Source organism: Bufo bufo, chromosome 2, assembly GCF_905171765.1.
Source record: "Bufo bufo chromosome 2, aBufBuf1.1, whole genome shotgun sequence".
Lineage (NCBI taxonomy): Eukaryota > Metazoa > Chordata > Amphibia > Anura > Bufonidae > Bufo > Bufo bufo.
Window position 1 is genome coordinate 54,314,882 of NC_053390.1, and position 72,089 is coordinate 54,386,970.

Genomic DNA, 72,089 nt, shown 5'->3' on the forward strand with positions numbered 1-72,089 from the left:
CTAAACAATAAAAAATGTCCTAACCATTAACCCCTTCAACCCCGGGCCTGTTTTCACCTTCCTGCCCAGGTCATTTTTTGCAAATCTGACATGTGTCACTCTTTATGGTGATAACTTTAAAACGCTTTTACTTATACAGGCCATTCTGAGATTGTTTTCTCATCACATATCGTACTTCATGACAGTGGTAAAAATGAGTAAAAAAAATAATCATTTTTATTCATAAAAAAATACCAAATTTACCAGAAATTTGGAAAAATTAGCAATTTTCCAAATTTCTATTTCTCTACTTTTATAATAGAGAGTAATACCTCCACAAATAGTAATTACTTTACATTCCCCATATGTCTACTTCATGTTTGGAACATTTTAAAAATGACATTTTATTTTTTGGGGACGTTACAAGGCTTAGAAGTTTGAAAGCAAATCTTGAAATTTTTTGGAAAATTTCCAAAACCCACTTTTTAACCACCTCCGGACCGCCTAACGCAGATTCGCGTTCCGGAGGTGGCAGCGCTGCGCAGAGTCACGCATATACGCGTCATCTCGCGAGACGCGAGATTTCGCTCAAAGCCGGCCCGCGCATGCGCATCGCGGGCCGGCAAAAGTTAAAGAACAAGTTCGTCACCAGCCTGCCAGCAACGATCAATGGCTGGCAGGCTGGCGATTTTCAAAAAATCCAATCACAAGTCATATAACAGATCATATTAGTAAATATGATCTGTTATATGGCTTCTCTGCTCCTCTGCTGGTCCTTTTCGTCGGTTGGATCCAGCAGAGGAGCAGACTGAACTGTGAGTACACCAAACACTTCACTGTAGCCCCAGATCACCCCCCTGCACCCCAATTAACCCTTTGATCACCCCTTTGATCACCCCTGTCAATCACTAGTGAAAGGAAAAAAAGTGATCAGTGTAAACTGTCACTTTTTTTTTTTCACTGGTATTGACTGTTAGGTTTTAGGGATAGTTTAGGCCCCTTGGTTAGGTAGTTTAGCGTGAGTTAGCGCCCAGCCCACCGCACCGCAGTCACTTATTCGCTGTTTAGCGTATCGCTAATCAGCATTTGTACTTTAAGGCTCAGTTCACACCTGAGCGTTTTACAGCGCGTTTGAACGCGCTGTAAAACGCATAACCGATGCAAAGCAATGCTTCCCTATGGGACTGGTTCACATTTTCGCGTTTTACAGCGCGTTCGAACGCGCTGTAAAACGCCAGACGCATACACAAGTTCGGGAGCGTTTTTTTGGGCGTTTGTCGCGCGTTTTGGCCCAATAGACTTCAATGGGAACGCGCAACGCTTGTATTTTGAGCGTTTTTTACACAGAAAACGCGCGTTCGAACGCGCGTTTAGGATTTTGCAACATGCTGGCAAAGGCACAACACCAGGTTCAAAGCACAGTTTTGGAGAGAAGCCAGCATGGAGGAGTCTGTGTGTGACACCGAGACCCTGATCAGGCTGGTGCAAGCCAAACGCTGCCTGTATGACACACAGGATGCCAACTATAAAAATAGGAAGAGCAGGCAGCAGACCTGGGAGGATATTGGTAAAAGAATCTGGCCAGATTGGGCAACTTTCACAAAGACAGTGAAAAAGGGAAAAGGTATTTCCATGTGTGTTGTAATGTGAAAAGTAAGCTCCTTGTGTGCAGTGGTGTACCAACTATATGTAATAGCCCTGGCCAGCTCTACCTGCAGCCCTCCAGCTGTTGTCAAACGGCACCTCCACAAATGCTGGCCTGTATTTTACTTGCTGGAGCCTGTGCATGGAGTTGGATTTTAGCAACAGCTAGAGGGACGCAGCATCACCATCCCTGTTCTTGTATATGGGCACTCAGTGGCCTTAGTTTACAAAGAATGATGTGCACATTACATGTTGTATAGTGTCCCCTCAGCCCTTTAGTTTTTAGTACTGTCCTGGTTCACCCTCCCCACATTCTGGTACAATGCAATGGCCCAGTATGTTCAATTTGCAGTGGTTCCACTGTCTTGTGCCAGACTGTGCTCTCTCAATCCGCAAATGTAGTGGCATTTTGAAATGTAGGCCTAATTTTGGGTTGAGGGATTGGAATCCTAAATTGGTATTGATATTGTGTACATTTTCCAAATCCACAGATTGTGGGCTATGGGTGGGCTGGCATATTTTAGGTGCTTCTGTTTATAACGTGGCAGTATTGGGCACCTTGATGGAATCCGTTCTTTCGCCCACATGGGCTTATATTCTACTGGCCGAGTATGGGGCACTTAAATGGGACACATGTTTTCGCCCACATTTTTTACCAGTGTTAACAGGCGACTATTGATGGCCACTATAGGGGCATCCACAAGGGGCACTATATAGGTGCAAAAAACACAAATGCACAAAAGTGCATTTCAAATTTGGTCATTTAGGCATAGTAATAAACCACCAAAATGCAAAATAAAATACAATTGAAACACTCTTTTCAGACGAAAAATATAAATTAACATAAACTTAGATGGCTTCCAATTGCCAGGGTAACGCCCCATGTGGTGATAAAAAATATTCGGTGAAGTGGTCCCGGACAGCCACACCGTGTCTGCTCCCACGCACACCGCTCGGATTAGGACTCTCCAAGGAATGGCTGAGGGAATCTTCAAAATTAAAGCCATCCCGTACACGTACAAAATTATGCAGAGCACACGCTGCCTTCACGGCCGAGATGGCGGTGTCCAATTTTAAATTAATCGGAGAATGGAGAAAGCGCCATTTGTTTGCTAAAATGCCGAAGGCGCACTCCACCACCCTGCGTGCCCTTGTCAGCCGGTAATTAAATACCCGCCTATCAATGGAGAGTCCCCGGCTGGAGTACGGCCTCATCACATGCTCCCCCAGCGCAAACGCCTCGTCCCCCACAAAAACAAAGGGCATAGCCGGATAAGTGGTCCCAGGCAGTGTGGTGTTCCCCGGGAGGTCCAGCTCATTATTATTGAGCATTTGGCCAAAGGCAGAATGCCCGAAAACAGCTGAGTCTGAGCTGCTGCCGTAGGACCCCACGTCAATGTACCTGAAGCAATAGTTTGCATCACACACCTACAGTATTCAGGAGAAGTTGGGGAATGTGTTTTGGGGTGTCATTTTACATATACCCATGCTGGGTGAGATAAATATCTTGGTCAAATGCCAACTTTGTATAAAAAAAATGGGAAAAGTTGTCTTTTGCCAAGATATTTCTCTCACCCAGCATGGGTATATGTAAAATGACACCCCAAAACACATTCCCCAACTTCTCCTGAATACGGAGATACCACATGTGTGACACTTTTTTGCAGCCTAGGTGGGCAAAGGGGCCCACATTCCAAAGAGCACCTTTCGGATTTCACAGGTCATTTACCTACTTACCACACATTAGGGCCCCTGGAAAATGCCAGGGCAGTATAACTACCCCACAAGTGACCCCATTTTGGAAAGAAGACACCCCAAGGTATTCCGTGAGGGGCATGGCAAGTTCCTAAATTTTTTTATTTTTTGTCACAAGTTAGTGGAAAATTATGATTTTATTTTTTTATTTTTTTTTTCATACAAAGTCTCATATTCCACTAACTTGTGACAAAAAATAAAAACTTCCATGAACTCACTATGCCCATCAGCGAATACCTTGGGGTCTCTTCTTTCCAAAATGGGGTCACTTGTGGGGTAGTTATACTGCCCTGGCATTCTAGGGGCCCAAATGTGTGGTAAGGAGTTTGAAATCAAATTCTGTAAAAAATGACCAGTGAAATCCGAAAGGTGCTCTTTGGAATATGGGCCCCTTTGCCCACCTAGGCTGCAAAAAAGTGTCACACATCTGGTATCTCCGTATTCAGGAGAAGTTGGGCAATGTGTTTTGGGGTGTCATTTTACATATACCCATGCTGGGTGAGAGAAATATCTTGGCAAAAGACAACTTTTCCCATTTTTTTATACAAAGTTGCCATTTGACCAAGATATTTATCTCACCCAGCATGGGTATATGTAAAAAGACACCCCAAAACACATTCCCCAACTTCTCCTGAATACGGAGATACCAGATGTGTGACACTTTTTTGCAGCCTAGGTGTGACAAAAAATAAAAACTTCCATGAACTCACTATGCCCATCAGCGAATACCTTGGGGTCTCTTCTTTCCAAAATGGGGTCACTTGTGGGGTAGTTATACTGCCCTGGCATTCTAGGGGCCCAAATGTGTGGTAAGGAGTCTGAAATCAAATTCTGTAAAAAATGACCAGTGAAATCCGAAAGGTGCTCTTTGGAATATGGGCCCCTTTGCCCACCTAGGCTGCAAAAAAGTGTCACACATCTGGTATCTCCGTATTCAGGAGAAGTTGGGGAATGTGTTTTGGGGTGTCTTTTTACATATACCCATGCTGGGTGAGATAAATATCTTGGCAAAAGACAACTTTTCCCATTTTTTTATACAAAGTTGGCATTTGACCAAGATATTTATCTCACCCAGCATGGGTATATGTAAAAAGACACCCCAAAACACATTCCCTAACTTCTCCTGAATACAGAGATACCAGATGTGTGACACTTTTTTGCAGCCTAGGTGGGCAAAGGGGCCCATATTCCAAAGAGCACCTTTCGGATTTCACTGGTCATTTTTTACAGAATTTGATTTCAAACTCCTTACCACACATTTGGGCCCCTAGAATGTCAGGGCAGTACAACTACCCCACAAGTGACCCCATTTTGGAAAGAAGAGACCCCAAGGTATTTCGTGATGGGCATAGTGAGTTCATAGAACTTTTTATTTTTTGTCACAAGTTAGTGGAATATGAGACTTTGTAAGAAAAAAAATAAAATAAATAAAAACCATCATTTTCCGCTAACTTGTGACAAAAAATAAAAAGTTCTATGAACTCACTATGCCCATCAGCGAATACCTTAGGGTGTCTACTTTTCGAAATGGGGTCATTTGTGGGGTGTTTGTACTGTCTGGCCATTGTAGAACCTCAGGAAACATGACAGGTGCTCAGAAAGTCAGAGCTGCTTCAAAAAGCGGAAATTCACATTTTTGTACCATAGTTTGTAAACGCTATAACTTTTACCCAAACCATTTTTTTTTTACCCAAACATTTTTTTTTTATCAAAGACATGTATAACAAAAAATTTAGAGCAAAATTTATATATGGATGTCGTTTTTTTTGCAAAATTTTACAACTGAAAGTGAAAAATGTCATTTTTTTGCAAAAAAATCGTTAAATTTCGATTAATAACAAAAAAAGTAAAAATGTCAGCAGCAATGAAATACCACCAAATGAAAGCTCTATTAGTGAGAAGAAAAGGAGGTAAAATTCATTTGGGTGGTAAGTTGCATGACCGAGCAATAAACGGTGAAAGTAGTGTAGGTCAGAAGTGTAAAAAGTGGCCTGGTCTTTCAGGGTGTTTAAGCACTGGGGGCTGAGGTGGTTAAGGACCAGTTCAGGTCTGAAGTCACTTTGTGAGGCTTACATAATAGAAACCACTCAAAAATGACCCCATTTTAGAAACTACACCCCTTGTAACTGATTTTACAAACTTTGTTAACCCTTTAGGTGTTCCACAAGAATTAATGGAAAATGGAGATGAAATTTCAGAATTTAACTTTTTTGGCAGATTTTACATTTTAATACATTTTTTCCAGTAGCAAAGCAAGGGTTAACAGCCAAATAAAACTCAATATTTATTACCCTGATTCTGCGGTTTACAGAAACACCCCACATGTGATCGTAAACTGCTGTACGGGCACACGGCAGGGCGCAGAAGGAAAGAAACGCCATATGGTTTTTGGAAGGCAAATTTAGCTGAACTGGTTTTTAGATGCCATGTCCCATTTGAAGCCCCCCTGATGCACCCCTACAGTAGAAACTCAAAAAAGTGACCACATTTTGGAAACTACGGGATAAGGTGCCAGTTTTATTGGTACTATTTTTGGGTACATATGATTTTTAATTGCTCTATATTACGATTTTTGGGAGGCAAGGTAACCAAAAAATGAATGTTTTGGCACCGTTTTTATTTTTACAGCGTTTACCTGAGGGATTAGGTCATGTGACTTTTTTTATAGAGCAGATCGTTACGCACGTGGCAATACCTAATATGTCAACTTTTTCTTATTTATTTAAGTTCTACACAATAATAGCATTTTTGAAACCGAAATAATGATATTTTAGTGTCTCCATAGCCTGAGAGCCATAGCTTTTTTATTTTTTGACTGATTCTCTTAGGTAGGGTCTCATTTTTTGAGGGATGAGGTGACGGTCTGATTGGTACTATTTTGGGGGGCATATGCCTTTTTGATCACTTGCTATTGAAATTTTTGTGATATAATTTAACAAAAATTGCTTTTTTTTTAACTTTTTTTTTGTGGTGGTTAGGTCATGTGATATTTTTATAGAGCTGGTTGTTACGAATGTGTCGATACCTAATATGTATACTTTTTTTTTTTTTTTTTCACTTTAGCACAGTAATAGCAGTTTTGCTTTTTTTGCACAGATTTTTTTTTTTACGGTGTTCACCTGAGGGGTTAGGTCATGTGATATTTTTATAGAGATGGTTGTTATGGACGTGGTGATACCTAATATGTATATTTTTTTGTATTTCACTTTAGCACAATAATAGCAGTTTTGAAACAAAAAAAATGATGTTTTAGTGTCTCCATGTTCTGAAAGCTATAGTTTTTATATTTTTTGGGCGATTGTCTTAGGTAGGGGCTCATTTTTTGCGGGATGAGGTGACGGTTTTATTGATACCATTTTGTGGGACATACGCCTTTTTGATCGCTTGGTGTTGCACCTTTTGTGATGTAAGGTGACAAAAATGGTTTTTATTTTTTATGGTGTTTATCGGACAGGGTGGATCATGTAATATATTTATAGAGCGGTCATTACGGACGCGGTGATACCTAATATGTGTGAGTTTTGTTTGTTTTTTCTGTTTTTTATTGTAAAGAAAGGGGAAAGCGGCGTTTTTTTTTTTTTTGCTTTATTAATTTTATTACTTTATTAATTTTATTAAAAACACTTTTTTTACTTTTTTTTCTTTACTTTATTTATGATGTTCACTTTTGGGGGTCTGATCCCCTCTGCAATGCATTACAATACATCTGTATTGTAATGCATTGCCTATTCGTGTACTACAGTGAGTAGTACACAAACAGTTTGCCTAGAAGACGGGCCTGAGGCTGGATCTCCTCGGCACCCGTAGAAGGCAGTTCCCGATGCCATGCAAGGCATTGGGCAGCCTCTGCACGGCATCGGGCTGTCTTGTGACACATCGGGTCCCCGCCACAGCAGCGCGGAGACTCGATGCGATCACTCATCCGACACAAACCCCTTCTATGTCGCGGTCAGCGCGGACCGCGGCATAGAAGGGGTTAATCCGCCAGCATCGGCTTTTACAGCGATGCCGGCGGATACAGCAGGGGCCCGGCTACCACGGACTGCCGGGCCCCTGCAGTGATCGCGCACGCACCGCTCCGATGCCAGCGCAATCACTATGATGTACTATTATGTCAAATTGCAGGAACGCAGTGGTTCCCATAACGTAGTAGTACATCATAGGTCGGGAAGGGGTTAAAATTGTATTTATTGTGAATGGTGTAATGGAAAATAAATAAATAACGAGCAACAAATAAAAAAAATAAAGATAAAATCAAAATGTCAGAATAGCAGGTAATTTTTATTTGTTGCTTTAGTATAAAAATAAATTTATAAAAGAAAAAAAAGAATGATCAAAAACTGTTACATAACCCAAAATGGTACCAATGAAAAATTACTGATCGCCCCCATCAAAAACGAACCCTCACACATATTGAAATATAAAAGTTATGGGGATCAGAATAAGTCGATGATGGGAACATTTTTTTCCAAAATTTTTAATATAACAGTATAAAACTGTTGTATCGCTGACGCCCTAGAATTAAGTTTGGCCTCGTTCACATTTCTGTGTCAGTGTCACGTCCATGAAACAAAGTGTACGTGTTTCATCTGTGAAGATGTCCGTGAAGGATCCATGGTTGGTCCGTGTGTCATCCGTAATTCCCTGACATTGCCCAGCTGAAAAACGAGATTTTTGTGAACTCACCTGTAAAATCTCTTTCTCACTGAGTTCATTGGGGACACAGGAGGGGGTATAGCTGCTGCCACTAGGAGGCGACACTAGGCTGAAAAAAGTGTTAGCTCCTCCCCTGCAGGCTATACCCCCTCCAGCCTGGAGAGAGCAACTCAGTTTGTGCCCAAGCAGTAGGAGTAGCAGAGAAAAAAAATACATATAACCAAAATAACCAATAACCCCAGTAGGTCCAAACCGCAACAGAGGACACCACCAGAAACCAACTGCCCCATCTGCGGAAACAATGGTAACTAATGGGTGGGTGCTGTGTCCTCCAATGAACTTAGCGAGAAAGAGATTTTACAGGTGAGTTCATAAAAATCTTGTTTTCTTGCTCGTTCATTGGGGGAAACAGGACCGTGGGACGTTCCAAAGCAGTCCACGGGGAGGGAAGAACCACATCCCATGGGACAAACCTTCACGGCAGTTCAGACACTGCCGCCTGCAAGACTTTGCGGCCCAGAACTGCGTCTGCCGATGCCAAGGAATGCCCCTGGTAGAATTTGGTAAAAGTGTGTAGGGAGGACCAAGTCGCAGCCTTACACAGTTGCGAAGCAGAAGCGTGGTGGAACCGAGCCCATAAAGCGCCTACCGCCTTGGTGGAGTGCGCCGTGATCCGGGTGGGCGGTATCTTGCCCCGGGAGTGGTACGCCTCGGCAATTGCCAAACAAATCCACCTTGCAATGGTAACCTTAGAAGCCGCCAGACCCTTACGCGGCCCTTCGGGAATGACGAACAAAGAATCTGTCCGTCTAAAAGAGCTAGAGGTGGACAAATAAATCTTCAGAGCCCGAACCACATCCAGGGTATGGAGAGCCCGTTCCCTAGGATGAGAAGGGGAAGGGCAAAAGGAAGGGAGGACTATGTCTTCATTGACGTGAAAAGCCGAGACCATCTTCGGTTGAAAAGACGGCACCAGACGGAGTACCACCTTGTACTGGTGCAAAACTAGGAATGGTTCCTTGCATGATTTAGCCGCCAACTCCGAAACACGTCTGATGGATGTGATAGCCACCAGAAATGCCACCTTCAAGGTAAGCATACGGAGAGAAACGTTGCGTAACGGTTCAAAGGGAGTGGACTGAAGAGACCCTAGGACCAAGTTTAGGTCCCAGGAGGGTAAAGGGGGGCGATAAGGAGGAACAGTATGCGCCACCCCTTGAAGAAAAGTCTTCACCGTGCTCCGCGTAGCCAGGGTGCGCTGGAAAAAGATCGACAGCGCCGACACCTGCCCTTTCAGAGAGCTAAGCTCCAGACGAGAATCTAGTCCCGATTGGAGAAAGGACAGAATATTTGGGAGCGAAAAACACAACGGCGGAAAATCCCGGTCCTCACAGAACCAGAGAAATTACCTCCAAGTCCTGTAATAGATTCTGGACGACACCGGCTTCCTCGCCCGAATCATTGTCTGGATGACTTTATCAGGGAAATCTCCCTGTTTCAGAATGGTGGTTTCAACAGCCACGCCGTCAAACGTAGCGACTTGAAATGCTGGTGGAAGACCGTTCCCTGAGAGAGTAGATCTTCTCTGAGTGGAAGGGGCCACGGTATATCTCCGAGGAAGTAGATTATCTTAAAGTACCACGCTCGATGGGGCCAGTCCGGGGCGATGAGAATCATCTGGATGCCCTCCATCTGTATCCTGCGGAGCACTTGAGGAAGGAGAGGGAGAGGCGTAAACACGTACAGGAGGAAGAACCCGTCCCATGGTGCCACCAGAGCGTCTACTGCACACGCCTTTGGATCCATTGTGCGAGAGAAGAAGGCGGGCAGCTTGTGGTTGAATCTGTACGCCATCAAGTCTACTTCCGGCCGTCCCCAACGGTGACAGATTTCTGTGAAGACCTCCGGGTGCAGGGACCATTTCCCCGGGTCCACGGTCGTCCGCCTGAGTCCACTGCCTAATTCTCCACCCCTGGCATATAGAATGCTGACAGGTCTGGTACGTGCTTCTCCGCCCATTGAAGAATCAGCGATAATTCTGCCATCGACGCTTGACTGCGGGTTCCCCCTTGATGATTAATGTAGGCCACTGCTGTGGCGTTGTCCGACTGTATCCGGATTGGATGGCCCGTCAGAAGGGGGGACCAATGAAGGAGGGACAGATGAATGGCCCGAAGTTCCAAAATGTTGATTGGCAGTTTGGACTCCGATTGAGACCAAACCCCCTGTACTGTCCGGGGTGGGAAGACTCCTCCCCAGCCCTGAAGACTGGCATTGGTAGAGCTGACCGTCCAGGAAATCAGAAGAAAGGATTTCCCTGAATCCAACGTTGGTGTGGAGAGCCACCATATGAGTGCCGAGCGCACCATTGGAGCGAGGACTATGGGTTTGTCCAAGGAGTCCGCCGACTTGTCCCACGACGAGAGGAGTGCCCGTTGGAGTGCCCGGGTGTGAAACTGCGCGAACGGCACCGCTTCCATAGTAGCGACCATCATGCCCAGAACCTGCATGCACCGGCGAATGGATGGGGAACGGTGCTTGAGAAGAAGGCTGACCGCGCGCCGAGGGAGGCGAACTAAAGCCACGTCCGAGTCGAGAATCATCCCCAAAAATGTGATGCATGTGGATGGATGTAGGGACGACATTCGGAAGTTCACTAGCCAGCCAAACTGTGCTAGCGTCTCCAGAGTGATGCGGAGACTGTCCTTGTTGTGAGCGAAGGACGCTGCTGAGAGGGTTAATACTTACCCTATGTGCCTACTCACCCCACCTTCTTCCTCTTCTCTTCACCCTCCGGTGGTGGACCAGCAGGGGCACTCCTTCAGCAGCTGGCACATCAGTGGAAGGCGCTGGAATGGTGGAGGGTTAGCTGATCTGGGTGACCCTTGGCTGGTGGGAAGCAGGGGAGCGAGGCTGCCCTGGTCCTCTTTTCTTCTTGGGGGAGGTCGGACGGTGAGGAAAACCCGACACCGGACTCGCTCCCTGGGTAGACAGAGTAGCCAGGCTACTCTGTTTCCCATACGTAAAGAGGAATAAGAAAAATTAACAAAGCATGATGCCCTGCAAAGCAGGGAGGTCTGCCTCCTGCGACACTAAGCTAAAACTGAGTTGCTCTCTCCAGACTGGAGGGGGTATAGCCTGCAGGGGAGGAGCTAACACTTTTTTAAGCCTAGTGTCGCCGCCTAGTGGCAGGAGCAGCTATACCCACGGTCCTGTGTCCCCCAATGAACGAGCGAGAAATTAATTTCCAAAGAATCTCCTATTAGTCTTCAGGGAAAAACGGACGGACGCAACACGGATGTGTGTTAGTGATTTTCACGGACCCATAGACTTCAATGGGGGTGCTTGGTCTGCATCGCGGATCAAAGTAGTGCATGTCTCCGTGATTTTTTTACTGACCCTCGGTCAGAGTTCAGCATGAAACCCTATATGTTAACGAAATAATTTTTTTTCAACAATAGATGCCACCATATAGCATCCATTTAACGTACACGTCAAGTCTATACATTAAACGTGGGACAAGAACGTGGTCTGAACCCAACCTTAGGGCTCATGCACACGACCGTATGTATTTTGCGATCCACAAAACACGGATCCGCAAAAAAAAAAAACGATGACATCCGTATTGCATCTTTTTTTTTTTTTTCCCCCGGATCCATTGTAACAATGTGGACAAGAATAGGACACGTTCTATCTTTTTTTGCAGAACAGCCATGCGGACATACGGAAACGGAATGCACTGGGAGTCATTTACGTTTTTTTTTGCGGACCCATTGACGTGAATGGTTTGGGCTGCAAAAAAATGGAACAGACACAGAAACTAAATCATTTTTACCAGATAGTGGACACGGTTAAGACAAATCCCCAAAAAACAATGGCAGAATTGCATTTTTTCCTGCTTCCCACTACATTGTGGTACCGTCAGAAAGTACAACTTGTCCTGCAAAAAACATGCCCTCCTACAGCTGCGTAAATGGAAAAATAAAAAAGTTATAGCTCTTAGAATGCCGAGAATATAAAACGACCGCACGTGAAAAGGGGCGGCCATCTTGCCAACCACCGTGCCAACCAAGCAAAAATTGGAAACTAAGCGACATTTGAATTAGAAACGAAAAGACAGAAAATAACTGCATCAGGAAGGGGTTAAGCAGCGACTATTTTCGGTGCGGCAAAAACAACCCTAACCATCATCCAGCTACTTCATGGCGGTCGGTTGGCACAGTGGTTGGCAAGATGGCCGCCGCATTTCACGTTCAATCCCGCTCTCGCGAGATTTGGAGCCGTCATACCGCTCCCAGAATGCTTTGCCAGCCCTCTTCCTGCGCGGCCTGAGGTGAGTGAGACATGGCTGACGAGACCGGCTTTGGAACTTTGCGGTGTAATCCGCTTTCTATCTCTGCCATCCTGTCCCGGGTGGCGGTGGTTGTTGCTGGGGTCTTTGAGTATTATGTCCAGGTGCGGGATGGAGCGGTATGAGGCGAGTGTGTGCGCAGGGCAGAGGCCGCCGGATAAGCTGGGGACGTGGCCTTTCCTCCGGGTGTCATGGTGGGCAGGTGTTGACAGTGAGCCCGTCACCCCCCGCCACCTTCTGCGGTGGTTGAGGCTGATGGCGGACGCTGGGTAACTGGCATGTACCAAGTGTCCATACTGGCAGGCTCTTATTTACAGTCCTAGCAGGCCCCCCTCCGATTCTCTACTTGTTCAGGTCCTTAGTAGTAGAATGCTGTCTTCTGGGACTGTACCATGACAAATATGGGGGGGTGAGTAGTTAGTGTCCCTCCTGTTACGGGGTAGGGTTTGTAGGTTTTTACAGCCGCCGTGATGACTTCTTAGGACACCTTTGGATTTAAGGATGAAAACACTCTCAGGTCTGAGCGGCTGCGATCCGTCCTGGGGGCTCTCAGCTGCACTCCTGACGGCTCAATAACGTGGTTTCTTTCCTCCAGGTAATCTCTGAAAATGGTCCGCTACTCACTTGACCCGGAAAACCCCACAAAATGTAAGTCCTGTTGTCTTCGATGCCGTATATGTCGCACAGTAGTGAAATAACAATTTGCCTGTGAGCATGCTGGGAGTTGTAGTTTCACACTGCCTGAGGACTGCTGGAGTAATCAAAAACTTTATCTGTGTTCTCCTGCAGCATGCAAGGCCCGGGGGTCCAACCTGCGAGTGCACTTTAAGGTAAGCAAAGGCCAGAAGCTATTTCTCTTGACCACCAAAACCCGAATCGGCATGCGTGCCCAGCCTAGAGGTTTATTTCAGTGGGCGAATGGGAATAGGCAGCTGTCGTGTGTGTGTCCAGCCTTAGATCAGGGCCCCAAGTCATAGACCTCAGTGCAGTCTTTCTATGGGGGGTGACAACTATGCATGCTGTCTTAGGGTACTTTCACACTAGCGTTATTCTTCTCCGGCACTGAGTTCCGTCACAGGGGCTCAATACCGGAAAATAACTGATCAGTTTTATCCTAATGTATTCTGAACGGAGAGAAATCCGTTCAGGATGTCATCAGTTCAGTCACTGAACGGTGTTTTGAATGGAGGAAATACCGCAGCATTGATTTACATTGAAATGTATTAGTGCTGGATCCGTCCTTCCAGTCTGCGCATGCGCAGACCAGTAAAAATGTGAATAAGAAAAAATAGAAACTGATCCGTTCTTGCAATGCATTTGTGAGACGCATCCGGATTAGTCTACAAATGCTGTCCGTTTGCATGCAGATTGCCGGATCCGGCAGGCATTTCCGGCGACGGAATCGCTTGCCGGATCACTATGTGAAAGTAGCCTTAGGAAAATAGGTAGATCTTCAGAGTTACCAGGTGCATACTTGGAAACCGCAGCAACATTGGTAAACTTCCCCCATTGTGTGCGTTCAGTCATTGAACCCCTTTAGAGGAATGGCGTATGAATCTCTCAGCCCTATAGACGTATGATCCTGTGCTGTACATGGAGGCATACACGCTGCAAAAACTGGATTTCAGCACTAAGTGCTGTTTTGGAATTTATTTTTTTGACACGTTGGGGGAGATTTATCAACACATGTGCAATGGGAAACTGGTTTAGTTGCCCAAAGCAATCAAATTAATCTTTTAATTTTAAAGGTGAAATCTGTGCTTTCTATGGTCAACTAAGACAGTTTTTTCTTTTCACCGCTCTTGATTAATCGCACCCATTGTTGCTAAGGGACATTATACTGTATATCGCTAGGATATATGTCCCCATTGTCTGATGGGTGCGGGTCTGGAGGGTGCATGCGCAGCCATCCGCCGTTCATTTCTATGGGGCTGCCAAAAACAGCCAAACGCTGTCTCAGCAATTTGCGTCTTCCCCATAGAAGTAAATAGGAGCTGTGGCCGTGCAAACGCGTTGCGCTCCCATTAACTTCTATGGGGAGAGTGTTTGGCGGTGCCCGGATCATTCGGCCACCACCTTCCCCACTTCGTTCTTGATATAGGGGCGGGTCCCGGAGGTGGGACCCGCAACTATCAGATAATAGGGGCATATCCTAGCGATATGCCCCGATTGTCTGAAATGGGGATACCCCTTTAAAGGGGTTGTCCGGGTTCAGAGCTGAACCCGGACATCCCTCCATTTTCACCCAGGCAGCCCCCCTGACTTGAGCATCGGAGCAGTTCATGCTCCGATGCTCTCCTTTGCCCTGCGCTAAATCGCGCAGGGCAAAGGCATTTTATAGAGTTCTGGTGACGTACTGGGCTCTCTATGGGGCTGCCGGGAAGCCTGGTGACGTCACCGGCACTGATGGGCGGGCTTTAGCGTTGCCCTAGCCAGTAAAACGGCTAGGGCAGTGCTAAAGCACGCCTATCTGAGTCGGTGACATCACCGAACACTGCTTCCGCCCAGCAGTGTGTTGTAAACAAAAGAGCCCTTGCCTTGCGCGATTTAGCGCATGGCAAGGGAGCGCATCAGAGCATGAGATGCTCCGACGCCAACATCAAGGGGGCTGCCTGGTTGAAAATAAGGGTATGTCGGGGTTCAGCTCTGAACCCAGACAACCCTTTTAATGTCCCTTTACACCGGCAATACAGCAACAAATTATGGGGAAGGAACCGTTCATTCCCAAAAATCTGATGCTCACTGGTGGAGGAGACCGTTGCTGTTACATGCAGTGATCTCCTCCATAGTTTAAAGAGAACCTGTCACCAGGATTTTGTGCACAGAGCTGGGGACATGGGCTGCTAGATGGCCGCTAGCTCATCTGCAATACCCAGTTCCCATAGCTCTGTGTGCTTTTATTGTGTTAAAAAACAGTTTTAATCCATATGCAAATGACCTGATATGAGTCCTGTATCCGGAGATGAGTCAAGCGGAAAGGAGCCCAGCACCGCCCCGCGTCCTCCGAATCTCCTCCTTGCTGGCTGACGTCACAGAGCTGGAGCGCTGAAATCTCGCGATGCGCGAGCTAGCGCATGCGTAGTTCGTTCCCTGTGCTGATGCCAGCACAGGGAATGAACATGATGCCGACACTGCGCATGCGCTAGCTCACTCATCGCGAGATTTCGGTGCTCCAGCTCTGTGACGTCAGCCAGCAAGGAGGAGATTCGGAGGACGTGGGGCGGTGCTGGGCTCCTTTCCGCTTGACTCATCTGCGGATACAGGACTCATATCAGGTCATTTGCATATGGATCAAAACTGTTTTTTAACACAATAAAAGCGCAGAGAGCTGTGGGGACTGGGTATTGCAGATGAGCTAGTGGCCATCTAGCAGCCCATGTCCCCAGCTCTATGCACAAAATCCTGGTGACAGGTTCTCTTTGAGGAGTAATCTCTAATGCCATTGCTGGTCCCCATACAGACCCGTTGTTTGCCGACAGCAGATAGAGTTTATGCAGCATAATCTGCTGGCAAAAAAAGTTCATTGGTTAATCAGCGGTACATTTACACCCCCAGATAATCGTCCTATGAACGCGCATTACCAATTATCTTTAAGATTCTTGACCCATGTAAAGGGCCCTTTAGGGATGTCCTTCTGGATTGGATGTGATCTGTCTTGTTCTTTTTCTCAGAACACTCGGGAAACTGCTCAAGCTATTAAGGGCATGCACATCCGCAAGGCCACCAAATACTTAAAAGATGTCACTCTGAAGAAGCAGTGCGTACCCTTCCGTCGTTACAATGGAGGTGTTGGCCGTTGTGCCCAGGTCAGTATGCTACAGCTTGTTAACCAATGTGATGTATGGTGTGCCTGATATCTTATTGGTTGTGGAGGAGGATCACCGTGTAGAGGCTTTCTATCGGAGTTGCAATGATGACTATCTTAGGACACCTTTGGAATAACCATGAAAACAACCATTTTGTTCTGAGCAACTCCAGGAAATTTTACTAGATGTTGTACACTAGTTTAGTGTTTGCTCTTTTTTTCTCATATTTAAAGGGGTTGTCCGGGTTTAGAGCTGAACCCGGCCATACCATAATTTCACTCAGGCAGCCCCCCTGATGTTGGCATCGGAGCATCTCATGCTCCGATGCGCTCCCTTGCCCTGCGCTAGATCGTGCAGGGCACGGGCTCTTCTGTTTACAACAACACACTGCCGGTGCAAGTTTCTGCACGGCAGTGTTCGGTGATGTCACTGGCTCTGATGGGCGTGCTTTAGCACTGCCCTAGACGTTTTACTGGGTAGGGCAGTGCTAAAGCCCACCCATCAGTGCCGATGACTTCACCAGGCTTCCTGGCAGCCCCATGGAGAGCCCCGGTACGTCACCGGAACTCCTGAAAATGCCTTTGCCCTGCAAGATTTAGCGCAGGGCAAAGGAGAGCATCGGAGCATGAACTGCTCCGATGCTCAAGTCAGGGGGGCTGCCGGGGGAAAATGGAGGTATGTCCGGGTTCAGCTTTGAACCCGGACAACCCCTTTTAAAGGGTTTTTCTGGTTTCATATATTGACGACCTATCTTCAATGTCAGATTGGTGGGGGCCTGAGTGCCGGTTTGAAGAGAATGCAGCGCTTATACAAGCTCTGTGTTCCCTTCACTGTTTACTTGCTTGCCCTAGGCAGGTGTAATTACAACGTCTCTGTCCAATTCTGTTAAATGGGAAGGAGCAGTTGAAGTTACACTCCAACCCATTCAAATGAATGGTGCGGGGGAGATGTAATTACACCTTCTCTCCGTGGGAGTCAGACACCCGTCGATCTGATATTGATGACCTATCCTGAAGGTCTGTAAAGCTGTGCCTTGGTCACATAAGGGGCCATCTAGTAGCAGAACCTTAGCATTTTGTCCAGGCAACTTCTTAGCAGTATATATGTATGTAGTGGTCGATGAACAGCTCTTCAGTAGTTCGCCATACAGAGAACATATCTGCTCTATTTTGTTTCAGTTGTGAGCCCCTCTAAGGGTACGGCCGCATGTTAACGAATCCTGATGCAGTTTTGGGAGACAAAACCAGTGCTATCAAAACAGAAGTCTTATCCTTTCTCTCCTTTTATGATCGACATCTGATTTTTGGCTTCAAAAACTGCAGGATAGTTTGCCATGAGGCCATACCCTAAAATTTTAATGCACCTGGTTTGTTTCTTGCCAACCCCATTTCTTGACCCCCTAATGGTGATTAGCAGAAGACGGCTTCACAGGAGAAAAGTGGTATAACATGGCTCATGTTCAAGTGAATAGATGACGGTTATCCAGGGGACTACAGCCTTTGGCACTTCACTACTGTGGTGGATCTAAAAATCCCGGCATGCACACTTTCTTTGCTGTTCTTAGAAGTACCATATATGTGAATGGAGCATGCTGGGAGTTGTAGTTTCACAACAGCTGACGTGCCAGAGGTTGCCGACCCCCTCATGTAACTCATGGTTCCAATTAGACCTTTACAGAGGGAAGTCTCTTTTCAGTGGTTCTGGCTAACACGGGGGTGGTGGTATGGGTTCCTGAGCTGAGACCCCCTGTATTAGCTATGTGGACGAGTTGTTCTGATGGTACTGCCACTTATTAAAGCGAACCTGTCACCGGGATTTTGTGTATAGAGTTGAGGACATGGGTTGCTAGATGGCCGCTAGCACATCTGCAATACCCATTCCCCATAGCTCTGTGCTTTTTGTGCAATTTAAAAAAAAAAGTGTATACATATGCAAATTAACCTGAGATGAAGGAGCACAGCACCGCCCCGCATCCTCAGCTTTCTAATGTCGGGGAGGAAGGACGAGATTCTGAGGATGCGGGGCGGTGCTGGGCTCCTTCACGCTGGACTCATCTCAAGCTAATTTGCATATGTATCACATAGTTTTATTTTTATTTTTTTGTTTTTTTTTAACACAATAAAAGCACACAGAGCTATGGGGACTGGGTATTGCAGATGTGCTAGCGGCGGCCATCTAGCAACCCATGTCCTCAGCTCTATACACAAAATCCCGGTGACAGGTTCCCTTTAAGAATCTTCATACTGAGTGTGTAGACTCCCAGGTAATAAATAAAACTGCCATTGTGGTGCCCAAGAGTCCGTGCTGGTGGAGTTTTGAGTAGTCCTTGGTTTGGTGACTGCTGTTTTTTAATGGTGTGGTGACTGTTTATATCCATAAGGTTTTTAGCTTATTTTCTTATTTTTCTTGCAGGCCAAGCAGTGGGACTGGACACAGGGACGTTGGCCCAAGAAAAGCGCAGAATTCCTCCTGCACATGTTAAAGAACGCAGAGAGCAATGCAGAACTGAAGGTAGGTCGTGCTTTACATCTTTTCTGGCTGTGGCCAACATACCAGTCTTAATTAGAAGGATTGGACCATGAACACTTATTTTTTTTTTTCACCCAAATAAACTTTTAATTGCTGGGGTTCCCGCCAATAAAAAAATGGAGCGGTAGTGTGTGCTCAGAACCCTGTGCTCTTTTCACTTCTGTGGAACAATCCCATTTAGAGTACCTGCACACTGTACGGATCAGATGCATTTTTCTGCGAGGATTTTATTTTTATTTTTTATTTTTTTTGTGGACTGTATGTGGAGCCATTCATTTCAGTGGATCCACAAAAAATACGGAAGTTAATCTGTGTGCATTCTGTTTATGTACGTCCACATGTCCGTTCCGCAAAAATTGTCTGCACTACGGACAAGTATAGGACTGTTCTATTAGGGGACAGCTGTTCCGGTCTGCAAAATACAGAATGCAAACGGACGTCATCCGTATTTTTTGTGGACCAACAAATACATATGGTTGTGTGTATGAGCCCTAATACAGTAACTGCAAATTATGAGATGAGACAAATATCATGTACACTTAGATTTTCTGTTTTGATATCTGTACTGGTGTGCAGGTACCCTTACAGTGAATGGAGCTGTGATCACACTACTACTCCATTCACACAGGGCACTCCTGTAAACTGCACAATGTGTCAATACTGGTGGCAATGATGACTATCTTAGGACACCTTTGGAATAAAACATGAAACCAATCTTTGTTCTGAGCCTCCAGTATTCATTCATTTCATTTTATTTATTTTTTTGTTTCTGTCCTCATACTGGAGTTGCATATATGTATGTGTGTTTTATAGATATATAATGCTGAGTGTTTGTTCATGTTCCTTTGATTCCCAGGGTTTGGATGTTGATTCTCTGGTCATCGAGCACATTCAGGTGAACAAGGCCCCCAAGATGCGCAGGCGAACCTACCGCGCTCACGGTCGCATCAACCCTTACATGAGCTCCCCCTGCCACATTGAGATGATTCTGACCGAAAAGGAGCAGATCGTCCCCAAACCAGAGGAGGAAGTTGCTCAAAAGAAAAAGGTGATTTAAGGTTTTGTGCTTTACGCTGCCAAGGTGTTCGGTTACTGGGGTGGGACAGATGTAGATTGCCTCCATGTTAAAGGGGTGTTCTGCCAGAATCGTGTGTCGATCTACTGGTTAGGTGTGAGATACTCCAGTTACATTAGCAGTGGCATTCATAATTTTCCTGGTAGCTCATCCAGCCTAAAAAGGACTTGCTCAAACTTTTTAACCTGTTAGTGACCACCAATAAGTTTTACTTTGTTCACAAACTGGCCTTAGGCTAGGCCCCTGCCTTTATTTGGCGATCTGGTCAGGTATGCTTAACCTTTGGCCCTCCAGCTGTCATAAAACTACAACTTATTGCTGTAGGCTGTCTGGGCATGCTGGGAGTTTTGCAACAGTTGGAGGAAAGCAGGTTGGGCATCCCTGGTCTAAGTGCTGAACGGGTCTCCCATGGAGCGCTGGGCTCGTGCTCTAAAGGCCTCGACAGGCAGAAGTGCCAATACAGGTCATTTAACCCCCTTAGATGCTACAAACAATAGTAAACACTGCATCTAAGCGGTTGAAAGGTAGGGAGCTCATTCGGTCAGGCATCGGCACACCTGCGAATGTATGCCCACCAGGCTGAGCCTCTTCAGCGCAGCCTCATGGTGCCTGTCAGTATAGCACTGACAGTATAATACACTGTACTGCATAAGCAGTACGGTGTATTATAGAAGCCTGTTTTGGTTAAAGTTAATTTTAAATCTAGTTAGAAAGTCCACCTTTTTCCATTTTTCTTTTTCAATGGAAAAAAAGTAGCAAAAAATAAGATCCCTTCCACATATTTGGTATTGCTGCATCCGTAACGACCTGTACTACACAATTTTCATTAAATTCATCCCACATGGATCACCAGAAAAAAACAGCCAGAATTTTATTGCTTATTTGCTACTTATGGGAAATGTGTCACCAAAATTTCATCTGGCAGTTAAAGCCAGATAGTAACACATCCCTTTTTATTTTCCTAATCTGTTTTTATTTTCAGATTACAGATTAGTTTATTTCCTGAACATAATTATGGGGCGGCCATCCTGCCTGAGCTGTTAACAGCGTTTACAGAGCATTAAAAAGAAATTGCTATAAGGCAGCCCCATAGTCCATAGACACAATGGTCAGGAGGGGACCTCAGTGACTTCTATGGGATAGTTGTCTGGCCATGCTCTGTGACCTGTGAAGAGGTCATTGTACAGGGAAAGAATAGAGAACATTAGACAATCGCCTATTGTGAATGGCGGATCCTGTTTTATCTGTCATTCTAATCCAGTCTATAATATCACCTTCGTGATAACTGCAGTAAAGTAATCAGTACACAATAAGTGCGGCCAATTATTAGACATAGTGGCCAGTGCAAAAAATGCTGGATTTTTTTTTTTGTTTTAGTTAAAGTATAAAAAGTCATATGAAAAATTAAAAAATAACAATATGTTAAACAGGTCATTTTCTGACACATTCCCTTTAAAAGAATAGAATAATAAATGATCAAAAAGTTTTTCCCTTCCCTCCTCCCCCAGAAAGTTTACAGTTAATGCATAAATTTTGAACCCCAAAATCATGCCATTAAAACTAAAACTTGTCCCGTAAAAAAAAACAAGCCCTCATATAGCTATGTTGACGGAAAAATAGTTATAGGTCTTGGAAGGCAAGGGTTAAAAAAAAAAAATACTTGGTCACTAATGGCTTAAGTGTGGGCACTTTCCTCAATTGGCACTGCTTCATTGAGTTGTCTGGTATGTCTGTCAGCTGTGCTGGCCGTTGTTCCCAGGTCAGTATACCGAGGCTCTCTAACCAGGGTGAAGTATGGCGGCTCTTTCAGATATTACAGGTTGTGGAGGAGGATCACCGTGTAGAGGCTTTCTGTCAGAGTTGCAATGATGACTATCTTAGGACACCTTTGGAATAACCGTGAAAACAACCATTATGTTCTGAGCAACTCTAGAGTGCGGGTTCACCAAGCTGTGCAATTGTCACACAGACAAAAGGGTCCATCCAAGTGGAAAATTTTGCTGTCACCTCTCCTGACGTGTCAGTTTTAGTAACTACTTGCATTTCATATGAAATAACAATTATAGGGCTTCTATTCTTATGACTGCTGTGCCATTCCTTTGTTGTTCCTGCTAAAAGTTAAAGGTGGTTTCCCCCCCCCCCCCCAGAGGTCAGAGAGCGTGCACTCCTGCCGGTCAGCTGTTTTGCAGTAGCTTCAGCAGAAGAAATACACCTGTCCATTGTGTTGTGGAGCTGGTGGTAGCTGCAGTGTTTAGTTCACTTCAGTACACTATACAATACTGTATTTAATTCAAACCTTTTAAGAGTTTTTTTTTTTTTTTTTTAACCTATTTTTGAGAAAACAGTAGAAAGTACTTGACAAAATATAAATCTGACATCAACATACATAGTCATTACAAAGCCAAGGATATAGCACATCATAGGAATAAACAAAGTCTGTATATCAGATATAAATCCCACTGTATTGCAATCCCAAGTGGGTTTACCCCCTTCATACAAAAATCATATGACTTCCTCCCATTCTTCATTTTCTATTTTCTCCCCTAAAACCTAATGCGCTCCATAATAGTGTGTAATATATATTTATTTACTTATTACATCTTTCAAGATTTTAATGGGAACATTTACCGGTCTTGCTAATGTCCTGCTGACACATGGGCACAACAGGCTATCAGGGCAAGTATTCAGTGTCTTCTATTCCATGACAGCAAGAGGCAAACTTCCAACAGTAACTGAGCTTTAGGCATAATGCACACGACCGTTGTGTGTTTTGCGGTCCGCAAACCGTGGATCCGCAAAACACGGATGGCGTCCGTGTGCGTTCTGCAATTTGCGGAACGGCACGGACAGCCATTAATATAACTGCCTATTCTTGTCTGCAAAACGCGGACAAGAATAGGACAGGTTATATATTTTTTAGCGGGGCCACAGAACGGAGCAATGGATGCTGACGGATCCGGAGTGCGGTCTGCATTTTTTGCGGCCCCATTGAAGTGAATGGGTCCGCATCCAAGCCGCCAAAACTGCGGCTCTGATGCGGACCAAAACGGCCATGTGCATGAGGCCTTACTCTGAGTGTGCAGTGTACGGTCTACACGCGAGGACCTGAGGGCTGTGCTCTTGTGGACAATTTCTGACAGAACTATTGCAAGGCTTGTGTTCTCCGCACTGCAGAGGCATTGGATGCTGGGCTTGTAATTGTGGAAAACTAATGTTAGTAGTTGTGTGGTTTTATTGTCGTTTCTTTCCTAAAAGTGACACTTGCCATTTTTGTTTTGCAGATCTCTCAAAAGAAGCTGAAAAAGCAGAAACTCATGGCTCGGGAGTAAAAGTGAAATGTACAGAAATAAATTGCGCCCTTCTAAATCCTGCTTGTGTTTTTAATATTTTCAGTATGTTTCACCTGCGTACTGTCAACTCTGGGTTCCTAGGAAAGTGTGTGGGGGCTGTCCTTCTAGTTTGCTTACATCTGTTCTAAAGGACCCTGCAGATATGTTTTTCTACCCCCCAAAAATGACAAAATAACCACTTGTGGTTTTTCTGCCAGGTTTTGCACACATGGCCCTTAACAAAAATGGCGTAAGCTTAGATCGGCCGTCTAGACCTGCAGCAGATTTATCACAGACGGGCTGGATGATGCATCTGGTGCAGGGACAGACACTTTTCTTTGCCTTACCGCATATTGGTTGGATTATAGATTTATTTGTACTCTAATTTTGGCACAATTTGGGGGCAAAATGGCACATAATACGATCCGCCCCTTTCCAGTGAAGCTCTGCCCCTTATCTCAAGACAGGGGTTGGTTTGTAAAGGTAAGTGTGGAAACCGTGCATGCTCGGCAGACAGATTTTTGGCACAGACACATTAGTAAAAATTGGGGCCAGTAAGTTACCAGTTTTCTTCATGCCAGTTTTCCCTTATAGAGAAGGTGGTGTCAAAAGTGAAGAGCTCCAGCATGCTGCATTTTTCAAAAGAAGCAAAGTAAAAACAAAAAAATAATCAACAAAAGCACCACGAGCCAGAAAAACCAGACTTGTATGTCCTGCATTTCATGTTTCCAATTGACCAGGGGTACTTAAGTACTTTTTTGTAAAGGTACACATACCTGGGTCTGCTTTAGGATGAATGTCGTAGCTGCAAGAAAAAAATGTAGAGGGATGGCACCAGTGGCATGTAGCCCTACATAAAAAAAAAAATTCCCACAATAACCCACACATGTATGGTAAATCCACCTAATCCCTTTTCTGCCACCTAACAATGATGCCCCTCAGTATGATATCCCTTTAGTGCCCTCTCACAGCAGGGTGATCCCTTAAGAGGCCCCCTTAAATGTAGAACAGTTTGTCCACTTCAGCCTTTCATTCAGGGGAAGGCAAAAAAAACACCATGAGGTAGACAATTTTCCTAAATTTAGTGGAATAAAATTTATTCCGGACTCCAATTAGAATAACTCCCTGGATCAACAATCCTTTTTCAGAAATCTATATCCTGTAATATTATTACACTCTAGAAATACATTAAGGCCCCTCTTGAATTCCTTTATTGTACTCACCATCACCACCTCCTCAGGCAGAGAGTTCCATAGTCTCACTGCTCTTACCGTAAAGAATCCTCTTCTATGTTTGTGTACAAACCTTCTTTCCTCCAGACGCAGAGGATGTCCCCTCGTCACAGTCCTGGGGATAAATAGATGATGGGAGAGATCTCTGTACTGACCTCTGATATATTTATACATAGTAATTGGATCTCCCCTCAGTCGTCTTTTTTTTTTTTTCCTGAAGTGAATAACCCTAATGTTGATAATCTTTCAGGGTACTGTAGTTACCCCATTCCAGTTATTACTTTCTTTGCCCTCCTCTGGACCCTCTCCAGCTCTGTCTGCCTTGTTCACAGAAGCCCAGAACTGTACAGAGTACTCCATGTGTGGTCTGACTAGTGATTTGTAAAGTGGTAGGACTATGTTCTCATCACGGGCATCTATGCCCTTTTTGAGGCAACCCGTTATCTTATTGGCCTTGGCAGCAGCTGCCTGACACTGGCTTCTACAGCTTGGTTTGCTGTTCACTAAAATTCCTAGATCCTCTTCCATGTCAGTGTTTTACCATTTAGTATGTACGGGTGACTTGCATTATTTTTCTCATGTGCATAACCTTACGTTTGTCAGTGTTAAACCTCATCTGCCACTTATCTGTCCAAGCCTCCAATCTATCAAGATCCCTCTGTAGCGGTATACTGTCCTCTGTAGAGTGTTTTTTTGTATTTTGTTAAATTACAGCCTTAAGTTCAATATTTTGTTAATCTGAATTTTATGTGATGGATCAGAACACAATAGTCTAAGTTGGTGAAGTGAAATGAGAAAAATATATACATAAAAATATTGTATAGAAAACAGAAAATTGGCATGTGCGTATGTATTCAGCCTCTGTTAGGAAGCCCATAAAAAGCTCTGGTACAACCAATTACCTTCAGAAGTCACATAATTAGTGAAATGATGTCCACCTGTGTGCAATCTAAGTGTCACATGATCTGTCATTACATGTACACACCTTTTTTGAAAGGCCCCCAGAGGCTGCAACACCTAAACAAGAGGCATCACTAACCAAAGACTGCCATGAAGACCAAGGAACTCTCCAAACAAGCAAGGGACAATGTTGTTGAGAAGTACAAGTCAGGGTTAGGTTATAAAAAATATCCAAATCTTTGATGATCCCCAGGAGCACCATCAAATCTATCATAACCAAATGAAAAGAACATGGCACAACAGCAAACCTGCCAAGAGACGGCTGCCCACCAAAACTCATAGACCGGGCAAGGAGGGCATTAATCAGAGAGGCAGCACCGAGACCTAAGGTAACCCTGGAGGAGCTGCAGAGTTCCACAACAGAGACCGGATTATCTGTACATAGGACGACAATAAGCCGTACGCTCCATAGAGTGGCCAGAAGAAAGCCATTACTTTTCAGCTAAAAACAAAAAGGCACGTGGTAGACTCCCAAAATGTATGGAGGAAGGGGCTCCGGTCTGATGAGTCTAGAATGGCCGAAAAGTTCAATTTTAAAGAAAATGCTATGTCTGGTGCAAGTCCAACAGATCACATCACCCAAAGAACACCATCCCCAGCGAGACATGGTGGTGGCAGAATCATGCTGTGGGGATGTTTTTCAGCAGCCGGACTGGGAAACTGGTCAGAATTGAGGCAAAGATGGTGCTAAATACAGGGATGTTCTTGAGCAAAACCTGTACCATTCTGTGTGTGATTTGAGACTAGGACGGAGGTTCACCTTCCAGCAGGACAATGACCCCAAACACACGGCTAAAGCAACACTTGAGCGCTTTAAGGGGAAACATATAAATGTGTTAGAATGGCCGAGTCACAGCCCAGATCTCAATCCAATAGAAAATCTGTGGTCAGACTTAAAGATTGCTGTTCACAAGTGCAAACCTTCCAACTTGAAGGAGCCGGAGCAGTTTCGCAAGGAGGAATGGGCAAAAATCCCAGAGGTAAGATGTGGCAAGCTCATAGAGATTTATCCAAAACGACTTGGAGCTGTGATTGCCTCAAAAGGTGGCTCTACAAAGTTTTGACTTTAGGGGGTGAATAGTTATTCACATTGACTTTTTCTGTTATTTTGTCCTATTTGTTGTTTGCTTCACAATAAAAAATAAAACACCTTCAAAGTTGTGGTCATGTTCTGTAAATTAAATGATGCAAATCCTCAAAGAATCCATGTTAAAGAGGACCTTTCATCAGCATCAAGTATGTAAACTGAATATACATACATGGAGAGCGGCGCCCAGGGATCCCCCTGCACTTACTATTATCCCCGGGCGCCGCTCCGTTCTCCGGTTACAGGCTCCGGTAAAGTCATAGTTAGGCTCCACCCATTTGAGCCTCCTGCGGTCTCCTTCTCCTATGCTATAGCGCTGGCCAATCGCAGCGCTCAGCTCTTAGCCATGCTATGATGTCCTTTAATCTTTCCTGGTAAGTTTTATCCTGCAATCCATGTACCAGTTTAGTAGCTCTTCTCTGAACTCTCTCCAAAGTATCAATATCCTTCTGGAGATATGGCCTCCAGTACTGAGCACAATACTCCAAGTGAGGTCTCACTAGTGCTCTGTAGAGCGGCATGAGCGCCTCCCTCTTTCTACTGGTAATGCCTCTCCCTATACACCCAAGCATTCTGCTAGCATTTCCTGCTGCTCTATGACATTGTCTGCCTACCTTTAAGTCAGGCATGCTCAACCTGTGGCCCTCCAGCTGTTGCAAAACTACAACTCCCATCATTCCCTGACAGCATACAACTATCATCCTACAGAAAGGCATTGTGGGAGTTGTAGTTTTACAACAGCTGGAGGGCCGCAGGTTGAGCATCCCTGCTTTAAGTCTTCTGAAATAATGACCCCTAAATCCCTTTCCTCAGATACTGAGGTTAGGACTGTATCACTGATTTTATATTCTGCTCTTGGGTTTTTACGCCCCAGATGCATTATCTTGCACTTATCAACATTAAATTTTAGTTGTCAGATTTTTGACCATTCCTCTAAATCCTTTTCCATTTGGTGTATCCCTCCAGGAACATCAACCCTGTTACAAATCCGGCAGTTGGACTGCTGGATTATCACTCTTTTGCCCCCCTTTCCTAGTTTAAATGCTCCTTAGCAAATACTTGGAACTGTTCACCGAGGACATTCGTTCCCTTGAGAGAAAGATGCAAACCATCTTTCTTGTATAGTTCTTTTCCATTCCAACAAGAGCTAACATGAGACACAAAGCCAAGCCCTTGGTTCAGACACCATTCACCAAGCCATACATTGAATTCCTTAATGCGCATCTTCCTGTCATGCTAAAGGTTATGCACAGGCAAAACTGCAGAGAATTAAACAGTTGATGCAACCTCCCGTATATCCTTTCCAAGTGTGTGAAAAGCTTCTTTCACCTTTAAAACCTCATTGCAAGCCAGATCATTTGTCCCAAGATGGACAATAACATCCACCTCCCTTTACTGTTTTGCTTGCCTAACAATATTAAGGATCCGTCGTCTATCCCTGCTAGCGGTAGCACCAGGGAGACATCTCACAACACCATTCTCCTCAAATTTCACACCTCTTATGATGGAATCGCCCACCAACAGCTGCTTACTATCAGTCCTCACCTTCTCCTTATTGTCTTTTGCTGCAGTCTTGCATACTTTAGGCATGTGAGATGATTGTTCCGCACCCACTGTGCTTGAGCTCTCCTCCATTTTGCTCTTGCACTCTGAAAGTGCTGCAAATGAATTATTGAGAGCCACAGACTGTGGGACATGTCTTCTATCCACAACTCTCAGTCTACCAGAACCTGCAGTAACCCATCTTCCATTTCTAGGGGGCCTCTGTGGCAGTGGCATTGCAACGTTCTCAGCCTGAGTTTGTTTAACGGTTAATTTACAAATCTCATATTTCAAAAAGGCGGTTTCCTGCTGCATTATGGAGAGCTGTCTAGAGATCAGACAGTATCCAAACCTCTGAAGAGTGGAACCTGAAATAAAAGCACAACAATTCCTGCACAGAACCAGGTCTGCCATTGTAAAGAGGGGAAAGATTTTAAACAAACAAATCTTACTTGTTTATATTGTATCCACCTTCAGATTACCTCCTGAATATCTCCAATGCACTTATAAAATCAGCACTTGGAAAATTCAGCAAGCAGGACATTGCAGCTTGCTGTGTGGCTGCAGACTGGTATGCTGACCCCTGGGCATTTGGAAAAAGCGCCTACAATGGGCATGTGAGCATCAAAACTGGACCACAGGGCAAGAGATGGCATCAGGAGGAACTATGGAAAGAAGACCAAGCCGGTGGACGTAGTGTGATGTTTTGCTGGTAACCTTTTGGTACTGGCATCATGTGGATGTGTCATGTTCCACCTACCTGAACATTGTACAAGACAAGTACCCACCTTCATGGCAGTGGTCTCTTTCAGTAAGATAATACCTGGCTACGGTGGCATGACGTGGGGAAGTGCTGCATCGTGCCCTCCCCCCTCGCTTCTCACCCCGTCACGCTGTGTTCTGTCCTGCCCGCATGTCGGAGCTGCTCCTGAGCGCCGGTAGTGCAACATACCGGCTGAAATTATGATGGTCGGTGGAAGTGCTGGATGTCTGGTCGGTGTCTCGTGGGCATGTGGTGTGCCTGCCTTCCATTTGTTCCCTTTGGTCTCTCTGATTTCACCGCCTTCCATTCTCCGCTCCCTGGTGACTCCTGATTTTGCCGCCTTCTGTTCCCCTCTCTTTGTTCCCTGGTGGTCCCCGAATGAAGGATTGAAGTGGTTTCTATGTGTGTCTCCTCGGCTCCCTCCTGCTTTCACAGTTAACCCAACCCTTCTTCAATTTCTCCATTTACTTCCCGATCTCCACTGTGGATTTTGAGGTATCGGCATGTTCTTATCTTGCAATTCCTGATTTTTGTGTTCTCCTTGATCCTGTCACTGGACTTATGTTTCCTTAGCTATGGATGAACTGTGGTGGCCTGTCTATAGCATAAGAAGACCTGTGAGATTTGGCCGTTTCATTTTTTTTCTTTTTATTAATTTGTCTTTAATACCAGATGGAAGAGTAAAGTATAATTGAAGACAAGGGGAGAAACTCCCTATGAAATAAGATAAAGTAGGGGAAGGAGAGGGGGAAGAAAAAGAGGAAGAAAAAAAAAGAAACGAAAGAGAGAAGGAGGAGAAAGAAAGAGGGAGAAAAAGGAAAAAAAAATTGAAAAATGGAGCCGAAGCAAAATAGGCGATCAGGGGACCACTTGTCCTTAAAAATGGGGCAGAAACCACTGGACTTGATTAGTTTCTAAAATCCCCAAGTGTAACTACAAGAACAGGACAAAAAGGGATACAAGATTCCAATGTTAAAAAGAATATGGGACCAAGAGTGGAAGAAGTATTGGATCACTTCTCCCAGGATGAGGGGGCGGAGAGGTAAGAAGTAAATGCTTTGTCTAGTGTTGAACCTTCTCCATTAAAGGAAATCTTGGCTGTGGTTAAAAAAAATGGAGAACTGATACAATAATATCTCAATGCAGCTTGGGGCAATCCAGTTGGATGTGGGCCTGATAAGGGAAGATGTCACAAAAATACGGGACAGAGTTAGAGAGGAGTTGGTTGGGGTTTTGCAGAGTGAAGCTAAAATATTTAAATCTGAAATTTCCGTGTTGCAGATAGAAGTTAATATGCAAAAAAAAAATATAAAAAAAGGTGGTGGGTCTGGAGGACAGGTTAAGGAGATGCAATGTGAGAATTCTGGGTTCACCTGAAGGTATTGAGGGAAAAAAAACGATTTTGAAATAATACAGACTTTAATTCTGGAGACGTTTGGAACATTTTTCCTCAGTATTTTTTGTGGAGAGGGCACATCGGATCTCGGGGGGCAAACCAATTCCTGGAAGACAGCAATAACCACTTCTGGCAAAGATACTTGCCTCACGAGATAGAGATATGATTCTGAGAAGGGCGAGGGAGTGTGCCCCTATTTTATACAATGGGAGCAAAGTGTCCTTTTTTCCTGATTTCTCGAAAGAGATTCAGGAAAAGAGACGTAGCTTCATGGCGGTAAAAAAACGACTGCAGGAAAAGGACATTAAGTATTCATTTATTTATCTCGCTAAATTCTGGATAATATTTAATGGTGGAACCATTTTTTTGACACTCCTGAATCTGTGACAGACTGGCTTGATAGGAGCTACAATTAAGTAGCGGGTTGCTGTCATAGTGGCGGTATGGGTGAGGAGGGGGGTGGTCATAGTTGAGAGATCTGTTGCAGGAATGTGGCGGATCAAGAGGATTGGGGGGAAGGGTTGTGGGAGGGGTTGCGATGCGTTTCCTAGATTGGGGGGGGGGGGGGTTGGGGGAATGAATAGCTCCCCACTATGGGGCTCTGTCAGCTGATTTGATGGCAGTTAGAATATTACCGGTAACTTGGAACGTTCGGGGTCTTGGAAATAAGCTTAAAAGGCAGGCAGTTTTTGATTTGGTTCAGAGACATCTACCAGCGATTGTCTACCTGGTGGAGACTCACAGAGGAGACGGTCTTGCGGCTGGGTAGGGAATGGACTGTGCAGACTTATCATTCTACCTTTACTAGTTATTCCAGAGGAGTCACAGTTTGAATTCATAAGGGGATTGATTTTGTCTGAGTCATCCTCTATTGACAAGCAAGGGAGATACAGTATGTTTTTCTTTATGAGAAGCTTTTTGGAAGGATAGCTATTTGGGCTTTTATTTATATCCCCCCTCCTTTTTCTCTTTATGTTCTTAATTGTTTATTGACCTTTATGGATCAGTGGCCTGAATGTCCCGTGTTAGTTAATGGGGACTTCAACTGTGTTATTAACCCAGAGACGGACAAGATTTCCAGGGGGTGAACACTTGTACTCTTCCCCAAGAGTCCCCCTTGGCACGTTTTTGTCAGGAGGCAGGCTTTGTTGATATCTGGGGATATTTGGTGAAGGGGAAGAGAGCTTACTCCTGTATAAGTAGATCTGGAAATTCCATGTCTAGGATAGATCTGGCCCTGATAAACAAAAAATATCTAGGATATATTACACGGATGAAATATGAGGCCAGGTCTTTATTGAATCATGTACCTTTACTTTCTTGAGTTAACCATGGGATTCAATGAATGTAGGTTAAGACCTTTATTCAGATTGAACCCTCATTGGATTTGTATAATGGATAATCATGAATTGGTGAAGCAGGAGATTGTCTCTTTTTGGGACAGGAACTACATACAACTCAGTGATAATTCAGCTGGTATGGGATGCATTTAAGGCCTTTATGAGGGGGATATTGATTAGTAACAGGGCCGGACTGGCCTGCGGGTAGGCCGGCAGGCCTGAGTGCCGCAAGGCCGCGGCCCTGGTGACAAGTGGGGGCGGCAGGGCAGAGCAGGAGATGAGCGCCTCCATTGTGGAAGCGCTCATCTCCATAGTCATCTGTATTGCCGTCCTCAGGACGGCAATACAGATGCCTGTGCTGCGGCAGAGGAGGGAGAGGTGTGTCCCCTCCTGTTCCTCTGATAGGCTGCCAGCACTAGGCCGGCAGCCTATCAGAGGCCGGTGCAGGCGGCGCGATGACGTCATCGCGTCGCCTGAGCCGTATAGCGAGGGACACAGACTGGAAGAGGCGGCCTGCATCGCATCACATCGCTGGAGGTAAGTATAAGTGTTTTATTTTTTATTTTTTTTATATAGGTACAATACTGGGCAGGCACATGATAAGGGGGACTACTAGGCTGGCACATAAGGGGGGACTACTGGGCTGGCCTGGCACATGATAAGGGGGCTACTGGGCTGGCACATGATAAGGGGGGACTACTGGGCTGGCACATAATAAGGGGGGCTACTGGCACATAATAAGGGGGGCTACTGGCACATAATAAGGGGGGCTACTGGCACATGATAAGGGGGGCTACTGGCACATAAGGGGAACCTACTGGCACATAAGGGGGACCTACTGGCACATAAGGGGGACCTACTGGCACATGATAAGGGGGACCTACTGGCACATGATAAGGGGGGGCTACTGGCACATGATAAGGGGGGGCTACTGGCACATGATAAGGGGGGGCTACTTGCACATGATAAGGGGGGCAACTGGCACATGATAAGGGGGGGGCTACTGGCACATGATAAGGGGGGGCTACTGGCACATGATAAGGGGGGCTACTGGCACATGATAAGGGGGGCTACTGGCACATGATAAGGGGGGCTACTGGCCCATAAGGGGGACCTACTGGCACATGATAAGGGGGGCTACTGGCACATGATAAGGGGGGCTATTGGAGCTAGAGGCCGCTCTAAAGGCCTGTTCAGGAAATTCGTCTCCTGGGTCATATAGATTCCCATATGAATTTTATCACAAATACATTGAGGTTATTTTCCCTTGGCTTTTGAGGGTGTTTACTGAATCATGAAGAAGGGAGCTTTCCGGAATCAATGACAGAAGCTGTTATAATACTACTATTGAAAAAGGGGAAGGATCCCATAGATAAGGGGTCATACAGGCCAATTTTCTTTATTGATTACGGATCTGAAGCTTCTGTCAAGATTATATCATCCGTTATACACCCTGATCAGAATGGGTTTATCCCTAATAAGGGTACTCATTATAATCGTTTGTTTGCGAACATACAGTCTCTCGGAGGAGATTCCCGCTCCATCCTAAGGCGTTTGACAGGATCGAGTGGGGATTCCTCTGGAAGGTCTTGGAGAAAATGGGATTTGGTTCCAGGTTTATAAATCTGATTAAGATGCTGTACAAGTCTCCTAAGGCGAGATTGAATATTAATGGGGGCCTGACAAGGAGTTTCTCTTTGAGTAGAAGAACCCGTCAGGGTTGTCCACTCTTCCCATTACTATTTGATATCTATATGGAGTCACAATACCAGCATCGGTCAGACAAGATGCTGGTATTGAAGGATTTGGGACACTAGGAGGAGAGGACCGTATTTTTTTATATGCGGATGATGTAATATATTTTTTAAATCACTCCCAATACCTCACTTTCAGGAAGTTAATTCCTTTGGTGCGGTCTTGGGCTTTGATATTAACTGGTCAAAAACTATCCTTATGCCGGTAGATAGATGTCAATTTTCTAAGGAGGGGCCCTTGAATATCTTGAAGATTGCGGATACATTTTAATATTTGGGTATGATGATATCTCCCAAGATTGAAGATTTTGTATAGCTTAATTTGATTCCATTGTTGAGTAAATTGAGGTAAAAAATCATGGTATGGCTTCGACTTCCTTTATCTAGAGCTGATAGAATATCCCTAGTGAAAATGGTGATGTTACCCCAACTCCTCTATATCCATAGGAACTCCCCAATAGGGATTGAGGATAAGTTTTTTAAATTATTTGAGAGAATTATTATTAACTTTGGGGAAAAAGCGGGTAAGACTAAAAATCGAATATCTCTGCAAGATGATGGAATGGGGAGGATTAAACCTTTCCTTACTTCAAGGGTTATTTCATTGCCTCACAATTATGGTTATATTGTGAATGGGAGAAAAGCCCATTTTGTAGAACCTTGGTTAGGAGATTTGGATATGATAATATGTTTACTTTACTTGAGTCTGGGCGATTAAGTAACGCCCAACAAGAGTATAGAGAATTTGGAAAGCTATGTACTAAGTCATGGGGTACTATTAGAGGATGGATGGGAATAAGGGGATCACTTTGTTGCATGCCCCTCTGGCATAATTATTATCTACAGGAGCTAGATGAATTAATGAGGGATAAATACTGGCACAGGTGGTGAGAAATGGAGATATACTTTTACTTTTGGAGTTAGTACGAGGGGAGAATATGCACAATTTATCTTGGTTTAGATATTTTCAGTTACGTTCGGCACTTTCTAGTGTAAAAGAAAAGTGGTTGTTTGAAATAGACACATCTACACCTCTGAATGATTTGATGGGGAATTGTGGGCAGAAGGTTAAGATTGCTCAACTTTATAAATTATTAGTTAAAGCACTATTTAATAACACACACTCCCTCGGGCAAAGGGCTTGGGGTGCGGAGTGTTTAATGACTCAAATGGATGATTGGGAAAATATATTTGCAAATTTAAGATTAGTGTCACATAGTTTAAATCACACAATATGATCCAAAAAAGAATACCGAGATAAGAGCCGCACATCTAAAAAATATATAAAAAAATTTCAGGACAACAGACACAACAAAAATGGCTTAAAATCATTGTATACAATAAATCATAGCTATGTGGACCAAATGTGTGCCACACGCCACCCAGGCTCACCACAGAACTATGAACATTCTCCCACATAAATAAGTAAAATTCAATTTAAAGTGCATGAAATCCATCAACATGAATGTTATGAATGAAATACTTATCATTGAGGTAGCATAGTGGGAGTATGCGTGGTGGTCAGGGAAAGAAAAGCCCAACGCGTATCGCCAGGCTCTGCTGGCTTCCTCAGGGGTGCCTGTTTCTGTATCACATATGAGCTCATATATATATACATAGTAATGAAGTAATGCTAATCGTCACCTGTGGTATGGGCGTACATGTGGTATGCTGGAATCGCCACCCCCCACACTCGGGGGGGAAAGGGGAGGAGGTGCTGGTCTTCAATATGGATTCAGCGCAGAGGCAGATGCACGCCAAGGCAGACGGCGGGCGGAAATGTCGTCTGCGCATGCGTGCAGCCGAACCAGCGTGTGCTGCGTTCCAAAAGGCGGAAGCGGCAGGTCACGCTGGATCAGGAAGCACACGCTGCGTACCATAGACCGGAAGCGGCGTAACATAATGGAGGCGCGGCCTGCACGCATAAAGAACCATGTGACATAGTTTAAATCACGTTGAGGAGCAATTTAATATTTTACATAGAATATATGTTACGCCAGTATGGCTTAAGAAATGTGGCTTTAAAGCAGGGGTCCTCAAACTTTTTAAACCGGGGGCCACTTCACTGTCTCTCAGACCATTGGAGGGCCGGACTATATTTTTTAAAGGGGTATTCCCATCTTGGACAATAGGGGAATATCGTTAGGTGCAGGTCCCACTGCTGGGACCCGCACCTATATAGAGAACGGAGCCCCGAAAGTGAATGGGAGTGTACTGCGCATGCACTGCCCATGCTCCCATTCATTTCTATGAGGCTGGCGGAAATAGCCGAGCTATTTTCGGCAGCCCCATAGAAATGAATGGACGGCGGCTGCTTATGCGCAGTGCGCCTCCTTCACTTTCGGGGCTCTGTTCTCTATATCAGTGCGGGTCCCAGCGGTGGGACCTGCACCTATAGGACAATGGGGGCAGTGTGGACAGTTACCTCTTGCAGGCTTTTCTATGCAGACCAGCTCAGTCCCTGATGGGGTTCTGTTATATCTCCCTATATAACGGGCCAAATTGATACGTTCTAAATCCGAACACTGAAAAGGAAACGCTTATCAAATCTTAGTATTTCTATCAAGGAGACCCCTTTAATCAGTAATCTATTTTACACTTCAGTTGACGTTCTGGTTTGGAATAGCTATATAAGCAGGAAGATCCTTTCCATGGGACAACCATGACACTAAAATAGGATCTTCCTGCTTATATAGCCATTCCAAACCAGAACCCCCACTTACAGGCCTCTGCCCCCCCCCCCCCACACACGTGGACACTTACCTCTTGCAGTCTTTTCTATGAAGACAAGATCAGTCCCTGACGGGGTTCTCCCTATATAACGGACGGAGTTCTCCCTATATAACGGGCCTAATAGGAAATGCGTATATAAGTAGGATGCTATTTTATTATCATGGTTGCCCCATGGAAAGAAAACTGGCAGTTGGCTGGATTGGCATGCTCTCAATTGTTTCCCAAAGACACTTGGATAATGAAATATCAGGGTGCCAGTCTGCATTTCAATAGGTCAGATTCTGACCTATTGAAATGCAGACTGGCACCCTGATATTTCATTATCCAAGTGTCACTCTGACTGACCTGTTGACAGGCAGACTGGCATTTTGTTATCCAAGTCTCTTTGAGTATGAAATGAGAGCATGCCAACCCAGCTAACTGCCCGTTTTTTTTTTTTCCCACTGTCACAGTGGCCACCATTTTCATGTCCCCCACAGACAAGTGGCCGCCATTTTCATGTCCCCCGCATTGGCCCCGCCACCCCCCCCCCCCCATTGTAAAAAATGCCCACCACACACTGTCTCCCCATTGTTAATATTAAAATGTTAAGTGCCACACTGACGCACCCACAGTTGTCCAGGCTGTCCCTGAGCCTGAGGCTTCTTCTCTCTGCTCCGGGCGGTGATATGAGAAGCAGACAGCGGGCGGGCGGCGGCGGCGCTAACTCGCTCACTGTAGGTCACGCACCAGCGTCACCTGCGTCGCCTGAGAGGAGAGTGACCTGTCTGTGAGCAGTCACGTACCGCCGGAGCAGAGCTGACATCGGAGGGAGGGAGCCAGGGTGCAGGAGGAGGAGAGCAGGAGGAGGAGAGCAGAGCCTGAGCATGCTTAAAGGTGAACTGTTAAACAGACCCGGCGGGCCGGATCAGATTCCTCGGCGGGCCGCATGTGGCCCGCGGGCCGTAGTTTGAGGACCCCTGCTTTAAAGGATAACTGTCGTATTTATTTATTATTTTTTTTGGAGTATTGGATTGTGGTGATTGATATCACCTTGGTGGCCCTATTTCAACTTTTCACAGTGTATTCAATTACCCCTTAATTCCACAGTTTTGTCCCCTGTACTGCCTACTTTTACCTGTGCCTAAAATAGGGTTGCTAGGCATGGTCCATCTATCTGTTGAAGGACGGAGCACGCAGCTTGCAGGGTCACATTACTGACAGCCAGGGACTGTAAGTAAATGATTAAAGCCAGGTCCTCCCCAGCAGCTGATAACAGTGCCTGGGCTGTGTGCACTTCTCCCTGTCCCTGCGCTTGGCAGATGCTCCCTCACTCAGCAGAGCTGGAGAATGCAGAGTTGAAGCAGCGCAGACCAGGGAAGGGAGATCTGCCATCTGCTCAGTGTATAAATGAAAGCAACATGTGGTAAGAGGACCCCTTTGTGCTGCAGGAGATTAACCCTTAAGGGGGGAGGGCTCTGGTTACTGACACTTTTGGGGGGCTATTGTTACTGGCTAGTGAGGGCAGGCGCGATTAGCCTCAGGGTGAGGGCAGTGGCGGCCATCTTAACTGAATAGTGAAATTGCAGTTTTATGCAGACTGGTTGCTAAGGGCTGAATCTTATTAAATATGGGGTAAGTCAGTCTAATAGTAACTGATTCTGGAATATCATGTTATTAGTAACTACATATATGAAAATTTAAATTAGGGTCTAAATGTGACAGTTATCCTTTAAGAAAGACTTCTAATTGTCCACGGTGTGTGATTCACTGGGGGCTGCACACTTACATATGTTTTGGTCCTATAGAGTGTGAACCGAGAGCAAGGCAGGTGATTTGACTCCGCCACCAGAAAAGAGTGCGTACGCAGAAGTCAAGATTAAGAAAATTGCATTTACTATAAATTAATAAAAGCAGGTTAACAGTGAAGTTACAGAGGTAAAGACAAGCAAAATCTTCAAAACAGTATAAACAATACAAGTTAAACACTGCAGCAATTTTCACCTTTGTTGTGTCCGTATTCGCAGTGCGGACACTAAGAAATAATAGTCCCAGAAACTATCCCTAACTGACCCTAACGTTCAAGCGGGTGCGCACCCCCCTTATCCCAGTGGTCCAAGTGGACCGCTTACAGTTTGTGGAAGTGCACGGTGGGGCCCGATGTCGTCCTTTTCCTTTAACCAGCGCAGGATCCGCAACAAAGAAGTCCTCCTCAGCAGGCCGGAAAACCAGTTGAATATAATCCAGGATTATTACAGTTACTGTCCGGTACCTCGACAGCACTGTGAGTCTCTTTACTGTTTTGGGCCATCCACACAGCCCAATGTCGGCTCCACAGGTTAGTTGCTGCACACAGTCCTTTTTAACTTGGCTTCACTAAATGCACTGTTTCTTTGTACTCCATCCGTCTCTAGACCGAAGTTCACACAGCTTGGCCACACAGGGAAGTCCTTTAGTATCTCCACACACGTCTTACACAACACAGAACTTGTTTTCTATCTTGCCAATATGGCGGCAGTTGTAGTTCAAGTCTCTCTTCCTCCTTCTTCCTGCTCACACTGAGGCAGGGTGACATGATAAGGTTTGTGTCACTTCAACACTTAGCTGCTGCCTTAAAGAACTAGTATCACAGTAATACACTTTCTCTATGGTAAACTCTAATGCAAATTGGTCCTATGCTGCCATCTATTGACCAAACGAATACTGCAGGCATTTTACATTAAATTTTAACACAGTTTACCAAGATAATGAAACTTAGAGACATTACATGACTGTTTCTTACATATTCCCCCCCCCCCCCCCCCCCCCACTTTAAGATTGGCAGTCCCTGCCAATGACTGAATATCCAGAGGGCTGTACTCTTATACGTAGAGTGGTAATGTACCGTTGTATGGCAGGCCAAATAAACTCATCCTGCGCATACCGAACAGAGGGAGTGCCAGCATTTTGTCTAGTGGTGCGTCTGAGAACCACTGGTATACTCTGGGGTGCTGTAGCCATAGGCTGAGAAGGACCAGCAGACTCCGCACCAGAGGGGGCACAGGCTGGGGGCACAGTAGTCACAGGTGGAACATCCTTAGGAGTGGGGATTGGCCAACAATCATCTTCATCATCGTAAGCCCATTCCACACCACCAGTCTCTGACTGTGGGAGCTTGTTGACATTATCAGTTCCATCACAATTTGCTTCTTCAGATTGACACAGGCGCAACATATTTCTGTGAAGTACTCGGACACAATCAGTTCCTTCCTTCTGGACTTCGTACACTGGTCCATTTGCATACTTGCGGGCAACTACACGATACGGCACAGCCTCCCACCTTTCCAATTTTCCTTGAGGCTTCTTTACACGTACCAGCACCAGGTCACCTGGCTGCAATGATGCCCTTTGCACCGGGGTCTTATCAGGATGAGAATTTTCTTGCAGACGCTGCCGCACCAATCGATGAACTGTCTCAAGTCTCTGCCTGTGTGCCCGCACCCAGGAGGCTGGATCTCTTGGAGGGAACCCATCCACATAATTTAACTGTAACTCTCTGACACTTTGCCCAGACCGTCCAAAGAGGAGAGTATAAGGAGAATACCCTGTTGTAGAATGGACCTGATTGTTATAGGCCCACACCATCTCAGACAAGAACTGAGGCCACTGTAACTTCTTGTCCTCCTCCAAAGTCCGCACCATCTGTAGAAGAGTTCTATTGAATCATTCGCAGGCTCCGTTTCCTTGGGGATGGTATGGAGTCGTGTGCGACTTCTTTATCCCGTAGATACGTTGAACCTCTTTCATCACATGTCCCTCAAAGCAAGCCCCTTGGTCAGAGTGGATGCGTTGTGGACAACCGTACACTCGGATGAAATCTTGGCATAGGGCTCGAGCTGCCGACTCTGGTCCTTGGTGGCGGTCACCACCGCAAATTTGGTGAAGTGGTCCACCATTACGAGACAGTACTGGTGCCCACTGTTGGATGGGCCCACCATTAGGTAGTCTATCATGACGATCTCCAAAGGTTCCTGGGTCACTATGGTTTGCAGGGGAGCTCTTTGTTCTATCGCCTTATGGATCTCACAAGTTCGACATCTATGACATACTACTTCGACCATTTGACGGAGGCCTGGGCAGTAAATCAGTCGCTGTAGCCAACGAAAGGTCTTCTCATGACAAAAATGTCCATTTTTATTATGAGCCTCAAGAGCCAATGATTGAGCCAGTTCACTAGGCACTACGATTTGGTAACGAATGTCGATTTCAGAAGGTAGATATACCTTTCGGCATAGCACTCCATTTTTCATCTCTAACTTTTCCCACTAACTCAGGACTGATAGCATTTCACGTGTCAGTCGTTCTCTTTCCTCTTTACAGGGCTTCTTGCCTTTCTCAACACACTTGATCATTTTTGCCAGCCCCTCATGGGCCTGCTGTATTTGCACCCTGTAACGGACCGTTTCAACAGACAAGGGGTTAAAATCCATTTAGGCGATATGCCCCTTTTCTGAGAGACAGGCACAGCTACTGCAGAACACCAAACTCCCGAACTGGATACAAAATAGCACTCCAAACTGGAACCTCACGAATAGCTGCTAGCAGACGAACAGGAATCAGCTTACACTCCTGGCAATCAGTCTCTAACAGCATACAGCGGATCCCCCCAATAACGAGACAAGGCTCCGTGTCGAGGGTCAAGCAGTGGTCTGACTGTACTTCAAGTACAGCCTCTTTTATTCATAAACCACAAACATAGTACTGCCCACAGGGGTTTGAAATACAACCAATCAGTAATTTACAACACATACAATGTAAGTACAGCAACCAATCGTTCATGCCCCTAGGGGACCAGAAGGAAGACTGCGACACAGGACAGATATGTAGCAATTCAGGATACAGACACAACACATCCCCACAATGCATCATGGTTTCCTCCTCTCTGTCCTGGAGACAACCGAGGAGCAATCCAATTATCTCTCAGGACAAAGGGAAATCGCCAATATACATGTGGGAACAACAGGACAGACATCACCATTTAAACACACAATGGGACAATGGCACAATAGAAACACACCCAGCATATTCCTCCCAAGCTGACAAGTTACACTTATTATAAATTGTTACAACTTTGTGAGTTTACATTGTCCATACATATAACTTACATCAATTTAAACAGTATAACTTGGGGACAAACCTATCCAAAATTCACTTGAATAGGTTCAGGGGTTTAAAAGTTAGTATGGACCATAATCCTGAGGCAAGAGGCTTTTAAACAGGCCTCTCCAAAACCCAGTAGCGAGGTTGGTTTCGCCACACATCTCCCCCCCCCCAGGGAAGACTAACCAGATACCTGACCTCACGGTCAGTACCTGAGTTAGTCTGGCAGTCCACCCACAACCCAATACTGGACCTGTTGAATTTGGTAGCCTGTCTCTGTCCAGTGAGTCCACCAAGGTTATGTTGGAAGCTGGTACTCCCGGTCTCTGTGTTGCTCCCTGGCTTGGAGTGGAGGTTGCTTTGTGGGCAGGGATCAGCAGTACTCTGCCCTGGTGCCAGCGCTACCACGGAAGAAGCCTGGTTGGAGTCTGGTTGTTGGAGGGGGAGACCGACTGTCTCCCCTTTGGATACCCAGCTTTGCTGCTGGAGGGGGAGACCGACTGTCCCTACCCCCTGTGCTGTAGGTGCAGAGACAACGGTCCCATCTGCACTGTTGTGGGGCTTACTGTCTCCCCCTGGTGCGTTAAGCTGCCGCTGGGGAGAGGGGGTAACGAGCTCCTCTCCCATACATACTTCCAGCCGCTGGGGAGGGCGACCGACCGTCTCCGCTCCCAATACAGTGTCCTGCTGCTGGGGAAAGGAGACTGGGCTCTCTATTCCCTGCTGGACACTCTGCCGCTGGGGGACAGGACCGACTGTCTCTGCCCCCTGTAACTCCGCCTGCCGCTGGGGAATGGAGACTGGGCTCCCAATTCCCAATAAATCACACGGCCGCTGGGGAATGGAGACTGGGCTCCCAATTCCCAATAACTCACCCAGCCGCTGGGGAATGGAGACTGGGCTCCCAATTCCCAATAAATCACACAGCCGCTGGGGAATGGAGACTGGGCTCCCAATTCCCTGTACATCACACGGCCGCTGGGGAATGGAGACTGGGCTCCCAATTCCCAAAAAATCATGCTGCTGCTGGGGGGCAGGAACAACTACCTCTGCCCCCTGTAACTCAGCCTGCCGCTGGGGAGGGAGGATGCTGCTTTCCTCTCCCTGCATTTCACACTGCCTTCCCGGCATATCACTCTGCTGCTGGGGGGCAGGAACAACTACCTCTGCCCCTTGTAACTCAGCCTGCCGCTGGGGAGGGAGGACGCTGCTCTCCTCTCCCTGCACTTCACACTGCCGCTGGGGAATGGAGACTGGGCTCCCAATTCCCTGCAATTCACACTGCCGCTGGGGAATGGAGACTGGGCTCCCAATTCCCTGCTGGACACTCTGCCGCTGGGGAGCGGAGACTGAGCTCTCTCTGTCCCGCAACTGTAACTTTCGGTGGAGGTCCACCCAACGTGGCAGCTGACCGTCACCTTCTGCCCAGTATAGTAGGGTCTTGAACACTAGACTCCTCACAAACTTCACGGATTTCTCAGCTGGATTGGGTCCGAAGAAGTTCAGCCGCAACCACATCATACGGTCAAATTCCTCGACAAAGTATCTGTACTCCACTGCTGGTTCCATCCTGGTGCTTTTAGGGTCGCTGTACTGAGACATGCGTTGCCCTTAAGTTGTAAAATCCAAAGAAATGGTGTCTCCTGTAGCTGTCCTTCTGGCTGTAGGAACGATCCCGCTGCTTGCCACCAATGTAACAGACCGTTCCAGCAGACAAGGAGTTAAAATCCGTTTAGGCGATATGCCCCTTTTCTGAGAGACAGGCACAGCTACTGCAGAACACCAAACTCCCGAACTGGATACAAAATAGCACTCCAAACTGGAACCTCACGAATAGCTGCTAGCAGACGAACAGGAATCAGCTTACACTCCTGGCAATTAGTCTCTAACAGCATACAGCGGATCCCCCCAATAACGAGACAAGGCTCTGTGTCGAGGGTCAAGCAGTGGTCTGACTGTACTTCAAGTACAGCCTCTTTTATTCATAAACCACAAACATAGTACTGCCCACAGGGGTTTGAAATACAACCAATCAGTAATTTACAACACATACAATGTAAGTACAGCAACCAATCGTTCACGCCCCTAGGGGACCAGAAGGAAGACTGCGACACAGGACAGATATGTAGCAATTCAGGATACAGACACAACACATCCCCACAATGCATCATGGTTTCCTCCTCTCTGTCCTGGAGGCAACCGAGGAGCAATCCAATTATCTCTCAGGACAAAGGGAAATCGCCAATACACATGTGGGAACAACAGGACAGACATCACCATTTAAACACACAATGGGACAATGGCACAATAGAAACACACCCAGCATATTCCTCCCAAGCTGACAAGTTACACTTATTATAAATTGTTACAACTTTGTGAGTTTACATTGTCCATACATATAACTTACATCAATTTAAACAGTATAACTTGGGGACAAACCTATCCAAAATTCACTTGAATAGGTTCAGGGGTTTAAAAGTTAGTATGGACCATAATCCTGAGGCAAGAGGCTTTTAAACAGGCCTCTCCAAAACCCAGTGGCGAGGTTGGTTTCGCCACACATCTCCCCCCCCCCAGGGAAGACTAACCAGATTCCTGTCGTGAGGGGCCAAAGAAAGGAGCCGTTTCGGTCCCTTCCACTGCACACTGCATAGCAACGACCAAGGCTCGTGAAAATCTGCTGAAGTCAGGCACCTCCACATGCTCTAACTCATGATCAACGTCTCCGCTGGGGGCCTGGGTAGTCACCCTAGAAAGTCCATCGGCATTTTGGTTCTCTGTCTTGGACAGATACTTAATGCGGTAATTGAACTTAGACATTCGGGCTATCCACCTCTGCTCCAAAGCCCCGAGCTTGGCATTTTCCAGGTGACCTAAAGGGTTGTTATCAGTCAGTACTAAGACTTCAGCTCCGGTCAGATACCCAGAGAATTTCTCAGTCATGGCCCATACCAGTGCCAACAGTTCTAACTTAAATGAACTATAATTGTCAGGATTTCTCTCAGAATCTCGCAAAGATCGGCTGGCACTGAGGAAGGGGAGAGAAGTCCCCGAAACGCGTCTGGCGTCATACCTCTGCTCATCATAAGGACATTGATAAGATCAAGACCTTGTAAGAAATCTTAAAAGTTGGAGCGCTCCACTTTTTCCTATTCAACGTGAGTACCTCTCACAGGAACCCGGAACTAAGCAACCAAGTCCCGCGATACCTTGGATCCAACACGTGACAGATACCAAGCAGCGCGGACGCCGGAAGCAATCTCGAGCGGTGCGGTAAGCTGGGAGACGGGACTGCCGGGGATTTTCATCTATACCGGTAAGCATACCTATTCCCCACAGCACTGAACACCGGAGGGACCGGAGACTTTTCCAACATAATCAAAAGTTCCATCGTGCATATACTGTTGGCAATTAGAGGTTCCCACGTTAACATCCAGCGTTACTTAAAGAGCCAGCACTCCTAATAACAGATCTGGACTTGTATGCGCTGTGTTGTATAACCTGCTATTAGCAAAAGGTCCACCGCTCATTTATTGCGGAAATTTAGAGGTTGTTATGTCATCATCCAGCTTTAATTAAAGAGTCAGCATTCCTAACTACAGATTGGGATTCGCATTCGCTGTGCTGAGAAGACACCTATTGTACTTGCTATTAGCAGTGAACTCTTGATACGATACTCAAACATCAGATAAATTGTAAGGTGGCTAGATAATACGAGGACCACTTCTCCGCCAATTATCAGTGTACTGTACCTTTTTAGATATACCATTTTATATTTTTATTATTGCAATTGTATTGATTTTATGTTGTTTTATCCATGCTGTCCACACTCCAACATTGAGTGGGAAGTAAATAAATGCTGCAGATGTGAACCATATAGTGAGTGCCAGCCACTTTTTTACAATTTTTTCTTACACTATGACACGCTCTTGGCCATCCTGGAACTGAGAAAGCACCGCTCCGAGACCATACAGGCTTGCATCCGTATATAACTGGAAAGGCAAGTGGTAATCAGCATACGCCAAGATTGTGTCACTACCAGAGCTTTGGGACGTTCTCACAGCTCTGTTTCTCCACCCCTGTGATGATGTCACTACTAGAGCTGGGAGGCGTTCTCACTACTCTGTTTACTTCTGGTTTCTTTCACCACAGCTGTCCTTCATGTGTTTGATTTCCCCCTCTTTATATCACCCCTCCTCCTATGATAGGATGTGGATTATAGTTCTCACTTCAGTTGTGGCTCTAGCTTTGGTTTCTTCACTTGTGGCTATCAGTTCACTGGACCTGTGTTCTGCTGCAGCTAGCACTCCGGATTTTGCCAGCCTGTCCTTGGATCCGTCTTCTCTGCGGCTACAACACCACTGTCACTACCAGAGCTTTGGGACGTTCTCACAGCTCTGTTTCTCCACCCCTGTGATGATGTCACTACTAGAGCTGGGAGGCGTTCTCACTACTCTGTTTACTTCTGGTTTCTTTCACCACAGCTGTCCTTCATGTGTTTGATTTCCCCCTCTTTATATCACCCCTCCTCCTATGATAGGATGTGGATTATAGTTCTCACTTCAGTTGTGGCTCTAGCTTTGGTTTCTTCACTTGTGGCTATCAGTTCACTGGACCTGTGTTCTGCTGCAGTTAGCACTCCGGATTTTGCCAGCCTGTCCTTGGATCCGTCTTCTCTGCGGCTACAACACCTTCAGCTAAGTCTGCAGACATTGTTGTATTCCTGTTTGTTTTCTGACTGGATCTGAGGTGGCCACGGTTCCCTCCATATACTGAGTAGGGCACTGGTGGCCGTGCCCCTTCCACTATTGTAGGGGTTACAGTGGTCATTAGTCTTAGGCACGTGGGCATGCCTCGTTCCGCCTTTTGGATCCGGGCATGTGCTGTAGCAGAATAGGGAAAGCGTTGAGGGTCGGACAGGGGTCACCCTTTATCCTCCCTAGTTCTGGGTCCAGTCAGTTGCTCTGTACTGTGAATTACTATCGTTGCTCACATACACCTGTGACATTATAATCCACCAAAACCGTCCTTTTTTGACATGGATCCGCTTTCTGACCTGGTTGACCGCATGCAGGGTCTTTCTTTGGAAGTAGCGGATCTCCGTCAATCTATGATCCAGCTTCAAGCATTGGGCCCTGCTCCGGCTCATGGAGTCTGTTGCGAGCCAAAAGTCTCACTTCCGGAGACGTTCTCCGGGGGCAGTGAGAATTTTGTTCGTTTCAGAGAGGCATGCAAACTCCATTTTTGCTTGTGTCCCCACTCTTCTGGTAATCAAGAGCAGAGGGTGAGGATTGTCATCTCCCTGCTCAGGGGTAATGCTCAGACTTGGGCTTTTTCGCTGCCATCAGGGGATCCCTCCCTTCGATCCGTGGAGGGATTTTTTGTGGCCCTGGGGCAGATTTATGATGACCCGGATCGTGTTGCTCTGGCCGAATCTAACCTACGTGTTTTATGCCAGAACAAACTGTCTGCGGAGCTTTATTGTTCTGAATTTCGGAGATGGGCAGCTGATTCGGGTTGGAATGATGCTGCACTCCGGAGTCAGTTCTGTCATGGTCTCTCGGAGAGATTAAAAGATGCGTTTGCTTTCCATGAGAGACCAACGTCCTTAGAGTCTGCCATGTCATTGGCGGTACGCCTTGACAGGCGTCTAAGAGAAAGAAACGAGACCTCTCTGTCCAACCATTGTCAGTCTGGGGGCAGTGGTGCGGACTCATTCAGTGTGCAGGGGCCTCATCCTGTCTCGCTCCCCTCTGAGGAGGAGCCCATGCAGCTAGGTCGACTTGCCCCTGATAAAAGAGGATTTAGTCCTCAGAGTATGGTCTGTTTTTGTTGTGGGGGAATAGGTCATTTGGCAAATGTTTGTCCGTCTAGGAGATTCTTGAACCGTACTAAGAGCGATAATAAGAGAAAAATCTCAAAAGGTAAATCATCGAGTTCTGCTTCATCTGCTACTTTGGGCAAAGTTGATGTAGGATTTGATGCTTTTCCTCTGACCTGCAGTTCCCGTTTTCTCCTGTCTGCCAGGGTGGCGCTAGAGAGCAAGGTCATTTCTTGTGAGATTTTTGTCGATAGTGGAGCGGCCGTCAATCTTATTGATACTCAATTTGTAGCCATGCATGGTTTTCAGGTTTGCACATTAGATAAAGATATACCTGTTTTTGCTATTGACTCTGCTCCACTCTCACAGAGATCTCTGAAGGGCATTGTTCACAATATCCGGCTAGCTGTAGGTGACACTCATGTGGAGGATATATCTTGTTTTGTCCTTAACGGATTGCCGTCTCCTCTAGTTTTGGGGTTACCCTGGCTCACTAGACATAACCCCACTATTGATTGGCAAGGAAGGCAAATAAATGAGTGGAGTGATTTTTGTAGAGAGAATTGTCTCACAGCGACTTTTGCAGAGGTGTCTACTAAAACGGTGCCATCATTTCTCTCTGATTTCTCGGACGTGTTTTCCGAGAGCGGTGTTCAGGAGCTACCTCCTCACCGGGAGTTTGACTGTCCCATTAACCTCATTCCCGGCGCCAAGCTGCCAAAAGCACGCCTCTACAATCTCTCACAACCGGAAAGAATCGCAATGCGAACTTACATCTCCGAGAGTCTCGAAAAGGGGCATATTCGTCCCTCAAAGTCACCTGTGGCCGCAGGTTTTTTTTTTTGTTAAAAAGAAAGATGGCTCTCTGAGACCTTGCCTAGATTTTAGGGAGCTGAACCGTATCACGATTCGCGATCCCTATCCCCTTCCTCTGATCCCGGACCTCTTCAATCAAATTGTTGGGGCCAAGGTGTTTTCCAAATTGGATTTGAGAGGCGCGTACAACCTGGTCAGGGTCAGAGAGGGGGATGAATGGAAAACGGCCTTTAATACCCCTGACGGGCATTTCGAGAATCTCGTTATGCCTTTCGGCCTGATGAATGCTCCGGCCGTCTTTCAGCATTTTGTTAATAGTATTTTCTATCATTTAATGGGGAAATTCGTATTGGTATATCTTGATGATATTTTGATTTTTTCCCCTGATGTTCAGACCCATCAGGATCATCTTTTTCAGGTTCTGCAGATTCTGCGGGAAAATAAATTGTACGCCAAGCTGGAGAAATGTCTTTTTATGGTATCGGAGATTCAATTTCTGGGTTTTCTCCTGTCTGCTTCTGGTTTTCGCATGGATCCCGAGAAGGTCCGTGCTGTACTTGAGTGGGAGCTTCCTGAGAATCAGAAGGCATTGATGCGCTTTCTGGGTTTTGCGAACTATTACAGAAAGTTCATTTTGAATTATTCCTCTGTTGTCAAACCCCTCACTGACATGACAAAAAAGGGGACGGATTTTTCCTCTTGGTCGGAGGAGGCGCTTGCAGCCTTTTCTAAGATTAAAGAAAATTTTGCGTCTGCTCCTGTCTTGGTGCATCCCGATGTTTCCTTACCTTTTATTGTTGAGGTGGATGCTTCCGAGGTGGGTGTGGGTGCGGTTTTGTCCCAGGGCCCTTCCCCTGCCAAGTGGCGACCCTGTGCCTTTTTCTCTAAAAAACTCTCCCCGGCAGAGAGAAACTATGATGTGGGAGATAGGGAGTTGTTGGCCATCAAGTTGGCTTTCGAGGAATGGCGCCATTGGTTGGAGGGGGCCAGGCACCCTATCACCGTTTTTACCGACCATAAGAATCTGGCATACTTGGAGTCGGCCAGGCGTATGAATCCGAGACAGGCCAGATGGTCTCTGTTCTTCTCCAGATTCAATTTTGTTGTTACATTCCGACCTGGGATAAAAAATGTGAAGGCTGATGCTCTCTCTCGCTGTTTTCCGGGAGGAGGAAACTCTGAGGACCCGGGTCCCATTTTGGCGGAGGGGGTAGTTGTTTCTGCTCTATATTCCGATTTGGAGGCCGAGGTCCAGGCTGCCCAGACTGAGACACCTGCCCGTTGTCCTTCTGGGAAGTTGTTCGTGCCTCCTGAGCTACGTCACAAACTCTTTAAGGAGCATCATGATACGGTTCTTGCTGGTCACCCCGGGAGTAGAGCCACGGTGGATCTCATTGCTCGGAGATTTTGGTGGCCGGCTCTTCGTAAGTCGGTGGAGGGTTTTGTGGCTGCTTGTGAGACGTGCGCTCGCGCTAAGGTCCCTCGTTCACGGCCTTCAGGTTCCCTTCTCCCGTTACCCATTCCTTCCCGTCCTTGGACACACCTGTCCATGGACTTTATCACGGATCTTCCTCGTTCCTCGGGGAAGTCGGTGATCCTGGTGGTGGTGGACCGTTTTAGCAAGATGGCTCATTTCGTACCTTTCCCTGGTTTACCCAATGCTAAAACGTTGGCGCAAGCTTTTGTCGACCATATTGTTAAATTGCACGGCATTCCCTCTGATATTGTTTCCGATAGAGGCACGCAGTTTGTGTCCAGGTTCTGGAAGGCTTTCTGTTCTCGCCTGGGGGTTCGGCTGTCCTTCTCTTCTGCTTTTCATCCGCAGTCGAATGGTCAGACTGAGCGCCTCAATCAGAATCTGGAGACATATTTGCGCTGTTTTGTTTCAGAGAACCAGGAGGATTGGTGTTCATTTCTCTCTCTTGCTGAGTTTGCTCTGAACAACCGTCGTCAGGAATCTTCTGATAAGTCACCATTCTTTGGTGCATATGGGTTCCATCCGCAGTTTGGTACATTCTCGGGAGGGGCTCTTTCTGGTTTACCTGAGGAGGAGAGATTTTCCTCGTCTTTGTCTACCATTTGGCAAAAGATTCAGAGTAATCTTAAAAAGATGAGTGAGAGGTATAAGCGTGTGGCTGATAAGAGACGTGTGCCTGGTCCGGACCTGAATGTGGGTGATCTGGTGTGGTTGTCTACTAGAAACATTAAGTTGAAGGTTCCCTCCTGGAAATTGGGTCCCAAGTTTATTGGGCCTTATAAAATCTTGTCAGTCATCAATCCTGTTGCCTTCCGTCTTGATCTTCCACGGGTTTGGAAGATACATAATGTATTTCACAGATCTCTCTTAAAACCATATGTCCAGCCCACGGTACCCTCCTCTTTGCCTCCTCCTCCGATTTTGGTTGATGGCAATCTGGAGTTTGAGGTTTCCAGAATTGTGGACTCTCGCATGGTCCGCGGTTCTCTTCAGTACCTCGTTCATTGGAAGGGTTATGGTCCTGAGGAGAGGATGTGGGTTCCGGTGTCGGACATTAAAGCCACTCGCCTCATCAGGGCATTTCATAGGGCTCATCCTGAGAAGGTGGGTCCTGGGTGTCCGGAGTCCACCCGTAGAGGGGGGGGGTACTGTCACTACCAGAGCTTTGAGACGTTCTCACAGCTCTGTTTCTCCACCCCTGTGATGATGTCACTACTAGAGCTGGGAGGCGTTCTCACTACTCTGTTTACTTCTGGTTTCTTTCACCACAGCTGTCCTTCATGTGTTTGATTTCCCCCTCTTTATATCACCCCTCCTCCTATGATAGGATGTGGATTATAGTTCTCACTTCAGTTGTGGCTCTAGCTTTGGTTTCTTCACTTGTGGCTATCAGTTCACTGGACCTGTGTTCTGCTGCAGCTAGCACTCCGGATTTTGCCAGCCTGTCCTTGGATCCGTCTTCTCTGCGGCTACAACACCTTCAGCTAAGTCTGCAGACATTGTTGTATTCCTGTTTGTTTTCTGACTGGATCTGAGGTGGCCACGGTTCCCTCCATATACTGAGTAGGGCACTGGTGGCCGTGCCCCTTCCACTATTGTAGGGGTTACAGTGGTCATTAGTCTTAGGCACGTGGGCATGCCTCGTTCCGCCTTTTGGATCCGGGCATGTGCTGTAGCAGAATAGGGAAAGCGTTGAGGGTCGGACAGGGGTCACCCTTTATCCTCCCTAGTTCTGGGTCCAGTCAGTTGCTCTGTACTGTGAATTACTATCGTTGCTCACATACACCTGTGACAGATTGGGGCCGTTGTCAGAGCATCCTTCAATGCCTGGAAGGCGTGTTCTTGTTCAGGGCCCCATTTCACAGACCGGTTCTTCGGACCCCCGGAGGTGCCTCGTAGGAGAGCATTAAGTGGTGCTGCTACCCTAGCAAAGTCCTTAATAAACCGTCGATAGTAGCCGGCTACTCCCTGGAACGCTCTCACCTCTCGCAGGGTAGTAGTCGTCGGCCAATCTTGAACAGCCGATATCTTGTCCCTTGACGGCCTTACCCCTTCTCCTGATACACAATGACCCAAGTAATCAATTTCAGATTGGAACAACCGACATTTACTGGGTTTCAGTTTGAGCCCATGTTCCTGCAATCGTTGAAATACTTGTCCCAACTGGTGGAGATGGTCCTCAAAGGTTGCAGAGTACACTATAATGTCGTCCAAGTAGATGAGAGTGAACTCAAAGTTGAAGTCACCAAGACATTTCTCCATCAATCGTTGAAACGTTCCAGGTGCATTTGTCAACCCAAAGGGCATCCGGTTAAATTCGTATAGTCCCATGGGCAAGATAAAGGCTGTCTTTTCCTTATCTTTCTCGGCCATTGGCACCTGCCAATACCCACTAGCCAGATCTAGCGAGGAGAAGTACCGGGCTCTTCCTAGTGCCGAAAGGGACTCCTCAATCCGAGGTAAGGGGTAGGAATCTCGTACGGTGCAGGTGTTCAACTTTCGATAGTCTACGCAAAACCGAATGGACCCATCTTTCTTCCTTACTAGTACCACTGGAGCTGCCCAGGGACTTTGGCTTCTTGAATGATCCCACTCTGCAGCATCTGGGTCAACAGTTCTTTCACCTACTGATACATCTGTGGAGGAATTTGTCAGTAGCGCTCTCTGATTAGAGGGGTGTCTCCTGTGGGAATCTCATGGTAGATCCCTGTTGTACATCCAAAATCTTCAGCATGACGTGCAAAGGTTGTGCAGTATTCCCATAACAGTTCATCTACCTTCCGGATCTGTTCCAGAGAACACAAAGAAGCCTCTTACTTCATCTGTACTCGAATTGCACCGCCATTCCATTTAGGGGTGGGGTTCTCGCCTTCCCCCATAGACACGGTTACGGTCCATTCACCTCGTTCAGCCGGCCTCAACTGCATCAGGGTCGCTTTCCTCACTTCCTCCGGAGTCACATAGAGGTTAGCCAGCAGCCTTCCTGGCGCTAGGTCTTCACTCTGATCCTGGGTGTTCACACATCGGAGGGGTACTCTCCCATTGCGGACTACTGCCAAGGAACAGGCTACTAGTGGATCAACACTTCTTCTGGCTGTCGGCAGTGGTTCTATCAACACAGCTATGCCCTCTAGTTTCCTACAGGTGCCTACAGGCATGGACACTATAATCTCCCGTCTGGGTGGCAACGTAACATTTGTATGCAGAGGGACCAAAATTCGAGCAAGAGGACACTGTGCATCTGAACTTTTCTGTAAGCCACATGTTCGGACCAGCCGCTGGAAGGCTGTTTGAGTAGGCCGATGGCTAATGGTTTCTCTCCAATAACCGTGACCTTTCTTTTCAAAGAGAATCTGATCCAATTATTTTAACACATTCATCCCCAAGATGACAGGGACCTTTACTTCATGTGACTCCTGTACCACCACAATGCCTTTCTTGCCTAGATCTTGGCCACATAATCTGACATTTATCCAGGCCACTCCCACCACCGGTACTGGTAACTGATTAGCTGCAACCACTCGTATAAATGTATGGGGATCATATTCCACATGTTGCTGAAAGTACAGTTCGTAACAGTCTCTACTCAGGGTCGTTACTTGGGAACCCGTGTCAATCATCCCGGTAACCGGAATACCTTCCAATTCCATCTGTATGATGGGACTTGCAGCGATCAGGTCCTCTTCAGGGCATTCTCCCCTCATAGTCTCCTTCTCAGTTTCCCCTACTGCCCGCCCTACTACAGCAGGGGATTTCAGTTTAACGGTGGTCTCTCATAAACTTGTCGCTGCTCTGGACATCTAGCAGCAATGTGGCCCACGTGTCCACACTCCCAGCAGCGTATTTCCCGTCGCTCTGGCCATCGGTTTGGGCCCCTTCGGTAAGCCCCATCGGTCTCTCCTCAGAGTTGTACTACATTATTGGGACCCCTTCGGTAGGTCCTATCCTCATCCCTCCAGCGGGGTTGTGGGTGATTCTGACCTTCTTGGTGTGAACGGCCCACCCCTTCGTCTCTAGTCTCCTGGAGGCCTGCAATTCTCATAGAATTCTCATTAAAACTAATTTGTAGGTGTTCCATTTGCTCTTGCAATTTCTGCATTACTGTAAGTATCTCTTTAACTGTCCCTTTTTCCATTGTTTCTGGGCCAGAGCTAGCCCCCTGTGACAATGTAACTCCAACTGCGGTCTGAGGCTTCTGAACCATACTATTGGCACGTGAGATGGCCTCTACCTGTACGTCATGAAATTTAGCATCAGTGTCCCGTCGTATAAAGTCCTGCATAGCAACAGTCAAACTGCCATCACGGATCCCCAGAACAAACTGGTCATTGAGTGTCCGATCAGGGTTACAGAAGGCTGGTGAGCCCCCTCATTCCTTCCCTTGAATATCTCGGAGCAGTTCTTGTAGGGCATTTGCATACTGAGGGAGACTTTCATTCTCCTTTTGTACCCTCTGGAAGAACCGTGCCTGAGGGACCCCAGCAATGCGGTTTCTCCATAGATAGTTTCTAGAATCTGGACAACTTGCTCAAATGTCTGTCTTTGTTCAAATGGCCGCAATATCACTGTAGTCTTAGCATCTCCTTGTAACGTCAATATGGCTAGCTCTACTAGTACTTCTGGTGCGGTCTGGTACATGCGCTGTACCATTCGTATCTGCTCTTCCCACACACTCACAGACATATTATTGCCATCAAACTTTGCTAACTGACTCATTACAGCCCCTGCTGGCATTCTTCCTCCAGCACCATCCCTCCTAACGGGTGCGTCGCCGTCCATTCTGATAGGCGGATCCTGCCGACTACGCCAATTTGTGAACCGAGAGCAAGGCAGGTGATTTTACTCCGCCACCAGAAAAGAGTGCGTACGCAGAAGTCAAGATTAAGAAAATTGCATTTACTATAAATTAATAAAAGCAGGTTAACAGTGAAGTTACAGAGGTAATGACAAGCAAAATCTTCAAAACAGTATAAACAATACAAGTTAAACACTGCAGCAATTTTCACCTTTGTTGTGTCCTTATTCGCAGTGTGGACACTAAGAAATAATAGTCCCAGAAACTGTTCCTAGTTGTAGTTCAAGTCTCTCTTCCTCCTTCTTCCTGCTCACACTGAGGCAGGGTGACATCATAAGGGGCGTGTCACTTCAACACTTAGCTGCTGCCTTAAAGAACTAGTATCACAGTAATACACTTTCTCTATGGTAAACTCTAATGCAAATTGGTCCTATACTGCCATCTATTGACCAAACGAATACTGCAGGCATTTTACATTAAATTTTAACACAGTTTACCAGGATAATGAAACTTAGAGACATTACATGACTGTTTCTTACAAGAGAATAAAAAAAATATTGGGGGGCAATTGATATCCCTATTACTCAAAAATTGAAAGTAGCGATCCCATGTACAGTATAATGTTGGAAATTGGGTGATCTCTCCAAAGTAAAGTGTGACAAGTATAAAAGGATTCTCTTGATTAAAATAATGTTTGTGGCAAGACTTTTGATTGCATGAGCTTGGTTTTTACGAGATACTCCAAGTGTGAATTCATGGTTAAAGTTGGTTAGAAAGATCAAAGGATATGAAAAGATCCTCTATAAGGGTACTTTCACACTAGCGGCAGGACAGATCCGACAGGCTGTTCACCTTGTTGGATCCATCCTGCCGCTATTTCGCCGGACCGCTGGACTGCCGCTCTGTCCCCATTGACTATAATGGGGACGGGGGCGGAGCTCCGGTGAAGCACAGCAGTGCGCGGTGAGAGGCCGCCGGACTAAAAAGTCGGACATGCAGTACTTTTAGTCCGGCGGCCTCTCGCCGTGCACTGCCGTGCTGCGCCGGAGTTCCGCCCTCGTCCCCATTATAGTCAATGGGGACGGAGCAGCAGTCCAGCGGCATGACGAAATAGCGGCATAGACAGATCCGACAGGGTGAACAGCCTGTCGGATCTGTCCTGCCGCTAGTGTGAAAGTGGCCTAAGCAAAGAAATGTTGAAGGGAAATGGAATAGGATATGAGGGATTTGGAAGATATAAGTTTCCTTGCTCTTACCCCCTTATTTATCCCCTTGTTCAGTATTTTGGGATGTAGGGGATAGGAGACACATCGCAAGGGGAGGGGGAGGAGGGTTTCAGGGGGAAAATGGGAAAATATTAATGTCTATGATTAATTTTTTTGCATGTCTAAATTAATGCTTTAATTAAAAAAATATATATATACAGTACAGACCAAAAGTTTGGACACACCTTATCATTCAAAGAGTTTTCTTTATTTTCATGACTATGAAAATTGTAGATTCACACTGAAGGCATCAAAACTATGAATTAACACATGTGGAATTATATACATAACAAACAAGTGTGAAACAACTGAAAATATGTCATTTTCTAGGTTCTTCAAAGTAGCCACCTTTTGCTTTGATTACTGCTTTGCACACTCTTGGCATTCTCTTGATGAGCTTCAAGAGGTAGTCCCCTGAAATGGTTTTCACTTCACAGGTGTGCCCTGTCAGGTTTAATAAGTGGGATTTCTTGCCTTATAAATGGGGTTGGGACCATCAGTTGCGTTGAGGAGAAGTCAGGTGGATACACAGCTGATAGTCCTACTGAATAGACTGTTAGAATTTGTATTATGGCAAGAAAAAAGCAGCTAAGTAAAGAAAAACGAGTGGCCATCATTACTTTAAGAAATGAAGGTCAGTCAGTCAGCCGAAAAATTGGGAAAACTTTAAAAGTAAGGGCTATTTGACCATGAAAGAGAGTGATGGGGTGCTGCGCCAGATGACCTGGCCTCCTGAGTCACCGGACCTGAACCCAATCGAGATGGTTTGGGGTGAGCTGGACCGCAGAGTGAAGGCAAAAGGGCCAACAAGTGCTAAGCATCTCTGGGAACTCCTTCAAAACTGTTGGAAGACCATTTCAGGGGACTACCTCTTGAAGCTCATCAAGAGAATGCCAAGAGTGTGCAAAGCAGTAATCAAAGCAAAAGGTGGCTACTTTGAAGAACCTAGAATATGACATATTTTCAGTTGTTTCACACTTGTTTGTTATGTATATAATTCCACATGTGTTAATTCATAGTTTTGATGCCTTCATAGTCATGAAAATAAAGAAAACTCTTTGAATGAGAAGGTGTGTCCAAACTTTTTGTCTGTACTGTATATAATACCTGGCTACAGCATAAAAAGAGTTCAAGGAGACAACTTGGTTTAGATTTCCTCAGTTGTGTATCTGTAGGATGTTCTGGAAAATTTTGAACTACAGAGGCTGCACCGAAGAACTTATGGAATTTACAGTATCTGCTGCAGACATCTTGGTTCCAGATACCACAGGTGTGGTGATAGAGGTATCCAGATATCAAAATTATTGTTAGGAGTGGGCAACCCCTCCCTTTACATTCCAGGATTGGGTCATAACCTCGTCTGTTTCCTTCCAGAGCCAGGTCAGGAGATTGTAGCCATAAAATCAGTAAGATGGAACAACTTTACAGAGACCCCTATCATAAAATGTGAAGACGTCATGTACCAGCGCAATACAGACCAGAACCGTTAGAGGGTTCAGGAAAAGGCTAGTGTCCTTTCCATCGAGGTCACACATGAAACCCCTATCTTGCAATATATATCATAGAAATACGTGGCCTAATCCATATTTGATCCAAGTGCTTCCTCCTAAGAACTCAGGCCATGGATATACTTCCATGGTATCAAAATCCAATAGATCCCAGCTCAGTAACAGGGAGCAATTAGATCACTCCAGCCATCCTGCCATTACCTCTGCCATGTTTGGTACACACGTGTGCAGGACATTCGGACGGAGTGGATGGAGGTAATATGAAAGTGCTAGGATGCATGCCGAATTTTTTTTTATTTTGCACTGTGTTTATATGTCTGTATATTTTATGTAGTATTTTCTATGATAACCCCATTGTTTGTACGCACTGTCCTTTTTGATATTAAAACTTCACTTTAATAAGAGCCTTCTTGTGTTCTAACGATTCCATGACCTTAGAAGAAGCGTTACCTAGATCGATTTATTAACCCTGTGAATGCTAGCAGTTGTAGAGAGTATTTAGGTGTTATTTAATGCAAAGGTGACGGATCCGCTCCTATAATGCAAACGTTGGTATCCGTTCAGAACGGATCCGTCTGCATTATATTTCACAAAAAAATCTAAGTGTGAAAGTTAGTCAGACGGATCCGTCCAGACTTTGCATTGAAAGTCAATGGGGGACGGATCCGTTTGAAAATTGCACCATATTGTGTCAACTTCAAACGGATCCGTCCCCATTGACTTACATTGTAAGTCTGGACGGATCCGTTTGCCTCCGCACGGCCAGGCAGACACCAAAACGCTGCAAGCTGCGTTCGGGTGTCCGCCTGCTGAGCGGAACGAAGGCTGAACGCTGCCAGACTGATGCATTCTGAGCGGATCCGCATCCACTCAGAATGCATTTGGGGGTTGGACGGATCCGTTCGGGGCCGCTTGTGAGAGCCTTCAAACGGAGCTCACAAGCGGAACCCCGAACGCAAGTGTGAAAGTAGCCTAAGATTAATACGTTTCAGATGACGGAGGCTCCCACCCTGAATCTAAGTCCGTGATCCTGACACAGGACACCTTCAGCGGTCGAGTGGAGTCCATTCTTTGTAGGGTCAAAGCTGTTCTGGCAGTACACGGAGAACGTGCACAATGTTGGGTATTGTAGTATTCTGTTTTCATGTGACTATATACCTTCTATTTTTGGTCGGGTGACAATGCTGAAACCTACCACTGATCAGCCTGTGCACCTACTGCTGCCTCCCCATCTTGGACTTGTGTGCTGTAATCTCGGCATAAGGAGAACCTGCTGCTCTTTAGATATCTGTGCAGGAATTCCTCTGCCACCAATGGAATAGCTAGCATCGTCTGTGTAGTGCCGCAGAGGGACACTAGCACTCCTACATTCTTATTGCTAGCCTGTTTGCCACCATTGCATTGGTTTACACCACCAACTGTACCACCACCAGCAAAGTGTCATTTTGTTATATGCAGAAACTGTTATATTCATGTACTGTGCCTGGTTCTCCAGCAGGTGGCATATGTTCTGGTAGATTCCTTTAGATAGGATGGAACTAACCATTCCATTCTTATCCTCCCGTTTGGGCAGGATGGGGCAAGTCCCGCTTCCCACCAGGGGAGGGGTTCCAGGAAGCTGTAGTGAGTTGAAGTTTAGAGTCCAAAGAGACAAGACATGGTGCAGTGAGGGGAGCGTCCCCCCCCCCCCCTGGGAGCAGCTTGCAGAGCACCCGCTCCTTGCATTATACTGTACTAAGAGACTTCATTAATGAGTAGAGGGAAAACGGGCAAAAGACACCCTCCTCAGCAAACTATATTGAAGCCAAAGCCAGTTAGCAATGAGAGCAGCATTTAGAAGGCCTGCCACCATGTTGCATCCTGCTGGAACCAGGTAAAGGAGAATTGCACCAAACCATTTCAAACCGATTGTATTGTCAAGTTTAAGGTATTCAAGTAAACAAGACTGAAACGTTCCCAAGTCTGGACTTCACTTTATTCTTCAACTCAATCTCTGTAACGGAGACTGAAGGAAGGAGACCCAAGACCACTTGCATCCTACACTCTGAGACTATGCCACCTGTGCATGCACCAGAGCACGGCATATCGGGCTCACAGCCATGAGGGGGCACCGGGAATAGGCTGGCCACAGAAATATTGCAAATGTAATCAGATTGTATCAAACGAGCGTCTTGATGTTTTTTTTTAGCTATTCTATAACGCTGCGGAGACGGCTTTCCTCCAGGACAGTGCATACTTGCCTGCTCTGTGGCTGGCGTGTGAATTGCCCGATTTTTAGCTTATGTTCGGCTTTTTAATACAAATCTATATACAGCGCCCCCATCATGAATAGGGCACGTACCCAAAGACGTGGATAGTAGTGTCTTTATGCAATGCACAGAACCTAAGACACCAGCACCCACCGGTCAGTGATCCCGGCAACTCAGCATAACCTCTTGGAACGAGCGCTGCCTTACACTGATCTAATACAGATGGGAAAGGGTTAATCTATAGTGTCATGGATCAGAGGAAGCCCCAAAGTGTTTCTATAGAGTTGTGGATTTTGTACGGCCCAATTTCTCCATAGATTTCAATGGGGAATCATAATAATTTGCAATAAAATTTGCACCCAAATTTTCCGCTATGTGTGAATACACCTTTACAAGACGTAGTGAGTGGCGGAGACACTTTGGCCACCGGGTGCAGCTGCCTTCTGCCCCTTAACCCACCATGACAAAACCCCTACATCCTGACAGTTAAGGGGTTGTATGGAACGGGCTCACAGGCTGAGCTTTCTCCATATAATACAGCAGACACCTGCCAGTAGAGACTGGGATCAGAGATGATTCCAATCCCGGTTATTTAACTCCTTAGATGCCGCGGTCAATGGCGACTGTGGCATCTGTAGGGGTTAGACGGGGGAAGGGGCCTCCGAGGTGAAATCTCAGGGCTTCAATCAGTTGCTAAGACAGGCTGGGGCCTTGTAAAGGCTTCCAGGTAGGTCTCGGTGAGCTGCCCGCAAAGCCAAGCTAGTGAAAATCCCTCAGACTACATGTAAGAAATGGACAACGATTCTCATAACTTTTATTATCTGTGTATGTTTTATACCTGTTGTGTGATTCCATATATGTTCATGCCATTCTGTGATTGTACGTGCCGTGGAATATGCACTGCCCTTGGAGGAAATCAGTTTATCACCTGAATGTTAAAAAAAACTGGCCCTTTGCAAGTGGTAATGAAGGTGGTTCCTGGAAATGCAGCCACTCAGACAGCATGGAACCTCGCCCAGCAGCGGTCCAGAAGCTTTTCAAATACAGTGCCTGAGGATGAAGAAAATATCTCATAAGCGATAACTCATCTCTGGTACAACTCAAGTATTAATAATTGTGATCAGTGCATTCCACGTGATGTGGGCATCGTAGGGGGTCTAAACATCCCAGAAGGCTGGGACAGAATAGGAGGGAGACTCCTCTCAGCTTCACCCTCTGCCGAATGGGGATAAAGATGAACTATTGACACAATTTGGGGATCCGATCAACATTGGGTTGTGTTCCACTTTCCTCCTGTCCCCGGAAACCAGAAGGAACTCTGACCGCACATTTCGTTGAGTAAGAACCTTTCTGCTTTTTATCCTTTTATTTTTATACTGTTTTGTGCACGTTTATGTATGTCTTATTTCTTTTAACTTTTTGTAACGTAAGTACTGTACCTTTTTAAAGCACATCTTTAAAGGTTTTGCCTTGTGCCCTGAACAAGCCCAGTAACATTTTTTAAGTATGCGATATATGTATATATACACGTGTATGAGTGCGGTTTGCGTTACCGTGTATTTGCTATACGCGTGGCCTGGGCCACTGTGAGCCTGCTTGCGAGTGGGGCGCTGTGGGGTTTTCTATGAGCCCTAAATTAATCAGTGTATTGATTTAAATGTTATAGATGGTGGCAGCGTGTTGGAGCGCATGAGAGGCTGCGTCAGGGTGTGATCGAGGCTCAATCTGAGGCCTGTTTGTAGGGGCGCAAGAGATTTAGTGCGTGAAATAGATCAACCCTTGGCAGTCGCACCTGGGTCACATGACAGGGCGGTTCCCGTATGTGACACTACAATAGTATTTTTTTGCAGTCTATGGGACAAGCGATCAAAAGATCACTTGTTCACGTCCGCTAAAGAGACTAAAAATGACAGTAAAAAAAACATTTTTGAAAAAAATCCATAAAAATTTGGAAATCCCCCTTTCACAATTTTACATATATATATAAAAAAAAAAGAAATAAAATTCATTGGTATCACCTCATCCAGAAATGTTAAAATATTTATTGCGTGCGGTGAATGCTGTAATGGAAAGAAAATGTTGTTACCTCCCTCCAAATTTTTTTTAAAAAAATTAGACAAAAAGTCTTAGGCCCCTTTCACATGGGCGTTGCGGGAAAATGTGCGGGTGCGTTACGGGAACACCCGCGATTTTTCCGCACGAGTGCAAAACATTGTAATGCGTTTTGCACTCGCGTGAGAAAAATCGCACATGTTTGGGACCCAAACCCGAACTTCTTCACAGAAGTTCGGGCTTGGGATCGGTGTTCTGTAGATTGTATTATTTTCCCTTATAATATGGTTATAAGGGAAAATAATAGCATTCTGAATACAGAATGCATAGTAAAACAGCGCTGGAGGGGTTAAAAAAAATAAAAAATCATTTAACTCACCTTAATCCACTTGATCGCGTAGCCCGGCATCTGCTTCTGTCCCCTTTACTGAATAGGACTTGTGGTGAGCATTAATTATAGGTCAAGGACCTTTGATGACGTCACTCCAGTCATCACATGATCTTTTACCATGGTGATTCACCATGGTAAAAGATCATGTGACGTACCATGTGATGACTGAAGTGACATCATCAAAGGTCCTTGACCTATAATTAATGCTCACCACAGGGGACAGAAGGGGACAGAAGCAGATGCCGGGCTATGCGATCAAGTAGATTAAGGTGAGTTAAATGATTTTTTATTTTATTTTAACCCCTCCAGCCCTATTGTACTATGCATTCTGTATTCAGAATGCTATTATTTTCCCTTATAACCATGTTTTAAGGGAAAATAATAATGATCGGGTCTCCATCCCGATCGTCTCCTAGCAACCATGCGTGAAAATCGCACCGCATCCGCACTTGCTTGCGGATGCTTGGGGCTTGCGTTACGTGAAAAACGCACAAAGAGGAGCATGCTGCGATTTTCACGCAACGCACAAGTGATGCGTGAAAATCACCGCTCATGTGAACAGCCCCATAGAAATGAATGGGTCAGGATTCCGTGCGGATGCAATGCGTTCACCTCCCGCAACGCATCCGCGCGGAAAACTTGCTCGTGTGAAAGGGGCCTTAAAGGGTTTCTGTCACCCCACAAAACTCTTTTTTTTTTTTTTTTGGATAGTTAGATTCCTCATAGTGCGATATAGCAGAATATAATGCTCTTACTTACTTTCATGCGGCTGATTCTTTATAAAACGAAGTTTTATAAGATGTAAATGAGGGCTCTACCAGCAAGTAGGGCGTCTACTTGCTGGTAGCCGCAGCAGCAATCCACCCCCTCGCCGTGTTGATTGACAGGGCCAGCCGTGATCTCCTCCTCCGGCCGGCCCTGTCAGTAATTCAAAAATCGCGCGCCTCTGGTCATTCGGCGCAGGCGCTCTGAGATGAGGAGGCTCGTCTCCTCAGCACTCCCTCAGTGCGCCTGCGCCGATGACGTCTTCTCTTTCGGTGATGTCATCGGCGCAGGCGCACTGAGGGAGTGCTGAGGAGACGAGCCTCCTCATCTCAGAGCGCCTGCGCCGAATGACCAGAGGCGCGCGATTTTTGAAATACTGACAGGGCCGGCCGGAGGAGGAGATCACGGCTGGCCCTGTCAATCAACACGGCGAGGGGGCGGTTTTCTGCAGCAGCTACCAGCAAGTAGACGCCCTACTTGCTGGTAGAGCCCTGATTTACATATTATAAAACTTCGTTTTCTAAAGAATCGGCCGCATGAAAGTAAGTAAGAGCATTATATTCTCCTATATCGCCCTATAAGGAATCTAACTATCCAAAAAAAAAAAAAAGAGTTTTGTGGGGTGACAGAAACCCTTTAAGTATCTCAAAATGGTACCAATAAAAACTACAGCTCATCCTACAAAAAATAGCCCTCAGTCAGCGCTGTAGATAGAAAAAAAAAAAGTTATGATGATGCAAAGAAAAAAAAGTTTTTATGTTTTTTAGTAGTAGTAAAACATAAAAACTATATAAATTTGGTATCACTGTAATGATAACCTTCTGCGGGTTGGTACCATTTTTAGCGCACAGTGAATGCTGTAGATTTGCTGCAGGGCAATTTCTGCTGTGGATTTTGTCATCATTGGAGAATCTCATCCACTTTGCTGCTACTGTAATATGGACAGAATTGGACCGTGTGTGAACATTCCCTAGCAGGGTATTTGGTTTCAGTTTTGTTTTTTTACCAATATACTTTCAGTATGAATTCCTCAAGTTCTTCAGAATCTCTGCTTGCTGTGATTCAGTAGGAATCTTCATTGTTTCCTTCTAGACGGTGATCACCCGGGTGTAGGGATCAGTATTATTGATGAGCGGCAGAGGGTTCATATTCGAATTTGCGATATTTCGCGAATATTGTGTAGAATATTCGCGAATTCGAATATTCGTTATATTCTACTTTTTTTTTTTTACTCGAAAAATTGCCAAGGTAATGATCGCGTAATATGCGAATATTACACGATCAATACAGGCGTGGGTCAAAAAGGAATATATAGCACTATAGAATTTAGTGCTTTATATTCGTTTTTTAGAATATTCATCATTTTTTTCCATCTGAAGTCATGATTCCTCCCTGCTTAAAGGGAATCTGTCACTAGCAATTTACCAATTTTTTTTTCCCATGAATCCATGTTTAACAGAGTACCTTTTTTCCATCTGTCTGATTCTTTTGATTGTCAGTCTTGTCATTTCTTCAAAAACTCGATTCTTATGATATGTAAATGACGCTGTAAGGAGCCCAGAGGGGCGTTCTTCTTTCTCCACGGTGCCCGGGAACGCCCCTCTGAAGTGCCGTGCCCGGCAAAATTTGAAAACTAATAACGCCTCCAAGTTCATCTAAATCCCCTCCCAGAGGTGCGGCTAAGTTCTCAACACCCCCCCTCCTCAGCGCCGCGCTCTGCGGCAAACACCCCGATCCTCCTCTCGCCGGCATCCCAAATCCCGCGCAGGCGCAGTGCCGGCGATTGCCTGCGCTATGATGAGACGAGTGACGGCACTGCGCCTGCGCGGGATTTGGGATGCCGGCGAGAGGAGGATCAGGGTGTTTGCCGCAGAGCGCAGCGCTGAGGAGGGGGGGTGTTGAGCACTTAGCCGCGCCTCTGGGAGGGGATTTAGATGAACTTGGAGGCGTTATTAGTTTTCAAATTTTGCCGGGCACGGCACTTCAGAGGGGCGTTCCTGGGCACCGTGGAGAAAGAAGAACGCCCCTCTGGGCTCCTTACAGCGTCATTTACATATCATAAGAATCGAGTTTTTGAAGAAATGACAAGACTGACAATCAAAAGAATCAGACAGATGGAAAAAAGGTACTCTGTTAAACATGGATTCATGAAAAAAAAAATTGGGTAAATTGCTAGTGACAGATTCCCTTTAAGTTACTTAAGAAGGGAGGAATCATGACTTCAGATGGAAAAAAAGAACGAAAATTCTAGAAAACTAATATATTCGATATAGTGCTATATATTTGTTTTTTTTGAATATTTGTAATATTCTAAAACAAGAATATATAGCAATATAGCGAATATTCGAAAAAAAAAAAATACGAATATAGAGCAATTTAGCTAATATAGTGCTATAATCTTTTTTTTAATAGTTGTCATTTTTTTCCAATCTGAAATTCAGATGAGAAAAAAATTACAACTATTATACAATGAAGATTATAGCACTATATTAGCTAAATTGCTTTATATTCGTTTTTTCTTTCGAATATTCGCTATATTGCTATATATTCTTGTTTTAGAATATTACAAATATTCAAAAAAAAAACAAATATATAGCACTATATTGAATATATTAGTTTTTTAGAATATTCGTCTTTTTTTTTACTTAGGCATACTCCTCCCCGACAAGCGTCCCCGTCACCATGGGAACGCCTGGGGGTTAGAATATACCATTGGATCTGAGTTTTCACGATCTCAGTGAGATTGTGAAAACTCAGATCCGATGGTATATTCTAACCCCCAGGCGTTCCCATGGTGACGGGGACGCTTGTCGGGGAGGAGTATGACTAAGTAAAAAAAAAGACGAATATTCTAAAAAACTAATATATTCAATATAGTGCTATATATTCGTTTTTTAGAATATTCGTCATTTTTCCCATCTAAAGTCATGATTCCTCCCTGTTTAGGTTGCTTGTGGGCCAATGACTCATTGGCCCACAAGCAAGAAGCAGGGAGGAATCATATTTTCAGATGTAAAAAAATGACGAATTCTCGAAGTTGCGATATCCGAGATAAATATTCGTAATTCGAATATTCGCGCTCAACACTAATCAGTATAAGATGGAACTCCGATAGCCGCACTGTACGAGCCGAGCTCTTATGGGATTGCTCAATTTTATCCCCTGATAGTACCAGTAAGGCCTCATGCACACGACAGTATTTTTTCACGGTCCGCAAAACGGGGTTCCGTTGTTCCGTGATCCGTTTTTGTTTCCGTGTGTCTTCCTTGACTTTTGGAGGATCACCAGACATGAGAAGTGAAAAAAAAATCTAAGTCAAGTTTGCCTTGCAAATGATAGGAAAAAAACGGACACGGATCACGGACGCGGATGACAATCTTGTGTGCCTCCGTGTTTTTTCACGGACCCATTGACTTGAATGGGTCCACGAACCGTTGTCCGTGAAAAAAATAGGACGGACTGGAAACACGGATCACGGACGCGGCTGAAAAACGGTGCATTATCCGAGTTTTAAACGGACCCATTGAAAGTCAATGGGTCCGCAGAAAATCATGGAAAACGGAACAACGGACACGGAACCCAACAACGGTCGTGTGCATGAGGCCTAAATGACAGCAAGCAGAGATCTTGAAAAGCAGGAGGAATTGATACAGAAAGTATATTGGAAAATGGTATTATTCTTTAAAATGACCTTTAGACCGGATTCACGTGTCTGCCTGCCAACCGTGTTGTCTGCGCAAATTAGTCAGATATCACGGCCCAACCGTGAGCTACAGACCCAAACTTAAGACATCATAGGTACCTATTATGCTATCAGTTTGAGACAGTTAACCCTTAAACGGACATGTGAGAGGAGAACGATGTACCACACGGCTACAAAACTGCTTTTTAGCTCAATTTGCCGCCACTCGCCACAGTTTAAGGGGTATTTGTCTCTCTTGACAGTGGAAGTGACAATGGATGTCTGCAATCTGTGCGGATCAGTATTTATTCTAAAACTACAACACCCAGCATACACGGTCATGCTGGGAGTCGTAGTTTATCAACAGGTGGAGAAACACAAGTTGCAGAACGTTCCCTCAGTCTTTCTCCTTGAAAGATATTTTGCCTCTCCCTCACCAAGGACAAGTCACTGCAGTACCTAAGAGTCGCCGCTAGGGGAGCCCGCCGACACTCGGCATAGGAGGACGGCGCCGAGCGCTCCAGGCCCTATGACGTCACTCTGGTTACCGGAAGTGACAGTAATTTCCGGGGTGAGGAAGTAACCTGTGTGACGGGGGCCGCGCTGTGCCAGAGCCTCGTAGGATAGTTCGGTAAGTACAGACGGGGGTTCTGGGCAGTTATGGCATTATTAGGACGTCATTTATTTCATTGAGTTAAAAATGTTAAGAATGGGACCGGTCATTCCGGATGGATATGTGTTGTGAATGTACACCACCTATGGACTGTAATTATAGGGTGACCATATGGGGGTACGGGGCCTTATAGCTGACCATATGAGGGGTACGGGGCCTTATAGCTGACCATATGGGGGTACGGGGCCTTATAGCTGACCATATGGGGGTGCGGGGCCTTATAGCTGACTGTATTGGGGTACGGGGCCTTATAGTTGACCGTATTGGGGTACGGGGCCTTATAGTTGACCGTATTGGGGTACGGGGCCTTATAGTTGACCGTATTGGGGTACGGGGCCTTATAGCTGACCGTATTGGGGTACGGGGCCTTATAGCTGACCGTATTGGGGTACGGGGCCTTTTAGCTGACCGTATTGGGGTACGGGGCCTTTTAGCTGACCGTATTGGGGTACGGGGCCTTATAGCTGACCGTATTGGGGTACGGGGCCTTTTAGCTGACCGTATTGGGGTACGGGGCCTTTTAGCTGACCGTATTGGGGTACGGGGCCTTTTAGCTGACCGTATTGGGGTACGGGGCCTTATAGCTGACCGTATTGGGGTACGGGGCCTTATAGCTGACCGTATTGGGGTACGGGGCCTTATAGCTGACCGTATTGGGGTACGGGGCCTTATAGCTGACCGTATGGGGGTACGAGGCCTTATAGCTGACCGTATGGGGGTACGGGGCGTTATATCAGGAAGTATTACTTTACTGAGAGAGTAGTGGATGCATGGAATAGCCTTCCTGCAGAAGTGGTAGCTGCAAATACAGTGAAGGAGTTTAAGCATGCATGGGATAGGCATAAGGCCATCCTTCATATAAGATAGGGCCAGGGGCTATTCATAGTATTCTGTATATTGGGCAGACTGGATTGGCCAAATGGTTCTCATTTGCCAACACATTCTAGGTTTCTATGTATTGGGGTACGGGGCCTTATAGCTGACCTTATTGGGGTACGGGGCCTTATAGCTGACCGTATTGGGGTACGGGGCGTTATGGATAGGTGCATGGCGGGTTGTAGAGAGTTGAAGAAGAGTGTATGGGGATACAGGTTGTTGCGTGGTTGTATCGGTGGGGCTTTATATTGGGGTATATGGGTTGCTCAGACGTTATGGATGGGTGTATGCCACTGCTGGGTTGCTTGTGAAGGTGCTGTCAGGACATTTTAGATATCTTTGTAGACCCTTACATGGAGACGCAGGATTCTTCAATTTCTTTAGTGCTCACTCATTTCTAAGTCTTTATCATTGCCTGCATATAAACATATGTATGAATAAAGCATGTTTTTACCTGTGGCGCAGCGACCATGGTGTGCATCCCCTGCATCGTCATTCCCATCCTCCTGTGGGTCTACAAGAAGTTCCTGGAACCCATCATCTATCCTGTGATCTCCCCTTTCATCAGCCGATTATGGCCCAAGAAAGCGGTGCAGAGCGACCCGGCCTCAGCAAGCAAGGGCAAAATAGAGAGCAACGGCAGTGCAAAGGTAAAAGTCCTTCATCCAGACGTAAAGAATACACAGCACGCATTTCCCGCAGTTATACTTGGCTATCCTAGTCTCAGGCAGCAGGGCACATACTAACAGCATTTCATTCAAATGGGCGATTTGGGATTAGGGTTGCATCGGGTATCAAAACATCAATACTTTGCCCTGTTCAGTCTAATACTGACATTGATTAGTAGCAGGTCGGACTGAAAGAACATAGCACTCGCACTACCCGGCGCACACCGTGCTCTGGTCATCGGGCACACTCAGTATAGGATCCAGCTGGAGATCTCTGCCCCAGAAACACCCGCATGTACAATACAGGGCGCTCCACCAGCGCACACTGTCAGTAATGAGAGCGGCAGCGCACAGATCTGGATCAGCCATGTTTTTTGTTCATTTCATTTTTTGTTCGTGTCACGAAGGGCAACCTCTGGTCAAAAACAGCGGTGCTCTGTGCCAGCAGCTGGTCACTGACACGTGAGTGGTTAATAATTAAGTGCACAGCCAACAGATCATGGTTGACAACCACCGGTGGCAGCCATCGCTATGCTCATAGGGGGTTCACCCAGCTTTCCCCAGACCTGCAGTTGGACCATAAACCTGTATTATGTACTTCCACCTGCTTTCTCCTACAGCTCTGCCTGGTGTCAGTATGCACCGCGAGGCGACTTTCACATCAGTGTTTTTTTTATTCTGGTTTTGAGATCTGGCAGAGGATCTCAAAACCTGAAGAAAAAAAAAACACTTCCTTTTCATGTAATACATCCGGATGAATCAGTTTCGTCTGCATATGGTTGTATTAAATAGCAACTGAACAAATTGGATCCGGCATGAAGATCATTGTAAGTCAGTGGGTGCTGGATTGGTTTTTTTCATCACAGAATTGACTTACATTGATTTTAACGCCGGATCCAGTTTGTTCAGTTTCGCAGACTGGACACAAAGCCACAGCTTGCAGCTAACCAGAAGAGAATTCATTCTGATCTGGTTTGTTCTGTCCCTATTGACAATGAATGGGGCAAAACTGAATAGTTTGGAAATCCTCTACCGACTCTGAAAACCGGAATGCAAAACGCTGATGTGGAATTAGCCTGAGACCGGCATTCGATTCACGGTGGCTCGGGATGAACAAAACTATAAGGCCTCTTTCACACAGGCGTTGCGGGAAAATGTGCGGGTGCGTTACGGGAACACCCGCGATTTTTCCGCGCGAGTGCAAAACATTGTAATGCGTTTTGCACTCGCGTGAGAAAAATCGCGCATGTTTGGTACCCAAACCCGAACCTTTTCCCAGAAGTTCGGGCTTGGGTTAGGTGTTCTGTAGATTGTATTATTTCCCCTTATAACAAAGGGGCAGGAAACTGCTGACAGGTCCCTTTTAAGAACCATGGGACAGATCTAGCAGTGTATTTGCAGCATTTTTCTGCACTAAAATTTATCTTATGTGTTTTATCGCGGCACCTTTCTAGTTTTTACATTTTCTAAAGTGTTTCGTGATTTTATATGTAAAATAATGCACCAGTCAAAAAGGGATGCATCACTTTCTGATTTGCGGTGGGGAAGCCGTGACTGCTTGGACCCCACTGATCCTCTGAATAAGGGGGCTGCAGTGTCGGCATTTTCCTCACTTTAAAGGGGTTCTCCGAGAATTAAGAAAATTAAAATACTTAAATATTCCTTTATTATAAATATATTCCCAAATATTTTTCATTAGTTATAATGGCTCATTTTGTCCAGGGAGCAATCATTAGGAGAAATAAAATGGCCGCCGTCCTATTAGCACACACAAAACCTGTCCTAATCGCACAGGAGGACAGGTTATTTCATAAAACTGAGCCAAAGAGCTGCCTCATCCTTCTCTCCTATGGTCAGGGATTATGGCTCTGAATACAGCTGATCTTCAGCTGAATCTCTGTGGGATTGGAGTTCATGAAGTACAGAAAGGACGGACAGGATAGACTGTGGTAATGGAGACTGCATACAAGTGCTGCTGCTCATTACACATTCCCACCTCCTCTCTGTACTTCTCCTCATGAACACCATTCCTACAGGGATTCAGCTGAAGATCTTATCATCTGTATTCAGGATCATAATCCCTGACAAGTAGAGAGGAGGATGAGGCAGCTCTTTAGCTCAGTTTTGTGAGGTAACTTGTCCTCCTGTGTAATTAGGACAGATTTTATTTCCCCTAAAGATTGCTCCCTAGACAAAATGAGCCATAATAAATAATGAAAGTTTTTTTGGAATATATTTATAATAAAGGAATATTTAAGTATTTTAATTTTCTTAATTCCCGGAGAACCCCTTTAAACATTTCAGAGTAACAGAAGAGTTAAAGGGGTATTCTCATCTGGGACATTAATGGCATATTGCTGGCCGCATCGTTCACGGGAGGATAGGTCATTGATATTCTACTCCTGGAAAATCCCTTTAAGGCCTCATGCACACGGCCGTTCCTTGAATGGGTCCGTGATCCGTCCGCACTGCAAAAAAATAGAACACCACAGAAGCACTCCGTAGTGCTTCCATGGGGTTCTGTGCCTCCGTTCCGCACCGCAGCTCCGGATTGTGGCTCCATTCAAGTGAATGGGTCTGCATCCGTGATGCAGGGAGCACACGGCCGGCCGGTGCCTGCATATTGCAGACCCGCTGTTTGTGGGTAACGGGTGAGTTTGTTTTATTATTGCTGTCTGCCTATGTTTTTTTTCCTACATCCTTCTGCTTTATCTGCAGACTTCTGTTCCCTGTTGCTTCTTCTATCTTCTGATTAAAAATTTTGTTTTAAGGCTATGGACATTTTTTTATGATTGCATTTTAGGCTAAAAATTTTTTTTTTTACAATTGGTCTTTATTAAAAAATGTTCAGACACTCTTGAGATTGATTTTTAACCTTTCTGTCTGTTGGCAGAGTATCACTTCTCAGCCCCAGAGGAACATGTGAAGATCTTCTGACCTCTGGTATGGCTAACCTCCGGCACTCCAGCTGTGGTGAAACTACGACTCCCAGCATGCTCCGTTCATTTCTATGGAGTTCTAAGAACAGCCAAGCAAATGTGTATCTTGGGAGTTGTAGTTTTACCGCAGCAGATTAGCCATCACAGTGAGGTGTAAACACTCATCATAGCAAAACTCTTATCACACTGATAAGACTATGCTCAATGAGTGATTATGAGGTCAGGGGAGCAGAGATAAGGCCTCACTGTCTGTCTGAGAAGGGAATCTCTGTAAACATACCCCTGTATCTGAAAAACGGCTGAACATTTTTTTTAATACCACTTGGAAAAAATGATTTTTAGCCCAAAAAGAGTAAAATGCAAGCATAAAGAAACTGCCCTGAGGGGTCCATAGCCTTTAAACGAGAGTTTATGAGCTGTTGGGAAACTAGAGATAAGGGCTACAGATGGAGCCTGTGGGGCAGCGGATGGAGTGAAGCTGAAAGCTGGAGGGGAAAAACTGATGACTTTTTTTTTTTTTTTTAAACCAATTTAATAATAAAAATGCCCCCAACAATGTCCATAGCCTTTAAGGTGCTCACACGCATTAGATGAGACTGCGGACTGTGATGTTTTCGCTGGGACTGGACGTCTCTGTCTGTCTGTGTGGTGGTGGTGGGGGGTGTTCTGTCCATTATTTGGTGTGTAGTAAGTAGGTGGAGGTAAGTACTTGCACTGTGTTTCTCCTCTCCGTCCGCGTGTCTGGTCTGATTCTTGTCTCTCTCTGCAGACGGACAGTAACGGGACTGCGAATGGGAGCGTCGCTCAAGAACATGACGGAACTGCGGATAAAAAGACAGACTGAGAGCGCCACCCGTAATAAAGGACTGAACACTCTGACCTCCCCATTCCAGGGTCTCTCGCTCTCTCTTTTCTATAAAGGATGATTTTATTTATTGATTATGTAGACAAGTAACGATGCAGACTCCTCCTGTACATATTAATATATTGCATTCCAGATCAAATTTCTAAAAAATACTTTATAACTGAGTAACAGAAAAAAAATAAACTATTAGTCTCTGTA

The 72,089-nt window shown here is 45.7% G+C and overlaps 2 protein-coding genes and 4 non-coding genes across 6 annotated transcripts in view; all 6 read left to right on the plus strand.

The window, feature by feature from the left end:
- The first annotated feature begins 12,321 nt into the window (after positions 1-12,321).
- LOC120992252 (60S ribosomal protein L17) lies at positions 12,322-23,165 on the plus strand. Its single transcript, XM_040421108.1, has 7 exons — positions 12,322-12,367; positions 12,981-13,033; positions 13,175-13,215; positions 16,057-16,191; positions 18,604-18,702; positions 19,577-19,768; positions 23,077-23,165. Exons 2-7 carry the CDS (start codon positions 12,994-12,996, stop codon positions 23,122-23,124), a joined length of 555 nt encoding a protein of 184 aa, XP_040277042.1. The 5' UTR covers positions 12,322-12,367; positions 12,981-12,993; the 3' UTR covers positions 23,125-23,165.
- Positions 12,848-12,913, plus strand: LOC120992636. Its single transcript, XR_005777035.1, has one exon. It is a non-coding gene; the product is annotated as a small nucleolar RNA SNORD58 (small nucleolar RNA).
- On the plus strand, positions 16,291-16,358 carry LOC120992633. Its single transcript, XR_005777032.1, has one exon. It is a non-coding gene; the product is annotated as a small nucleolar RNA SNORD58 (small nucleolar RNA).
- On the plus strand, positions 19,385-19,451 carry LOC120992635. The gene has a single exon (XR_005777034.1). It is a non-coding gene; the product is annotated as a small nucleolar RNA SNORD58 (small nucleolar RNA).
- LOC120992634 lies at positions 21,656-21,723 on the plus strand. Its single transcript, XR_005777033.1, has one exon. It is a non-coding gene; the product is annotated as a small nucleolar RNA SNORD58 (small nucleolar RNA).
- Positions 23,166-66,378: 43,213 nt separating the features above from the next.
- The window catches only part of C2H18orf32 (chromosome 2 C18orf32 homolog), a 5,716-nt gene continuing 5 nt past the window's right edge, over positions 66,379-72,089 (plus strand). The window contains exons 1-3 of the mRNA XM_040421109.1: positions 66,379-66,501; positions 67,885-68,069; positions 71,796-72,089. The exon at positions 71,796-72,089 is cut by the window's right edge and continues 5 nt beyond it. Of these exons, the coding sequence (XP_040277043.1) occupies positions 67,890-68,069; positions 71,796-71,870 (255 nt within the window). The 5' untranslated portion in view covers positions 66,379-66,501; positions 67,885-67,889 and the 3' untranslated portion in view covers positions 71,871-72,089. The remainder of the gene's footprint in view (positions 66,502-67,884; positions 68,070-71,795) is intronic.

Bases quoted from the DNA above. Each gene is read 5' to 3' on its own strand.
- LOC120992252 (XM_040421108.1), top strand. From the start codon at position 12,994: ATGGTCCGCTACTCACTTGACCCGGAAAACCCCACAAAAT. The intron at 13,216-16,056 runs GTAAGCAAAGGC...TCTTTTTCTCAG, and splicing joins ACCTGCGAGTGCACTTTAAG to AACACTCGGGAAACTGCTCA. The intron at 18,703-19,576 runs GTAGGTCGTGCT...TTTGATTCCCAG, and splicing joins AGAGCAATGCAGAACTGAAG to GGTTTGGATGTTGATTCTCT.